At 41.5% G+C, this 72,089-nt stretch overlaps 1 protein-coding gene and 3 non-coding genes across 4 annotated transcripts; all 4 read right to left on the bottom strand.

Moving 5' to 3' along the window:
* Nucleotides 1–30,275: 30,275 nt before the first annotated feature.
* Nucleotides 30,276–30,347, bottom strand: Trnae-cuc (transfer RNA glutamic acid (anticodon CUC)). The gene has a single exon. It is a non-coding gene; the product is annotated as a tRNA-Glu (tRNA).
* Nucleotides 30,348–36,447: 6,100 nt separating this feature from the next.
* On the bottom strand, nt 36,448–36,519 carry Trnae-cuc (transfer RNA glutamic acid (anticodon CUC)). The gene has a single exon. It is a non-coding gene; the product is annotated as a tRNA-Glu (tRNA).
* A 9,664-nt stretch (nt 36,520–46,183) lies between these two features.
* On the bottom strand, nt 46,184–46,255 carry Trnae-cuc (transfer RNA glutamic acid (anticodon CUC)). Its single transcript has one exon. It is a non-coding gene; the product is annotated as a tRNA-Glu (tRNA).
* A 2,560-nt stretch (nt 46,256–48,815) lies between these two features.
* On the bottom strand, nt 48,816–66,792 carry LOC120426082 (uncharacterized). Its single transcript, XM_039590792.2, has 2 exons — nt 65,972–66,792; nt 48,816–54,231 (listed from the first exon to the last, which is right to left on the bottom strand). The coding sequence occupies exon 2, from the start codon at nt 54,102–54,104 to the stop codon at nt 50,625–50,627; it is 3,480 nt and encodes a 1,159-aa protein (XP_039446726.1). The 5' UTR covers nt 54,105–54,231; nt 65,972–66,792; the 3' UTR covers nt 48,816–50,624.
* Nucleotides 66,793–72,089: the final 5,297 nt, after the last annotated feature.

The following is a 72,089-nucleotide window of genomic DNA, read 5'->3' as shown; positions in this document are numbered from 1 at the left end:
ATGTATTTTGTCAATAAATCGTTTAAATCAAAACAATGTTGAAAAGTGTAACTTTTTGAAACAAGTGCTGAAAAGTTCAACTTTTCAGCAACCATTTGAGTGCTGAAAAGTAGAACTTTTCAGCATTTATTTTGAAAAGTGTTGCTATTCGATTCTGTTATTTTTGGTACAGAAAAGTAGGCTATTTCGTCGTTCAAGAATGACAGGAAAAGTGAGTAGTTTCACGACGGAATTGCAAAAAAAAAACATTTTTTCGACCATTGACAGTGTACTTAGCTTCAATTACCTTCAATGAATTTTATATCGACGCTGTCGCTATCTCCGGATTTTGAGGATATGTGAAGGTCAAATGGTGATCCACGACAGCTAGCACGACAGCGACGATATTTGGGTTTGCGGCCCAGTTCACTCACCAATTATCAAACCTAATAATAACATTTTTTTTGTTTCAAATATCAAATCCTTCCTCTTTTTCCATCTCACATGTCCCACTGACACTTCCATTCTACTGTCACTGATGAATAAGGTTGAAAAAGAAGCAAATAAAAACACATTTTATCAATCTGTCTTTCATTTGTCCAATTCAAGTGTCCCCCTTCTGTTCCTCCTCGCTCCAGCTTGAATCCCGTGGTTTGACCACCGCAAAATAAGGCTTGACACCACGCGGACGGAGATGACGACCCGGGACGACGTTGACGACGTGTATGTTCTACAACATAATGGCTTTTTCATCGTCCAGAACGTCGTCCAAAGTGCCAAAGCAAAGCGTGTTCTCGGTTCTGGTGGGTTCTGCATGCAGATTTTTTATTATTATTATTTCATACAGTTTTGCTGCTCCTCATTTTACCGTGCATGGAGTCCCACCACATCAGGAAGGGGGAGGGAGAGAGGGGCGTTGTTATTCGCACGCCACCAACAGTTGTTTTGTGATACAAATTAAATCGTGAACCCCTTTTTATTCCGATGGGACCAACTTTGGCCGCGGCGACCCGAGGGGATGTGGTGGAGGCACTGTTTTGTGAGCGCATGTTTTAGGCCGTGTTGACGCAGAGTATGTGTGCAGGCTCTGACTGACTGCGCTGTATTTAGAGTGTAGAGTTTTTCAATATTTGTCATGTCACGTCGCGTTCTGGGCGGCCCTTTTTCGCAAAACCTCACTGAACAGAGTCAGGTGAAGTAATGTTTTTCATAAAAACAATGTAAAATGTAAAATGTAAAATGTAAAATGTAAAATGTAAAATGTAAAATGTAAAATGTAAAATGTAAAATGTAAAATGTAAAATGTAAAATGTAAAATGTAAAATGTAAAATGTAAAATGTAAAATGTAAAATGTAAAATGTAAAATGTAAAATGTAAAATGTAAAATGTAAATGTAAAATGTAAAATGTAAAATGTAAAATGTAAAATGTAAAATGTAAAATGTAAAATGTAAAATGTAAAATGTAAAATGTAAAATGTAAAATGTAAAATGTAAAATGTAAAATGTAAAATGTAAAATGTAAAATGTAAAATGTAAAATGTAAAATGTAAAATGTAAAATGTAAAATGTAAAATGTAAAATGTAAAATGTAAAATGTAAAATGTAAAATGTAAAATGTAAAATGTAAAATGTAAAATGTAAAATGTAAAATGTAAAATGTAAAATGTAAAATGTAAAATGTAAAATGTAAAATGTAAAATGTAAAATGTAAAATGTAAAATGTAAAATGTAAAATGTAAAATGTAAAATGTAAAATGTAAAATGTAAAATGTAAAATGTAAAATGTGAAATGTAAAATGTAAAATGTAAAATGTAAAATTTAATGTATTTTTTTCCTGAAATTCAAAGCATTTCAGTTTAAAAATCGCACAAATCGGAACAAGTACATCAATCGGCACTGGTGGTGGTGGCAGTAAGGACACACTTGGGTGGGTGGCCGCGGACATCACCACCACCACCGATGGTTCCAGGACATTACATTGTTGTGCGCGCAATACAAGTGGCATAAAGGGTCAAATCGTGTACGAGGGAAGGGAGGGATGAATGGATGGATGGTGCTCCCTCTATTGTTTAGTGGCCCCGTTTTTATTTATCTGCTGTATGTTTTGTTGTTTTGTGGAGTGTGTACACAATTCCAGCGAATATTTAACAGTTTGACAAAAACGAGCCCATGGCATGTGTAGAAAAGTAAACGAAGTGCCACTTTGGACAAAAGAGCTCACATTTTTTTCGGCCTTGTTTGGGTAAAAAAATTGTTACATGGAAAACGTGTGTGTGTGGCGTTTTATTTGAAAGGTTGGCAACTCAATTGAAATGCTGTTTTGACCTGTTTTGCTTTAAGATAAAAAGAAAAAAAAAAGATTTTTTAAATTGCAAATTATAAACGATAAAACAACGTTAAAAAAGATAAATGTTTCAGCAACCTCAGAACGACAATCAAAATGAAAGACATTTTTGAAGGAAACGTCTTAACGTCCTCTACAACTTCCAAAGCAGCCTATCACATTACATCGTTTCGTAAGACCAAAAAAGCCGTGTGTCGTTGGCAGAACATCCTCTCAAGCCGCACGTATTCACGGTTGACAATCCTTCGATTCAACGACGAATCTTTTCACAATTTCTGTCAGTTGATCCTATTCTTCTGCTTCTGCTCCGGCAGCTGACAATCGAGGACATTCGTTTAAAACCCCTTTGAAAGATGGCCGCCTTTGCGTCATACCCCTCTGCAAACCGGTTCCAGATCAAAGGATTCGCGCCCCAATTTGTCCCTGCTCGGGCGAACAAAGGCGAAACAAAGCGAAAATCGGTGAATTATGGTCCCATTCTGCATTTAACCGAAAAATTACTGAAGAAGCCCCCCATCTTTGCTTTCCCTCCTCCTCTGAACTGCCATTAAGAATCGGTCTGCAGAATTCCGTCCAGAAGCAGCACGGCGAAATTAGTCTCGCTCAACGATCGCTGCTTGCGGTTTACGACTGACTGTCCTCTCGGTCGACGTTCTGATGATTCATATTTTATGCACACATACCTCCTCTCGTGGCACATCTTGGCAGAGTCCACAAATTGTTGGCCAGCTACCGGCTGTTGACGGTCCAGTAGCTTAACGTGGGTGGTCGCCGGTTTAGCTACACTCTGGCGTCTTCACCATTTTGATGATCCCGTTGATGTCTTTGCTGTGATCTTTGGGTCCAGAAATCGATACCTCTCAACCCGCGCCCAACTTTGGCTCAAGCAGACAATATTTCACGAAGATAAATATTTCAACGGGATCGTAAGCCTTCAACTCATTAATGTTCTTGTCTATGCGAGTTTATGAAGAGGTGTTCTCTTGCCACCAACTCCAACTTCAACTGCATCAGTAGTAGTTGAAGAAGAAGCAGCTCGTACAAATTATGGCTGTGATTGAGTGCTGCGGGGCTTACAGGTGCGGACATTAACCCATTACTTGCGCGAAACAGACGCGACGGCATTTTGGCGACTCGGGAGGGCGTGCAGAGTTGAGCCGGGGCACGAACTTTACTGGCCGTCAAACCGTTGAAATACTTTTGGGCACGTGGATGCCTGGTGGTTTGAGTATGGCATTATTTTTGGTTCCTGAATTTGAAAGCATAACTTTACAATTTTGTTTGAAAATATCGATTTTCTTTGCACTAATCGTATTTATCCAACTCGAAATGGTCGCAAAAGTGAAAAAAACATATTTGAAGCCTAATTTTGAAAAAAATCTTTACGATTTACATCTTGTTCCAATCTGCAGTCCCAAATTTAAAATTTTATTAAAGTTATAAAAACCCTTTATTTAATTAAAAATGCACAAAGAAATGTTTAAAAATAAATTCTAATATTTTGTTTTTTTTTTTTGTAAATATTTAGACATTTTGCAATAATTACTGACCAGGATGACCACTCAAATCACATTTTCAAATTCCCAACTTTTCCAGAAACATTGCATTTTCTATGTAAAGAATGATTCCAGACATGAAAAACACTTTACGAAAAAGTCAATACAGTCCAGACTCGATTATCCGAAGTTTCGACTATCCGATTTTCGATTATCCGAAGGTTTGTATGGGACTTCGGATAATCGAATCATAATCATTTTTTTTCGTTTTTTTCTTTTTCTTCTTTTACACATCAAATTCGAGTTCTGCAACCCCATTTTAGCCAAATTTGAAAAGTTGATTGAAATAATAATATGCATTTTTTTTTTCAATATTTCAACACCGCCATATTGGCCGCCATCTTGGATTTAAAAGTTTTTAATAACTTTAACGTAGTTTGAGGGTCATACTAAGGGTTAGTGAAATTTCACGATTTCGCGGACAGCGTGAAATCCGCGAAATTTGGCTTTTTCCGCGAAATCCCGTGAAATTTTATGTTTGTGTGAAAATGTAACGATTTTCCTCAAAATATATAATCAAATTCAAAAAGGAATAAAAATAACTTTATGAACTACTGAATTAAGAGAGTGAATATCCTGGTTTAATTACTAATATAGGGTAAGTAATTTTTGACGATTTCGTGAAATTTATCAATTTTCTAAAAAAAAAATTTAATAACAACAACAACTTAATAAATATTTCATCCAAAAAGACAATTTCATTAAATATTATTAGTTTTCAATTAAAAAGCTTGAATATACAATATACATGTATGTCAAGTTGATACGAACCATTTGAAGAAATATTCAATATTTGAGTTTTTTTAAACTAACTAAATTTAGTAATACTTTTAATTGCTGCATTAAAAATTTTACTATTATATTTGGTTTAGTTTTAAAAGAAATTAAAAGAATTAAGCTTTGTTTTATTAAAAATAAAATGAAGAGTATTTTTTATCTTTGGAATCATATTTTAAAAACATATCAAATTTTCATTTAGGGCCTGTTTAATTTTAACACTATTTGTTTATTTTGGTGAATTATTCCAGTGAAAGTTAAAAATATTACTTATCTGGGTAATTCTCTACCAACTCACACGAAATCGGGAAAAGTTGCCCCGACCCCTCTTCGATTTGCGTGAAACTTTGTCCTAAGGGGTAACTTTTGTCCCTGATCACGAATCCGAGGTCCGTTTTTTGATATCTCGTGACGGAGGGGCGGTACGACCCCTTCCATTTTTGAACATGCGAAAAAAGAGGTGTTTTTCAATAATTTGCAGCCTGAAACGGTGATGAGATAGAAATTTGGTGTCAAAGGGACTTTTATGTAAAATTAGACGCCCGATTTGATGGCGTACTCAGAATTCCGAAAAAACGTATTTTTCATCGAAAAAAACACTAAAAAAGTTTTAAAAATTCTCCCATTTTCCGTTACTCGACTGTAAAAAATTTTGGAACATGTCATTTTATGGGAAATTTAATGTACTTTTCGAATCTACATTGTCCCAGAAGGGTCATTTTTTCATTTAGAACAAAATTTTTCATTTTAAAATTTCGTGTTTTTTCTAACTTTGCAGGGTTATTTTTTAGAGTGTAACAATGTTCTACAAAGTTGTAGAGCAGACAATTACAAAAATTTTGATATATAGACATATGGGGGTTGCTTATAAACATCACAAGTTATCGCGATTTTACGAAAAAAAGTTTTGAAAAAGTTACTTTTTGCGTTTCTCTTTGTTTCGTCGTCCGTGTCTGTCGCGGGTGACCATGAACGGCCATGATCGATGACGACCAACTTTTTCAAAACTTTTTTTCGTAAAATCGCGATAACTCGTGATGTTTATAAGCAAACCCCTTATGTTTATATATCAAAATTTTTGTAATTGTCTGCTCTACAATTTTGTAGAACATTGTTACACTCTAAAAAATAACCCTGCAAAGTTAGAAAAAACACGAAATTTTAAAATGAAAAATTTTGTTCTAAATGAAAAAATGACCCTTCTGGGACAATGTAGATTCGAAAAGTACATTAAATTTCCCATAAAATGACATGTTCCAAAATTTTTTACAGTCGAGTAACGGAAAATGGGAGAATTTTTAAAACTTTTTTAGTGTTTTTTTCGATGAAAAATACGTTTTTTCGGAATTCTGAGTACGCCATCAAATCGGGCGTCTAATTTTACATAAAAGTCCCTTTGACACCAAATTTCTATCTCATCACCGTTTCAGGCTGCAAATTATTGAAAAACACCTCTTTTTTCGCATGTTTAAAAATGGAAGGGGTCGTACCGCCCCTCCGTCACGAGATATCAAAAAACGGACCTCGGATTCGTGATCAGGGACAAAAGTTACCCCTTAGGACAAAGTTTCACGCAAATCGAAGAGGGGTCGGGGCAACTGCTGTGTGAGTTGGCGGAGAATTACCCATCTTGTTTTCCTTTCTCATTTAGAATAAAAATTCAAATTTTGTTAAAAATGATATAATTTTTGCAAATTGTTAAATTTAGTTTTTGAAAAGTGAGGTAAAACCCTTAAAAAATATGTCACAGAAAATTTAAATTATTTTACTCATTTTGACCGTGGAAGATTGTTAAATCTTGCTTTGATATTAAATTCAATAAAATGTAAAATAATATAATTGAAGCAAATTAGCGAAAACATTTAAGCTTTATTAGTCGAATATTAAAAGAGCAGTTCAGTAAACGAGAATACGCGTGCCCTAAATTTTGTTTCAAAATATGTGTAGAGCCCATCCCTAAACCTGGAGGATTTTTTTGAAACTAGGAGATTTTTTTTGTGTCACATTCAAATTAAGTGAAGATTTTTTTTAGTTTATTGAAGAATAATATATAATGAAGCATAAAAAGTAGTTTCTGTGATTTAAACCTAGGATTTTCAGAGCCATTTGAACATTTTTAAAGTTCCGCGAAATTTGAGTGAAATTTGGTGTTTTGAAATTGTGGTCCCCGTGAAATTTACAATTTTCGAGCGTGAAAAATCACTAAGCCTAGCATACTTAAGTTCGGCAATAAAAAATAGGGTCTCGAAAAAAAAAAAATTTCGTGATTCGATTATCCGAAGTGAAATTTTTCCGAGGCCTTCTACTGTATTACTAATCGAAAAAAAAAACTAAATGAAATCAATCATAATTTTGATTTAGAGCAGGAACATAAACAAATAGTTTTTGAAAATAACCGAAAGCTTAAAAATACTTAAAATTTCAATGCTTACTTTTTAAATTGGCAAACGTATAGTTTTTGATACTTCGTTCCAACTGGAAATGGAAAAGTTAAATATAACTGAATTTAAAATTGTATATTACTGTTATTAGGCTTGTAAAAATTGTATTTAAAGATTTTGTCCCTTGGCTTTTGTCAAGGTCGAAGAGCCTAATTTAAAAAAAATAAGGCATAGATTATTGAGTAATTCTCGCTGAAAGTGGACCACTATTTACACAAGGTGCTCAAAAATCAAAAGCAATGTACTTTTCCAATAGCCCCCACCAAGTTATGAATGAAACCATGTTTGGTTGGTTAAATTTGTCCTCATCTCGGCGCCACGAAGCTAACACATTTTTTTTAAATTGGTAATTTTGTGACTTAGACGCGTCCACAAAATTGCCCATAACTTTGCAAAACTTCAATGAATCCTTGATGTTTAGGGATGTTTTGGAAAGGAAATGAGCAGAGATTTCGAATGCACTTGTCAGAAAAATACCGTTCCATACTTTTTTTAGCCACAAAACACTAATGTATTTTTAAAAGTCATTTTTGAAGGCCGGCGCCCCGCTTTATCGAAAAACTGACAAATCCATTCGAAAGCTGAGACGATTTCACATAAAGGACCAATAAATCTAAGGTGTATGTTCCTCCTATCTTTTTTAATCTTATTTTGATTCTGCGAGCGCAGCGCTAAGTTCGCATATCGGGCACCCAAAATGTTGCAATTTGCTTGCCCCATCTTAAGGTTTTGTAAAAAAATATAGGTGCTCACTTTTTAAATGATAGTTTATTGACCAAGGATCAAAATGCACTCTCGATAATTGACCAATATTTATGTTTTTGGGTTCTTCTAGGCAATTTAATGTCGAAAAATAGTTTTTTTACTTTTTTTTTGTAAAATGCTCACTTACAATTGGGTGGACTTTTTTTCAGTAGAAATAATGAATGTAGCATGTAGGAAATTTCACCACGGAAATTTTTCTCTAAGAGAAAACGTAATTTTGATACTCCAGTGCCAAGATATTTTTGTTTAAGTGAGAAAAAAAGTGCCAATTTCACAAATTTCTCAGAATTAACAAGCACGGTCTTTTATTTACATGCGGCATATGTTTTGGAGGCCAGAGTATGGTTTCTTATAGTTATTTTGGTCGCTCAATTCGGATCTGGAATCAAATTTCAGATTAACAGTTAAATTTAGAGCCACGCCCAAAAGTTATTTGCGGTAATATGCTGTATTTTTTATTGCTATACTCAAAAAAATGAGTTCGCGTAAACGTGAACAGAGTTCATGCCACCGGGAACCAGGAAGAAAACTTACTTACTTTTTTACTTTTATTGGCGCTACACCATTAGCTTGGCCTGCTGCACGATTCTCCGCCAACAAGCTCGGTCCATGGCTGCATGTCTCCAATTTCGCGGTGCACCCACACTTTCTAGATCGCTCTCCAATTGGTCCACCCACCTCGCACGTTGCACCCCCCTACGTCTTGTTCCTACCGGTTCCGACACAAACACCAACATCGCAGGATTGATCTTCTGGTTCCGTTGGCTCAATTGCTCGGTACGTTCCGGCAACCTTGCAACATGACCGGCCCACTGCAACCGTCCAGCCTTCGCGACCTTCCGGATGCTTGGTTCGTTGTAGAGTTGTGCAAATTCGTGGTTCATTCTCCGCCGCCATCCGTCGTTCTCATATACGCCACCAAAGATGGTCCTTAGCACTCGACGTTCGAAGACGCTTAGCGCTCGTATGTCCTCTTCGAGCATTGTCCACGTCTCGTGCCCGTAGAGGACGACCGGTCTTATCAGCGACTTGTAGATGGAACACTTCGTATGTAGGGAGAATTTCCGGGACCTTAGGCTCTTGTGGAGACCGAAATAAGCACGACTTCCAGCGATGATGCGTCTCCGAATTTCCCTGCTGCAGCTGTTGTCCGACGTCACCAACGATCCGAGGTATACAAACTCCTCCACCACCTCGAATTCGTCCCCGTCGATTGTAACGCTTGGTCCAATGCGAGCCCTAAGGGACTCGGTTCCTCCTGCCAGCAGGTACTTTGTCTTCGCCACATTCACCCTTAGCCCAACCTTCTCTGCTTCCCGCTTCAAGCCGGTGTACGCATCCGCAACCGCCTTGAACGTTCTGCCAACAATGTCCATGTCGTCAGCGAAGCAGATGAATTGGTTGGACTTGCTGAAGATCGTGCCCCGCATATTGAAGCCCGCTCGTCTCATAACACCTTCTAGCACGACATTGAAACAGAGGCAAGAGATCCCATCGCCTTGCCGAAGCCCTCCAAGTGAAGGAAACGAGTCCGATTCCGCACCCGATATCTTCACACAGCACCGAGCCCCATCCATCGTCATCTTGATCAGTCTGATCAACTTCCCGGGAAAGCCGTTCTCGTCCATGATTTTCCATAGCTCTTCGCGATCGACTGAGTCGTACGCGGCTTTGAAGTCGATGAATAGGTGGTGCGTGGGAACTTGGTACTCGCGACACTTTTGGAGGATTTGTCGCACAGTGAAGATTTGGTCGGTTGTTGATCTCCCCGTGACGAATCCGGCTTGATAACTTCCAACAAAACCTTCCGCTATTGGCGATAGGCGGCTGAAGAGGATCTGGGAGAACACTTTGTAGGCCGCGTTGAGGACTGTGATGGCACGGTAGTTCTCACAATCTAACTTGTCCCCTTTCTTGTAGATCGGGCATATTACTCCCACTTTCCACTCCTCCGGTAGCTGTTCTGACTCCCAGATCCTGACTATCAGCCGGTGCAAACAGGACGCCAGCTTCTCCGGGCCCATCTTGATGAGTTCAGCACCGATACCATCCTTACCCGCTGCTTTGTTGTTCTTCAGCTTCTTGATGGCATCCTTAACTTCCCGCATCGTGGGAACTGGCTCCTCTCATTCTCCCGCTGCACGGATGAAGTCCTCTCTCCTGCCGCCTTGGACCCCTGCCTCTGCTTCTGCGCCATTCAGGTGTTCATCGAAGTGCTGCTTCCACCTGTCGATCACCTCACGCTCGTTCGTCAAGATAGCTCCATTTTTATCTCGGCACATTTCGACTCGCGGCGTGAAGCCGTTGCGAGATCCGTTGAGCTTCTTGTAGAACTTGCGCGTTTCGTTCGAGCGATGCAGCTGCTCCATGTCCTCAAACTCCAACTCTTCCTGGTGGCGCACTTTTGCCCGGAAGAGCTGGTGCTGCTGCCTTCGCTTCTGTCCATACGCCTCCTCGTAATCACGGAGATTGTACTGCAGCATTGCCCTCCGTGCTGCATTCTTCTCCTCCAAAATCGCTCGACACTCGTTCCACAAATCCGATGGTGCTTTCTGCTGCGTTGGTGATGGCTGCCTTGACGCTCCTCCAGCAGTCCTCGAGGGGAGCTTCCATCAGCTCACCCTCCCCTGGCAACGCAGCCTCCAGCGAATGCGCGTACCGGGAGGCGACTTCCGGTAACTTAAGCCGCTCCAGATCCAACCGCGGAGGGCGGCGGTACCGAACGCTTTTCGCCAGGGAAAGTCGTTGGCGCATTTTCACCATCACCAGATAGTGGTCCGAGTCGACGTTGGCGCCGCGATAGGTCCTGACGTCGATGATGTCGGAAAAGTGTCTACCGTCGATTACAACGTGGTCGATTTGTGATTCCGTTCCTTGCGGTGATCTCCAGGTGTACTTGTCTCGGAGGTTGTGCTGGAAGCAGGTGCTTCGTACGGCCATGTTTTTGGAGGTGGCGAAGTCGATCAGTCGCAGGCCGTTTTCGTTCGTGCGTACGTGGGCGCTGAACTTTCCTATCACCGGTCTGAATTCCTCCTCCTGGCCAACCTGAGCGTTAAAATCTCCAATAACGATTTTGACGTCATGTTTTGGGCAGCTGTTGTACGTCCAGTTCAGCTGCTCGTAAAATGCGTCCTTGTCGTCATCTTCGCTTCCTGAGTGCGGGCTGTGCACGTTTATGATGCTGATGTTGAAGAAACGGCCCTTAACCCTCAACACGCACATTCGGTCGGTGAGCGGGGTCCACCCAATCACACGATCGTGCATTTCGCCCAGCACTATAAAGGCTGTCCCCAGCCTCTTTTTCTCGCCGCGGCTCTGGTAGATTGTACAGCCAATCCTTCTGTACTCTTGCACCTCCTCCGCGCCTATCCAGCCAACCTCCTGTAGCGCTACGATGCTGAACTTGCGGACCCTCAATATGTCGGAAAGTATGCGGATACTCCCGTCAAATTTGAGAGACCTGCAATTCCACGTTCCGAGCTTCCAATCGTGGGACCTCTTAAGCAGTCCAGTTCCGTGCCGATTGGTCCGGCTCGCATCGTGTACTTCCTGCACTGGTTTTTTTTTTTTTTTTTTTTATTTTTTTTTTTTTTTTTTTTTTTTTTTTTTTTTATATTTATTCAAATTTCTTTTCCATGTACATTCATTCAGTTAAAATATTATTGAGTGTCCAATCACAAACGATGACTTTTCACCTCAATTTTAAATACTAGCAACTTTCATTTATTCATGAAATATTGTAGCTTTCGCTATTCAGTGATTTCAAATGTAGGAGGTCCTACATGTACAAAAGGGAAAAGGGATACCTTAAAACTAACTTATAAACTATATAAAGAGCGGATCAATGCAGCTGAAGACTGCAATGATTTTTGTCGAAATGCATCAATTATCTTATTGGACATAACATCCAAAGTGTCAACTTCGGCTAATTGATGAAGTTCACTGGTGCTGAACCAGGGAGGAAGTTTCAGAATCATTTTCAGAATTTTGTTCTGAATCCTCTGAAGTTTTTTCTTCCTGGTTAAGCAACAGCTTGTCCAGATCGGCACAGCATAAAGCATGGCAGGTCTGAAAATTTGTTTATAAATTAACAGTTTATTCTTGAGACAAAGTCTAGAATTCCTGTTTATAAGTGGATACAAACATTTAATATATTTGTTACATTTAACCTGGATACTTTCAATGTGATCCTTGTAAGTAAGGTTTTTGTCAAAACCAAGTCCAAGATATTTCACTTGATCCTCCCACTTTAAATTTACCTCATTCATCTTTATAATGTGATGACTTTTTGGTTTAAGAAAATCAGCCCTTGGTTTGTGAGGGAAAATAATAAGTTGAGTTTTTGCAGCATTTGGAGTAATTTTCCATTCTTTCAAATAAGAATTGAAAATATCCAAGCTTTTTTGTAATCTTCTTGTGATGACACGAAGGCTTCTGCCTTTGGCGGAGATGCTTGTGTCATCAGCAAAAAGTGATTTCTGACATCCTGGGGGCAAATCAGGCAAGTCAGAAGTAAAAATATTGTATAAAATTGGACCCAAAATGCTTCCTTGAGGGACGCCAGCACGTACAGGTAGTTGATCAGATTTGCTATTCTGATAACATACCTGCAGAGTACGATCCGTCAAATAATTTTGAATAATTTTCACGATATAAATTGGAAAATTAAACCTTTTCAATTTCGCAATCAAACCTTTATGCCAAACACTGTCAAATGCTTTTTCTATGTCTAGAAGAGCAGCGCCAGTAGAATAGCCCTCAGATTTGTTGCTTCGAATCAAATTTGAAACTCTCAACAACTGATGAGTAGTTGAATGCCCAAGGCGAAATCCAAACTGCTCATCAGCGAAAATTGAATTTTCATTAATGTGCGTCATCATTCTATTAAGAATTATTCTTTCGAATAATTTACTAATAGATGAAAGCAAACTAATGGGCCGATAGCTTGAGGCTTCAGCAGGATTTTTATCCGGTTTCAAAATCGGAATTACTTTGGCATTTTTCCAACTACTGGGAAAATATGCCAAATCAAAACATTTGTTGAAAATTTTGACCAAGCAACTTAAAGTTGCTTCTGGTAATTTTTTAATTAATATGTAAAAAATGCCATCCTCACCAGGGGCTTTCATATTTTTAAATTTTTTGATAATAGATTTTATTTCATTCAGATCCGTATTTAAAACTTCATCTGATGAAAATTCTTGTTCAACAATATTCTGAAATTCTATTGAAATTTGATTTTCAATAGGACTCAAAACATTCAAGTTGAAATTATGAGCACTCTCAAACTGCTGAGCAAGTTTTTGAGCTTTTTCCTCATTAGTTAATAGAATATTATCACCATCTTTTAAAGAAGGGATGGGTTTTTGAGGTTTCTTAAGAACCTTTGAAAGTTTCCAAAAAGGTTTGGAATAAGGTTTAATTTGTTCGACATCTCTTGCGAACTTTTCATTTCGCAGGAGAGTGAATCTGTGGTCAATAACCTTTTGCAAATCTTTTTGAATTCGCTTCAGTGCAGGATCACGAGAACGTTGATACTGTCTTCGGCGAACATTTTTCAGACGAATCAGAAGCTGAAGATCGTCATCAATAATGGGAGAATCAAATTTGACTTGGACTTTAGGAATAGCAATATTCCTAGCATCCAAAATTGCATTAGTTAAAGATTCCAAGGCTGAATCAATATCAGCTTTGGTTTCTAAAACAAAATCATGATTTAAATTATTCTCAATATGATGCTGATACCTGTCCCAATTAGCTTTGTGGTAATTAAACACAGAACTATTGGGTCTGGTAACTGCTTCATGAGAAAGTGAAAAAGTTACTGGAAGATGATCAGAATCAAAATCAGCATGAGTCACTAAAGGACCACAATACTGACTTTGATTTGTCAAAACCAAATCAATTGTTGATGGATTTCTAACAGAAGAAAAGCAAGTTGGCCCATTCGGGTATAAAACCGAATAAAGACCAGAAGTGCAATCTCTGAACAGAATTTTACCATTGGAATTTACTTTAGAATTATTCCAAGATTGGTGTTTGGCATTAAAATCACCGATGATCAAAAATCGAGATCTATGCCGAGTAAGTTTATTCAAATCCCCTTTGAAATAATTTTTATTTTCCCCAGTGCATTGGAATGGCAAATATGCAGCTGCAATCATAATTTTCCCAAAAGAAGTTTCAAGTTCAATGCCCAAACTTTCAATAACTTTTAACTTAAAGTCACGTAACGTGCTATAAGTCATACTACGGTGGATAACTATTGCAACTCCACCGCCATTTCGATTCATTCGGTTTTTAGTTATAACTTTATAATCTGGATCACTTTTCAAATAAGTGCCAGTTTTTAAAAATGTTTCGGTTATAACAGCAACATGCACGTTATGAACTCGTAAAAAGTTGAAAAATTCATTTTCTTTCGCTTTTAAAGAGCGAGCATTAAAATTCATAATATTGATGGAATTACTTAGATCCATGATTAAACTTCAGGGTAAGAACAACATCATTCGCAAATTTTAATCCAATCTGGATTGCTTCCATCATGGATGTAGCATTACTCATTGTTTGAATCAAACCAAACAGTGAGTTTTGCAAAAAAGTCATTTTTTCAAACGTAACATCGCCGAGATCAGAAGATCCCAAAGCGTTGCCAGCAGAAAAATTTTCAAATGAGATTTGAGGTACCTGCCCAATTTCAGAAAGATTGGTAGAGGATTTAAAATTCGTGGATGAACCCGAAACGACGTTAGCATAAGAAATGCCATTGTTGTTACCTAACTTTTCCACGGTAGGGGTATTTCTAGAATTGTTCGAGTGAGACAGCACGAACGTTTGATTTAAAGATGCAGGTACAACCTGACTTTGAGAAAATTTCGGTTTGGATTTCGGCTGATGCTTAGCACGAGAATCCAAAACCTTTTTTCTGATGGGGCAATCCCAGAAATTTGATTTGTGATTTCCACCACAATTTGCACATTTAAATTGGGTGACTTCTTTCACGGGACAATTGTCCTTGTCGTGAGAAGAATCCCCGCAAACCATGCATTTTGGAACCATGGCGCAATGATCAGTACCGTGACCAAATGCCTGGCAACGCCGGCACTGGGTCAGATTCTGGCCATTACCGCCATGTTTCTTAAAATGCTCCCACTTTACCCGTACATGGAACAAAAACTGAACTTTGTCCAAAAGTTTCAAATTGTTGATTTCATTTCTGTTGAAATGAATCAAATAAAATTGTGAAGTCAAACCAAAGCGAGAAATATTCCCGTTTGATTTTTTCTTCATTGGTATTACTTGGGATGGGGCAAAGCCAAGCAACACCTTAAGTTCGTTTTTGATCTCATCCACCGACAAGTCGTTGGGGAGACCTTTCAAGACCGCCTTGAATGGCCGAGCATTCTTGGTCTCATACGTGTAGAAATTGTGTTTGTGGTTTTTCAAATAACCAACAAAAGTTTGGTGATCTTGTAAAGATTCCGTCAACAAGCGACATTCTCCTCTTCGACCAAGCTGGAACGAAACCTTCAAATTGCAAGTTTCCTTGCAATTCTTCAGTTGCGTTCGAAAGCTGGCCAAATCGGAGACGGAAGTCACAACAATTGGCGGAGCCTTTACTCGTTTCTCGACGGCAGAAGGCTCAGTACGAGGAGAAGGTTCCTTGTCATCAGTTTCGGATAAAACACCGAAACTGTTTGTCAATGGAATTGGAGGATTGACCTCACATTCAGAATCAGAATCAGACCTCAGAAGAGGCTGTTTTCTTTTTCTGTTACCGTTAGCCGGTTTAGCGTTCAAACGCTTCACCGACGTAACGACCAAATCTTCAGAAGATTTGCGTTTACCTTTGTTTTGACGCATTTTGCAAGCAAAGTTCTCTTAAAAAGATGGCTTCGTTTGTAAAATACAACAAAATTTCAGGCGGGGTTAGTCTTGAAAAGACTGTTTAGAATTTTGGAAAATAACTCAGGTAGTCTTTAAAAAGACTGTGAATTTTGTTTTGAAATAACTCTGAGCTTAGGTAGTAAAAAATACCGCAGCTCTAGTGTCCGTTCACCACGAAGGTTCGCAAGACACTGCCTGCACTGGTGTTTTACGGCGGGTTCGTGTGGCCTGCACCAACCCCCTGTCTCGCCGGAGGACCATCGTGCCGGTACTGTTTAAAGTCCCACGCCGACACAAGGACTTTTACTCAGCCGCCCCTAACCTGGGGTACAGACGCCGTTTCGAGCCGCCCCTAACCTGGGGAACAGACGCTCGGATGAGGGGGGGGGGGAGGTGTCAACCACCTACTACCTGCAATGAGCCGCCCCTAACATGGGGAACAGACGCTCACTGCGGCGGAAGGGTCGAACGCCGGGGTTTTGAGCCGCCCTTAACCTAGGGAACAGACGCTCAGCGGGGGAAAGGGGGGAGGGGTGTGGTTCCCAATAGCCACTGTAAAGCCGCCCCTCACCTGGGATACAGACGCTTTCAAGATTGAGAAACAGGCACCTTTTTTTGAGCCGCCCCTCACCTGGGGTTCAGACGCTCAACGGGGGAAGGGGGGGGGGGGGGGGTACTTGCTTGTGCGCGGTGGACCTCTCGTACTGTTTATTTATTTATTTTTTTATTTTTCCAAAATAAAAAACTTTTACAACTTTTTTTTTCTCGCACTCAGGATACAACCCTGTTCTGGGTGTCTTCTGCGTATTCCCTTCCTTGTACTTTTCGCTGCTATACTATCTGCCTCGGCTTGTCCAGCAAAGGCGACGACACACAAAACAAAAGTACTTCACGCGGCTTCTTTTTCACAACACACAAAGCACAGTACACGACGACGACGATGACGATGACGATGACCGCGTCGCACTTGCACTGACTCTTCTGCGGCGATTTTTTTTTTGTTTTGACCCGCGCGGATCGCCGATTAGGAGCCGAAATTCCTTAATTAATCGCGATCACCGGGCTCACTTCAAGGTGCAAACGGTTCACTATGCGTTCCGACGGCAGTTCACGGATACTCACGCCGGGTTGGAACCGGTTTACCGCGGGTTTTCGAGAAAAATCGACGGACCGGTCAGAAAAACGCACCCGTGCTTCAACTGTTCAACTTTTATAGTGCATTGCAACATGAAAGTGAACAGTTTTCTTCCTGGTTCCCGTTGGCATGAACTCTGTTCACGTTTACGCGAACTCATTTTTTTTGAGTGTATTTCATCTTTCGCTCACCTTTAATTGATATTTTACTTACGGATTTTTTTTATGGAGATTGTTTTTTCAACTTCTGATTGTTTTGAGAGGCCTCGTGGCGCGGTGGTTAGCGGCTTCGGCTGCCGATCCCTAAGTGGCTATGGGGAATACATGCAAATAATATTTGAGCGTGGCTAAAATATCACTGTTCACTGTTAATCTAAATTTTTTCTCACTTAAACAAAAATATCTTGGCACTGGAGTATCCAAATTACGTTTTCTCTTAGAGAAAAATTTCCGTGGTGAAATTTCCTACATGCTACATTCATTATTTCTACTGAAAAAAAGTCCACCCAATTGTAAGTGAGCATTTTACAAAAAAAAAGTAAAAAAACTATTTTTCGACATTAAATTGCCTAGAAGAACCCAAAAACATAAATATTGGTCAATTATCGAGAGTGCATTTTGATCCTTGGTCAATAAACTATCATTTAAAAAGTGAGCACCTATATTTTTTTACAAAACCTTAAGATGGGGCAAGCAAATTGCAACATTTTGGGTGCCCGATATGCGAACTTAGCGCTGCGCTCGCAGAATCAAAATAAGATTAAAAAAGATAGGAGGAACATACACCTTAGATTTATTGGTCCTTTATGTGAAATCGTCTCAGCTTTCAAATGGATTTGTCAGTTTTTCGATAAAGCGGGGCGCCGGCCTTCAAAAATGACTTTTAAAAATACATTGGTGTTTTGTGGCTAAAAAAAGTATGGAACGGTATTTTTCTGACAAGTGCATTCGAAAGCTCTGCTCATTTCCTTTCCAAAACACCCCTAAACATCAAGGATTCGTTGAAGTTTTGCAAAGTTATGAGCAATTTTGTGGACGCGTCTAAGTCACAAAATTACCAATTTAAAAAAATGTGTTAGCTTCGTGGCGCCGAGATGAGGACAAATTTAACCAACCAAACATGGTTTCATTCATAATTTGGTGGGGGCTATTGGAAAAGTACATTGCTTTTGATTTTTGAGCACCTTGTGTAAATAGTGGTCCACTTTCAGCGAGAATTACTCATTACAAAATGCTTTCTACAGAACTACAGTTATGCCTCTGTCACAAAATTGCAAAATGCCAATAAATTCAAGAAATTTTTTTTATCTCAGGTTTCACGTCTTTTTCGATCTGTGATCCCAAAATTTGAAATTTGTAAAAGCTTTCAAATGCTCTATTTTGAATTGAAAATGCAGTAATAATCTTTTTTCAACATATTCGAAATAGTCTACAACCAAGTGTACAAGTTTTTTTATTGTAATTTTTTTTACAATATTTTTTGCTCCCTGATTATTCGAAGAGCTTTTGAAGAGGAAGGGGGGGGGGAGACAACAGCTTTGTAAAATAAATTAAATCTGTATTGGCTTCTTTCGACGAATTCGGTAAATTTTACCGAATTTTGAACTGCTGATCAGTTCGGTAAACTGAAAACTACCGAATTTGGTAAAATATTACCTAAATTCGGTAATAAAGTTCATTATTGTTCATTATACTTACTACTGAATTTCGGTAAATTTTTGTTCATTTTGACTGATGGTTCACCGATCTAAACTTTACCGATTCTTCAACTACTGAATTCGGTAAAGAAATCTATGTGTGTACAAAACTATAGGTTTGTTTTTGGAAATTTTGATTTTTGGGTCAGGTCTTAATCTTTCAATATTTTTTTCGTGTTTCCAAAACGTTAAGAAGTTTTTCCATTTTTTCATTCAAAACGAGCAACGATTGGAACAACGATTTTGACTGAAAATCATGCTTAATTTATAGTAATTTACCCATACTCACAAAAAAGTTAAAAAAAAATGAGGCTTTGAATGAATGCAATTACTATAAGGAAATTCATTGTCGAATTAATTGCAACAGCGAAGAGAACCTTAAATTTAAGGTAAATTACGAGTTACGAACCTCAGTTTTAAGGAATCGAGTGGATTTAATTTGAAAATTGTACAAAATAATACAAATTTTTTTAAGAGTTAGGAAAGAATTTCCATTCAAATATTCTTGAGGTTTCTGTCTTATCCCGATTTCCCGACTGGAGTGGCCACCCTACTCTTTGACTGATTTGGGTCTTAAAATCGAGATTGCCCAAATTTAGAACACATGTCTGAGGATGATGGGGCAGTAGCCCTATTCCCTATTCCCTATTCTTGACATAAAGTATCTTGCTAGACAGCGCGATCTATGGGGCCATACATTGAAAAAAAATCGGAAATTGTTACCTTGTGTGCGTTTTATGACTTTATTCTGAAATTCACACAGGTCTTTTGGATCCAATTCTGAGGGTGGATTCAGATTCAGCGGGCAAAATCACATGTAACAATGTATAACTGGACAATTTTTGAATTTCGTTAGGGTTATGTTCACTTTTCCATGTAATATTAGACATTTCCAAATCATGATATCTTGTGTTAAAAAAACCCCTGGAGATTCTTTCAGGGTTTGTAGCGCTAGATTTCTCCTTTCGAATGCAATCTGGGCCAGATCGCAGGTCTGAACTTTTTTAGTTGAAAATAAATCCATTGTTCGTTTTGGTTTTTAAAAGGACTTAAAACACACAGTTTATTATTTTTTATTTGGTTACGCTTCAATTGAATCTTATAAAATTTTCTAAACTTTTACAAAACTAATCTCATGATCAAATCAATTGTTCTCTTCCGTAACGACTTCGACGGCCAATAAAACACCTACATTTGTTAGGATAAAACATTCCCCTTATACCATCATCGATTCACTTCCCCATGCACCGGAAAACCAATCGCACAGAGAATGCCACTTAACTTCCGATTCCGGCCACCACGGAATGGATTGGCAAAAACTCTTTGAAAAACGAGCACACACACACACCCACACATTGTATTTTAATTTAACAAATGAAAAAATAAATATTCAAACGAACCCCTTTCTCCGGCTGCATTAGTGTCCCCTCCTATCCGCACACAGAGCAAAAAAGGGGGTGAGTGTTTGTGTGATATCGCATGCATTTATTCATTGCGCCGCCGAGGAGGAGGAGGACCAGCTATCGGGTTTGACTGGTACAATTTGTGCGTAAATATATCGACAAAAGCCTTTCACATCGATTGAAACGGTTGTGTTTGCATAAATCCAGGACGGGCAGGGATATAGGACTGGAATCTGCCACCACTGCACCCATATTCATATTACTGAGGAAAGTTATCGGTGGGTGGGTGGTGTGGGAAGGAGGGGGGGCTCACTTATGCAAACAAAACACCGGCCAGCATCCAGCATAAACATACAGCGTGTTTCTAATGTAAAAGGGAGGGGACATGAAATCTGTTGATGGTGATGATCCTGGTTTTTGCTGGTCTCCGGTGGACGCTGGTGACCATCAGCACACGTTGTCCTTTGCTAACTGAAGTAGGGTTAGAGGAGATATATTTAGAATACTGTTGGGTGTTGGCTTTAGAAAGTTTTTAAAAAAATTTATAATACATTTGAATTCTTTAGAATCATTTAATCGATTGTAATCAAAAATAACATTTTCATACATTTTTAATCAATTATATTTTATTAATAAACCTTAATTTAAGAGAAAAACATCTATTTCTGCGCAAACTTTTTTGTGAACATTTTTTATCCGACTTTTGTTTGTTGACCTTGCCCTAGTAACATTTTTAAACTTACAGGTTTTATCATGGTTCTGAAAACCCTGATACGGCCTAAAAAGGCTTTTATGGCCTACTTAAAACCTTAAATGTTACTTGGGTGTATGATCTTACAAAGATTGGAATTATAAAAAAAATGCCGATGTAACTATTTTAAGATTGAAAATCGGTGAAAATTGGTGTGTCAAAAACATTTGTACCAGCCTAATAATTATAGAAAAATATAAAATTGAAGAAATACAAGCAATAAAAATTTACTTCCAATTAAAAAAAAAAATCAAAATTTCCCAAAAGAAAAATACAATTTTTGTTTGAGATTTGAAATATTGAAAAAAAAAATCAGCTATAAATTTTCCCAAATTAAAAATCTGTCAAATTTTAAAACTAAATAAAATCAAGAATTGACAAAAACAATAAAAAAATCAAAATCATCAAAATCAGACCGGAAAATCAGGGGGCAATTTCTTAAAAAAAAAAACTTTAATATTTCAATGGAAATGCGAGTACAATCAGCTGAAATCAATTTAAAATGGATTTCCTGCTTGTTAAAATCATTTTAAGCTTGTTTGGGATTATTAAAAAATCTTTTGAGTTTTAGATAATTTTTGATGTGCAGTACAGCAAAAACTTTTTTTAACCAACATTTTTTTTTCGTCAAAACTCACATTTTTTTAAAAGAAATGATTGCAAAACAACTAAACAAGTGTAAACTATGGCTTGTTATTTCAATTTTTATACTTTTAATTTTTTATCATCGGCCTAAAGAAAAAGCAAAATAAATAAAAATATTAGTTTAGAACAGGGGTGACCAAAGTATGGTCCGCGGGCCGAACGTGGCCCGCGAGGTTATTTTTTGTGGCCCGCGGACCCATTTGGAATGATTTTCAAAAATGGCCTTTTGATGCATCTTTAAATGTTTTTTTTTAATTCTTAAAAATTTAGGTTAAGGGCCTTTTTTGTGAACTTTTTAAGTTTTTGTTTATATAAACTATTTTTTCCATACTTTGATCCCGATTATAAGAAACAAATTTTGTGTTGAAAAATCTTTCTTTTTAAAACAATATAGGTAATACGTTTAAATATGACTGAAAAGAGTAAATTTTGTAAAAAATATCATCAAACATTTTTGGAAATGAATTATAGAACGTTCGAATTTGATTAAAGCAGGAAATTGTAAAGATATTTTCAGATATCTTCAATATAGGATTATTATAACTTGAAAATCTGTACGTACGATTTTTTATTATCTGGGCCTTATTTGCACTTAAAAACCTTCCACCTCGTGTTTTTAACACATAACGTGTAGGTTACAAATCTAAATCAATTAGGCAGAATTAAATTTATCGAAATTTTATTGTAATAATAAGAATATTTTTTGATAAATCGCTAATGGATATTTAACATTAAAGTTGCACATTATTTAATAATAAAATTTTGCAATTTGACAGGGTTTGTGTCACCCCCTCTAAAAGATTTTTTTCAAAAAAGAAATAAATAAAAACAATTTTATACAAGTGCATCAACTAAATGCCTTTTATTTTTCATTATTTGTGTGCACGATATTTGCAATGAAAAGCAGATAAATAATATTTTATTCACATTTTTTTTTTCTCATATCAATACAATTTATCCAATTGATTAATAGCTTTTTGTACGAAAATATTTACTATTTTTTTCTTTTCTAAAGCCGTTGCAAATATTTTTCTAAGTTTATGTCGCCCTCCCCCCCCCTTGAAGGCCATTCAGGGGGCAAAAAAAATTTTTTTTTCGGAAAACTTCAAAATTTTAATGAAAATCAAAATTTAATCAACTGAAAACCACTTAAAATGCATTTTGCCGCGTTTATAAACATATTCAGCATGATTGAACTGCTTTGAAAACATTTTCAATATTCATGAATTACCAATTGACAGTCCCACGAAAAGTTTTTTTTTGCAGATGTTGAAACCTAGGCTTGTGGCCCCCCTCTACTTTGGTCAGAGCCGAGGGACGTAAACTTAAAAAAAATATTTGCAACGGCCTAAAAACAAAAAAAAATAGCAGAAAACTTCAACGTATAGACGATTTTTTCAGTTTTATAGAACGAAATTTATAAAAATATCATTTGGCCCACAAGCTCATGTGAGCTTCAAATTTGGCCCGTCATTCAAAAACTTTGAGCACCCCTGGTTTAGAAGACAAAAATGCAATGCACAATTCAAAATGATTTGTGACAAAATTTAAAAAACAGAATGAAATATATAGAATTTGACAAATTTCAGTTTTTCAAAAATGAAAAAAAAGTATTCATAAAAAAGTTTAACCAATTATTCAAATCTCAAACATTTAAACAAACATATTAAATTTACATTTTTTGCAAATATCCAAATTTAAAAAAAAATATAATTTTTTTTTAAACATAAAAAATCATAAAATAAAAAAAGTTAACAAAAAAAAACTGAAACCTATAAAAACAATTAAAAATAAGTTTGACCATGTTTTAACGCTGAATTAAGGGTTTAAACAAATGTGATTTCTTCCCCTTTTCGTGTTTTTTGTAACTTTGCCGGGTTAATTTTTAGACCGCAGCAATGTTCAAAGGTGTAGAGCAGACAATTACACATATTTTGATTTATAAAAATAAGGGGTTTGCTTATAACCATCACGAGTTATTACGAATTTACGAAAAAAAAGTTTTGAATCCGGCGGTAAACCGGCCAGACCTACTGCGTAAAGTTTGCCGCAGAGATAGAGTGTTCAAACAACATTACAGTTCTGAATGTTCAGGGAAGGAAGAGGCGTGGTGACACACCAAATCAACTTAAAAATACCTCCTTAAAATACACGTTTACGAAAAATTTATGAGAATTACTCAGGTCCAAAATAGGTACACTCTTCGCAAATGAATTGCATTGGTAAATCCTTTTCATCCCTCATCGACAACCTGCTCGAATTGTCTCGTATATGTACTCGTGGGAGGGTGAAGGGGTTGGATACGAAACAAGAGGTGTGTAAATTGAATGTGCATTTGAATTTAAATAATGAGCAGTCGACGACGACGACGACCGGTGGAGAGTCATCGTTTGCAGTCATCTCGTTATGCTGATGGCAATCAACAGCAGCAGCTCATACGTGGGTGGGTCCAGTGTTGTTGTTTATGCTGGGATGGGGCTGGTTCTGCTGGTGGTTTTGTTTGATTAAACCGCGCGGCGCGAAAAGGGGTGAATCTGATGATCGGGAAAGCGGACTGAAAGTGTGGTTGGGGATGCACTTCCCGACCGGTCCGGAGAGGATGCGATGATGTGTTTGCTAATTGAAATTGATTTTGGTGATATAATATGGCGAAATTTCCCGGGATTAAGGTTGGTGGGATTCGATTACTTTAATGGGTAAGCCACTGTTTGATCGGCACTGGTGCGGAACAATGGGTTGCACATTAACTAGTTGGTCAGAGGGACATTCATAATCATCGACCCAAGTGATTGCTGTCTTATATAAAGAAGGCACCAAACCAATCAGAAAATCCTTTATCAAGGTACAGATTTATGAATCTTTCAACTGTCTTTTTGTATGGACATGTGCCAACAGTTATAACCTCAAAAGCTTTTCCCAAATTAATATGCCTACGCAGTGACCTTTTCGCGCGTTCGCACAGTCCACATTTAATTAGCTCTAACAAAACTGTCCAAACCCCGGCAGCCCGGCCATTATCGGCTGCACCAATAACCTTCATTAGGCGCGCAAAGGGGAAAACGCACGTTGGCGATTCGATCGGTCGCGACCTTTTTTACGACCCCGCCGAAATCGTGCAAAAGGACCCAACGCCGGAGTGCTCCCTCGAATTCCCATACGGGCGAAATGGCCAACTCGCAAGAAAAGACGCCCGGGTAATAACAATGATGAAAATAATGAATTCCAATGATATGATATACATTTCGAAGAGATTTAATATTTAATTACAGTCCGGACGAAAAAGACCTTAAACCGTGCGAGGGGGGACCACCCTTAACCTCTTTCATGGAAGGGTGGGCGCGCTAAGCCCTCCAAGAGCAGGTTCCGAGCGCGCACGTCACGCGGGCCTCCTCTAACGATCCGGCTAATAAACGGTGGCCACCTTTTGTGAGCTGGGTCCCAGAAGTTCGGAAGGCTCTTTTGTGTGGTTGCGCGGTTTTTTTTTCTTCGTTTTTGTGCCCGCGTAATGAGGACCTCTGCTGGGGCGTTGAGGCGCATCCAGGATTTGGGCATGAGAAAAGTTTCCGCACCAAATGGCCATTTGTGGGGCGGGGCCAACGACGGCGGTGGCGGCATCTGCATGATCAACGCGAGAGGACTCCCCTCCCCGCTGGCGGGGGTAATGAAAAGGCTTCGAGGTCGTTGGGAGAGTATATTGGAGACAGTGGGAGCAGTGGGGTTAAATAGGTTAAAAAAAACTTTCAAAAACCTCTGTGCATTATTATGTTTAGTACTTCATGATATTTGGCATAAACATGTCTTTGAAAATCTCGAAGAAGCGCCCATTTGACCCAAACTCATCGCTGGGGCAGTATCTTTTGAAAAGTTCATTTCGGAAGGTGGCTATTTGCTCTCTGGGGCCAACACACAAAAGCGATGACCAGGTATGGGACAGAAGTGGCAGCAGCCACCACGGTCCGGGATTCACAAATCCAGACCTTGGTGCCCAGCATCAGTGCCACGATGAGTGGCGCTAATTTCCACCGGTTCACTTTTGATGGTACGTTCTCCTTTTCACTATTTTTATTGGCTAATGATCACCATTTGGCGGCCACCGGTTTACGGCCATATAATTTAAGGGGAAACGATGTGATTTCTTTGGATTTTGGTTCATGATACCGCCTAGATGACTTAATTTAAATGGCCGAAATTAACAAAGCATTAATTTATTTTAAAATTTAAAAATATCATTCACTTGAAAAATTAACGCTCAATCGAACCTCACAACTTCCGAATGTCCAGAAGGCATTCCGCGAGCTAATCGGTCCATAATTCATCTCCGATGAAAATCAACACAAAAAAACGAGTAAATAAAACAACACCAACCACGAAACATTAAAATTATGTTGTCGCATTTCATTTTAATTTATTCCACAACCGACACGTTTTGTTGTAAAGACATTTTCCCTCCTCAAGCAGATACGAATAAAATTTCGACCAGCACGGCACACAGGTTCTGCGTGACCGCGGCCAAAACCCAGGGCATCTTTGGGGCGAGCAGAAATGCGAAACATTTCAATATTTGTTCCTTAATTTGAAGCCCCAACCGCGAGCGGGGAAAGGCGCCAATGTCTCGCACTACATGGGGCTGATGATACGCCAAACGGCGCGGGGACAATGGCGATCGGGGCGCGCGACCCCTCCTGCGGAAACGAGCAGGTCGAGGGGTGCGACGATTGGTCGAATATTGCCAGAAAGATAAATATTAATAAAAATCAAGCGCAGAACATTTTTAATAAATTTCAGATTTCCCGGAAATTCTCGGAATTTCCCGGAAAATGTGTTAAAAAATTTCCGTTTCCCGGGATTCTTGTAACCCCGGTAAATTGGACGCGCAAGGTCGAATGTTTTTTAATAGCACATGTTGTTTTTTTAACACTCAAATTTTAAATGTTTTGAAAATATATTGTAAATTAAGCAAAGTTGAAAATTTAAGAGCGAGTTCACGAACAGGGCAAACCCCTTTGTATCGGACGTCGTTTGGACTCTAAGTCAACGGAAAGTGGGGAAAATCGGGACACAAAGTATGAAGGTTAAAAACTAACTAACTAAATTTTGAAATTCAAAATGCATCTGGAGGGGCTTTAAAAAAGCGACAAAATGCGGGGTAAAGCATCCCAATTGGTAAAATCTAAAGAAAGTCATTGGCATTTAAGTGAAAAAATAGGACAATTTTCAAACTCAAATTAAATAGAATTTCTATCCAGATACCCAGATTCAGATTCAGATTCTATCCAGATACCAAATTGATTCGACCTAAAGCTTGGGGACATCTGGGGCTTTTTCGTTTAGTGAATTTTTTGTTGTAAATTTTAGCTCGGGGTACCCCTTAGAATCCATTTTCTGGTGATAATTTTATCTTATTCGTGTTTCTGAGTCAATTTCACAATAGAATCATGCATAATAACGTTAATTTTCATCCATTTTATCCCTTTAAAAAATTAAAATAAAAAAATCTTCGATTCACATTTATTGAAACTCAATTTCGTTTCCAAGATTACTATATGTCATCAGAGAAAAAACGGATTATTATTTTTTTACTTTATTATCCCACTTTTGTTGCTTTTTGCCTTCCTTACCTTACTAAGGGAAGGCTAAAAAATCACTCGAAAAATAAACTTTTTAGTTAGACCTCCTAGACCTACCTCCATTTGTACATATCGACTCAGAATCACCAGCTGAGCAAATGGGGGTTGGAATCACTCTATCGAGAAATTAAAAGTGAGAGTGTCTGCAACATGGAGTTAAACTTTCTGTGAAGTTGCTGAGAAGGTTACCATAGCACTTTGAAAAGTTAAACTTCATGTTGCACGCACACACTCTCACTTTTAAATTCTCGATAAATGAGAGGAAGGCACCAACCACCTAAAGGTGGATTAATTAGTAACGTGTTTAAAGCCCTTTCAAATGCATTTTGAATTTTAAAATTTAATTGAATTTTGCCTAGGTTACAGCCTTTTAAAGATTTTTGAAGTTTTTGAATCATAAAACATTGTGTCCCGATTTGCCCCACTTTCCGTTGACCTAGAGTGCTCATATTTTGGCCAGATGCCTGTTTTATATGTACAAACAACCCCTGAAAATTTTAGGCAGATTGGTGAGGTCGATGCGAGATAAATATGCTTTGTTGGTGGACTCGCTCTTAAGATTTTTTTTTTAAATTTTGTGTTTGTGTATAATTTGAGTATTTCATACAAAAACTTCTATGCTTTAAAAGTTATTTCTTACTTTCTTGTTGTTGATAATCCTTACAGGTTTAAAAAAATCAATGCCGTAGTTTTTTCATATTTTGTCTATTATATTGAAAGTAATTAAAACCAGGGTTTAACAAAAATGAACTTGTAAACCTTTTTCCTAAAAAAATTAATTCAAAATAAAAAAAAAATCCTTAAAATGTATTTATTAGTCATTGCAAGAAAATCTAGAAATTAACGATGCTGTGCCTATCACCAATTCGTGGACCCCTCGTCCTCTCAAATCTGTCCCCGCTAAGTGGAGGCCACCGAGTTGTGCGCTGATTTAAATCGCTTGCGTTCCATTCGCGTATTTACATGAAATTATTATTTCCCATTTTCAACTGCGAGTTACCGATCGGCGGTTTTCTTTTTCTGCGGACTCTGTTGTTCAGATTCCACACAAATCTGAGACACTGTTTTGCTTCGCGCTCGTTCCTACCCAACTTTGAGGGGTCCCAAAAACCAGGGGCTATAGGCACAGACGAAGCAGCGAAAAAAAAACCTGCCGACACCGACATCTCAGCGCAAATGTTTTGGGGCAGCACGAGAGGATCAACAAAAAAAACCCAAAATAAAGACTCCAAAACGATACGACAACAAACGCGATAATGTTTTGATGCTTCCCCCGGCCCCTCCCCCACATTTGCGACAACAAGACCCTTGTGGAGTTAAACGATTTTTGAAAACTTGTTCCCCAAGTCTGCAGGCAAGGACCGAGAATATTGTGTCATTTTTTGAGACTTGTTACCCCACACTCCAAAACGACCCCCCCCTGCTCCTTTCTTGGTTTTTGGGGCTTTTGGAGACCAGCAAAAAAAAAAAAGAGTGCAACAGAATTATGATTTATGCTCGCCCTGGGCCTAATTTATTGGATAATTTCCACTCTCGAGGGGGGAATTTTATCGAGGCGAGCATCGAAGCTTGGATTTGTCCACCGGGGAGTGTGTGTGTGTATGGGCAACAACCTTTTTGGGGGCCGTCTAGACGGTGGATGTCACCATTAGTTAGACGGGGACCCAACAGGATCATCATCACGGACCCACACAGGAGAGTTATTTTTATGAGCCCAATACATGAGCTGGGAGACATTTGGAGTGGGGAAACATGATGCCCGCAAACGGAAACGCAAAAGCTTGGCGAACATAACAATTTTGCAATCATAAAATCATAAATTTAGTCGCCATCATGTGCCCACACGGTGATTTGGTGCTGGTGATCATGGTTTTAGGGTAGAGATTAATTTTTGACTGATTTAGGTTTAAAAATTAAAACGAAGGTCAGGTGTGGACAAATTTCTCTATTTGAGATACAATTGATGCTCATTCTTAATGAAATGAAAACTTAAATCTTGTATTGTTTTATGTTTCCTTCAAGTTGGACATACCCCATTCGTTTCACAGTGGCCGATGTCACGTAAAAATTAGCATTCCATTACTTTTACAGGCATTCCGACTCGGTTGGCATTCGCCAGATCTGTGCCACCCTGCACTGCATGAAGCGTCAAATCGGTTCGAAATATGCACATAAATCTAGATTCCAACTTGCGCGGCAACTCGGCCTTTTAATGGGTGCACCAAGTTTTTCCTTCTTTTTTTCTCACATTTCTCCCGTTACCGATATTGCGCTGGCACACCGTGATACATCCCATAAAACACACTCCGAGCTGGTCTATGATTTTCTTGTCCAGGGGGGTTGTGGGAGGCACAGACTAAACACAGAACACCGAAACTAATGCCATAACACCTCGATGAAAAGGCCCAAGGGACCTACCGGCAGCACATTATTAATTCATTAAAAACATGACACGAAATTGTCTTTTTGCCTCCGGTGTACCTTCCCATTTCTTTGAAGTTTTGATCAACCTCTGTGAGAAATAATAAGAACTAACATTTAACATTTAACATTTAACATTTAACATTTAACATTTAACATTTAACATTTAACATTTAACATTTAACATTTAACATTTAACATTTAACATTTAACATTTAACATTTAACATTTAACATTTAACATTTAACATTTAACATTTAACATTTAACATTTAACATTTAACATTTAACATTTAACATTTAACATTTAACATTTAACATTTAACATTTAACATTTAACATTTAACATTTAACATTTAACATTTAACATTTAACATTTAACATTTAACATTTAACATTTAACATTTAACATTTAACATTTAACATTTAACATTTAACATTTAACATTTAACATTTAACATTTAACATTTAACATTTAACATTTAACATTTAACATTTAACATTTAACATTTAACATTTAACATTTAACATTTAACATTTAACATTTAACATTTAACATTTAACATTTAACATTTAACATTTAACATTTAACATTTAACATTTAACATTTAACATTTAACATTTAACATTTAACATTTAACATTTAACATTTAACATTTAACATTTAACATTTAACATTTAACATTTAACATTTAACATTTAACATTTAACATTTAACATTTAACATTTAACATTTAACATTTAACATTTAACATTTAACATTTAACATTTAACATTCCACGCTACCATCGAAAAAGCCTTCATTTTTCTTTCCACCTCCAAAGCTCAAAATAATTTAAAAAAAACTTCCCATACCGGGAATCGAACCCGGGCCTTCCGGGTGAGAGCCGGATATCCTAACCACTAGACAATATGGGACTTGCAATTTTAATCCAACCGACATGATTTTTACTTTTTGTTGCTTTCCAATTAATTTGAATCGTTAAAATTGACGATAACTTTTCTAGTAAAGTAGGGTATTCTCGAGAATTTCGCTTTTTTCGAGATTTTTCATTTTGTATTTTTTTTTATTTGAGTGAATTTTGTCCACGCATTTTATGTGTCAAAAAAAGCATTTGGCATCATTAGTTTTACCATACAAATTTGCAGGCTGTCAATAAAAAATGGGCATGCCAATATTAGCAAATATTTTGTTTAGGAAAAAAAAATTAAGGAAAAAATAATTACTCGATTTTTTATTTGACTTTTTAATGGTGAAAAATACGGCTTTGATTGAATAAGTTTTAAAATAATTTGAATTATTGTGATTGCATTTTAAGAAGATTATTTTTCGAAACTTTTTAGTTTTTCGCAATTTTAAAAATTTTCAGGTAGGTATTAAAAGCACCCCTACAATTTGTTGTTTTGAGCAGGGAAAGCTTCCTACAATTTTCCATTTGAGCAATTCTCTGAGATTTCGATCATTGATTTTTTTTGTATTTTTTAATCCAGTTCAAACTTTTTTGGTGCCTTCGGTATGCCCAAAGAAGCCATTTTGCATCATTAGTTTGTCCGTATAATTTTGCATACACTCAAAAAAATGAGTTCGCGTAAACGTGAACAAAGTGCATGCCACCGGGAACCAGGAAGAAAACTGTTAAACTTTAATATTGCATTTTTTTGAGTGTACAAATTTGGCAGTTGTCTATAAATTCAAAAATCTGTGTCTTTTGAAGGAATTTTTTGATCAATGTGGTGTCTTCGGCAAAGTTGTAGGTATGGATATGAACTACACTGAAAAAAAAATGATACACGGTTAAAAAAATGCGGTGGTTTTTAATTTCACTTGTTGTCACTAAAACTTGATTTGCAAAAAAAACACTATTTTTATTTTTTATTTTTGATGTTTTAGGGCACATCAACCAACTTTTCAGAAATTTCCAGAACGGGCAAAAAAACTTTGACCGAGTTAAGAATTTTTGAAACAATATTGATTTTTTCAAAAAAACTAAATATTGGTCGCAGAAATATTTCAACTCCATTTTTCTATGTAAAATCGAAATAAAATCAAAATGTATTCCAGTGCAAATTTTGATAAAGTGAACCGTTTTCAATTTATAGCCATTTTTAGGTAACTTTTTTGAAAATAGTCGCAGTTATTAAATTTTTAAAATAAGTGCCCACCTTTGAAAATAATATTTTTGAAAAGCTGAGGAAAATCTTTATATTTTACTTTTTTGAACTTTGTTGATAAGCACCATAGCTGCTGAGTTATTGCCATACAAAGGTTTAAAAACAGGAAAATTGATGTTTTCCAAGTCTCTTCCAAACAAGCCATCATTTTCTAATGGCGATTTCTCAGCAACTAATGGTCCGATTTTCTTTGTTAAATTATGAAACATTCGTGAAATTTTCCGAACTTTCCGAAAACAATATTTTCAATTTGATATCTCGGAAACTATTGGTTTGATTTTTAAAGCAAAAAAGGTTAAACTTTGTGAAATTTTCAGATTTTTTTCAAAAAATCAAAAAAAAAACTTGATATTTTAAAATGTAGGTATCATTTTATTTTTATTTTTACATTTAGATTTATTACTTTCTTCACACAGTGCAAAAAATTAACACGATAAGTTGATTTTTTTGCAGATTTTTTTGTTTTTATTTTCAAATTATCTAAAATTTCTCTGTTTTGGTAATTAAGTAATTATGTCTGCATTTTGAGAAACGAAAAAGAATTTTGTAAAGTTTTAGCATGATTTATCTTGAATTTTTTCCGTGTGTAAATTTGATTATTTAATAATAGTTTCTTTTGGAAAATCTTTGAGAAATTACAAAGTTCAAAATAAAAGTTTTGTGTTTTACTTTTTATGATTGAATTGAAAAGTATAAACTGGTCTCCCCCATCTGCAACTTCATTCAGCTGGTGTCCATTGCTTCTAAACGAGTCCGCAGCCGCGGCCCATGCCGGTTTTGATGATGGCTTTAGCCCACAAATTGCAACTTCGCCATAAATACGAAACCCGGGCGATTTACTCCAGTCACGAGAAAGTGCAAATGTGAGGATCTTTCCTGCAGACCGACCTCGGCGACGACGACGGCGATTAGGAAGTAGGTACTCCAGCAGTGCATGGATTCCCATCCGAGCACGTCGCTCCAGTCAGTTGGTGCTGTCGATCGCGGATGATGACGGGTTGAAGTTAGAATCGTAAAAAAGCCCGGCTGCACTGACTGGGTGCAACACCGCACCATCAGGTTGGGGAATGGGGCATTGGCGTGCAAACTTAAAAAAGGACAAGATTTAAAAAAATAGAAAATTTTGAAATGATTGAAAGCTGAGAAAATTTAGGATATTCTTGAATTCTTGAATTTTGACAACTGAAAATGTTCAAGTAACGCCAATGACCTTCTCATCCCTCAAAACCCTCATAAACCGGTCTGTGTGTGTGCAGAAAGGTCTGCCAGACTCTTCCCAGCGGACGCCGGCGCGTTGATGCGAGGATCACGCAAGACCGCGCGACCATCCTCGGAAGATGTCCGGGCCAGGAGCAGCAGCAGCTTAGCCACACTTATTACTATTATGACTTCCAATGATGGCCGGGTTGATCGATATTCGATCCCAGGTTCGTTACAGTTTCTGCGGCTGCGGCAGCACCTTTCCCGCATTTTGTGGTCCCGCCAATTAATAGTCTTTCACACAAACTCTCACACACACACACAGATGCTGCGTGGTCGTGGGGACCTGGCGAGGATTTAGCTTAACATTATCATTAAGCAGTCCGGTTGTAATTAGCCTTCTCCCCCCGCAACTCCATCGTTCGCCGAGGCGAGTTCCGAGATTTTTCCTCGTCGTTCGTTCGTGCAGAGTTGCACCTTCCCCTCCTTAATGTGGATCGCGGGATTTCGGACCGTGCGAGGGATGTCAGGGAGGGGTGAAAATGTTCCCACGCACGCATTTTTGAGCGATGATGGGCTACCAGGTGATGATGATGATGATGGTATGTGCAGGTGAGTGAGATTTGTGGTGATCTTCGTGATCGTGATCGTGGTTGGGATTGGCGATGAGTCAAATGTTACGGCGATGGATCACGTGTAGAAAGTGAAATTTTAAGAATGAGAGAATGACCATTCAATTGATGAAATATAAAATAAAATGGCAATAATTGTGGGTTGATATATATTATAAACTATTGATGACTATTTCAATAACATGTAGACCATTGAGGATCCTTGAAGATCTTCAAAAAACATTGAAGAAAAGATTCTCGAATTTTACTCTCAATCAATTGTTGTACACATCATGGAGAGTGTTTGGTGAAAATATGAACATTTTTGGGGGTCATCCATAGAAACTGGGTGGTCGATAAACGACGTACTTTTGGTATTTTGATATTAACTCGTATCCAATCCGTTCAAATATAGGCAATATGGGTATCAAACTTCATGATTTTGAATGGCCCATTCAGACAAGATAATTTGAGGTCAATTTTTGAACCATGGCCACTCGGAACCTGGGTGCTGAAAAGACAGAATGCGTAACGTGATTTCCGAATGCTCCCCACTGCTCCTCACTAATACAACTGCACTACAGCTGTAAACATAAACAAAGTAGAAGGCTCTGTTCAAGCTCAAGCGTGACATACTTTTTGCTGCTGAAGTGACTCGTTTTGAAACATTGTGGATCTAATGATATTAAAGTTTTCGCTGAAAAATTAAGTTCTTCGTGATTTTTTTTCGTAGACTAAACGGTGAGCGGTTAAAAGAGTCATTCTTTGTTTTCAACGTGATGAAATATTGCGTTGGAGGTAGGGAAATTTTGTGAATCAGAAAAGCAACCTCGATTTCATCTCTTTTCTTAAGAGAGCTCGACGCCCTCGACTTTTTTATTCCTGACAAAATAACTTATAGATCGATTACAATACTTGCCACTTCTTGGCATCATTGTTCAAACAGTAAATTGGTTCCGCTTTGACAGTTCTAAATTGAGGCCGCTTTGCGGACAACTATTCTGCACCCAGCTCGGAACCGTTTCTGGGTACCCCCGGGGAACCTATGATGTGGCCAATATCATATCAAAGCAAAACCCATCAATATGGGTATCAAAGTTCTTCATTTTGTCAATACATCTCAAAAATGGTCTTCCAAAATATTTTTCTGGCCACTGGCCACTCCGGAACCGGTTCCGGATTTCCCCCCGGGTAAATCTTCGGAGTGGCCAATATCATATCAGGGCAAAGCCCATCAATATGGGTATCAAAATTCTTCATTTTGTCAATACATCTAAAAAATGGTCTTCCAAAATATTTTTCTGGCCACTGGCCACTCTGGAACCGGTTCCGGATTCCCCCCCGGGGAAATCTCCGAAGTGGCCAATATCATATCAGAGCAAAGCCCATCAATATGAGTATCAAAATTCGTCATTTTGTCAATACATCTCAAAAATGGTCTTCCAAAATATTTTTCTGGCCACTGGCCACTCCGGAACCGGTTCCGGATTCCCCCCCGGGGAAATCTTCGAAGTGGCCAATATCATATCAGAGCAAAGCCCATCAATATGGGTATCAAAATTCTTCATTTTGTCAATACACCTCAAAAATGGTGTTCCAAAATATTTTTCTGGCCACTGGCCACTCCGGAACCGGTTCCGGATTCCCCCCCCCCCTGGGAAATCTTCGAAGTGGCCAATATCATATCAAAGCAAAACCCATCAATATGGGTATCAAAGTTCTTCATTTTGTCAATACATCTCAAAAATGGTCTTCCAAAATATTTTTCTGGCCACTGGCCACTCCAGAACAGGTTCCGGATTTCCCCCCAGGGAAATCTTCGAATTGGCCAATATCATATCAGAGCTATGCTCATCAATATGGGTATCAAAATTCTTCATTTTGTCAATACATCTCAAAAATGGTCTTCCAAAATATTTTTTTTAGACCATTTTTGAGATGTATTGACAAAATGAAGAATTCTGATACCCATATTGATGGGCTTTGCTCTGATATGATATTGGCCAATTCGAAGATTTCCCTGGGGGAAAAACCGGAACCTGTTCCCGAGTGACAAGTGACCAGAAAAATATTTTGGAAGACCATATTTGAAATGTTCTGCAAAAAAAAAGAATATTACGTGTTATTTAAAAAAAAAACATATTTAACCCTTTACTGCCAGTGCGAAATAGAGATTTATTACGTTTCTGTATACCTAGTTTAATTTGGAATTAAATTGAATTAGTATCAGTTAAAAAACTTGCAATAGTAAATATTTGTTATTAACAGTTTGAAGTAAAAATTTTATGGAGCACTTGTCCTGGGGTGTAAGAGGGTTAATTATGAAAATGCAAGACTGATTGTGGGATGATGCTAATTTATCGTATGATTAAATCATCTTTTTGTGTTATAAAAATCATTTATTAAGCTGAAAACTATGTGACAAAATAAAACCATGAAAATAATTCAAAAGGTACTTCCTATTGTTTCAGAGGTGCCCTGATAATGCAAACATATTTTAAAGAATTGCTTCCAATATTTTAAAACATTAAGAAACTCTCAAAATAGATTTAACATTTATTTAAAGCTTTTATCAACACCAATCAATTGGTTCCAAAAGTCTTATTTCCAAGCAATGATGAAGCTTATTTTTTTGATTTTGATTTTTGATTCTTTATTTTAATTTCGGGAATTCCCGGGAAAAAAAATTAAAAAAAAGGGATTCTGGAATTTCCGGTTTTGAGAAAATCCCGGGAATTTTGTCCCGGAAATTTCCGGGATAGACGCACTACGGGTACTGGATTGGAATTTATGGAGACTTGTATGAAAGGAATGATATAAAATGGCTTTTTTGGTTAGACACATTTTTTAACAATTCAAGAGATACATACTTATACTTAAAAGGGGTTTAAAATACTTTTAATCGTCGGATGATGTTAATTTGATAAAATAAATTTAACTGCTTATGTATCGAATAAGGATCGACTATTTGCAAGACACTTATTTTATGTAGTGAGAAAAACTTTGACCAGTTTTACGCTGTTGACAAAAAAAGCTTCCCATACCGGGAATCGAACCCGGGCCTTCCGGGTGAGAGCCGGATATCCTAACCACTAGACAATATGGGACTTGCTCTTTAGTATGTCTAAAACGACATCGCACCCGACTTCAACCAAATTATGGAGATCATTTTCGAGGAGCACGTTTTCGTTTAAGCAGAATATCAATTTTCCGGTTCAACGCAAAAAAAAGTGCCACCGGCGCTTGTAATGTATAATTTAAGTTCAAATATTCGTCACAAAGCAAAAACAGGGAACCCGCTCACGGTAAGCAGGTGCTAGTTTCAAACGGCGGCGAGCTAATACTAATCCCCGAAAGTGCTCGTCAAAGGGGTGTCTCAAAGGTTTTTGGGACCCCAAGAACCAAGAATTTAAAAACACATTTCGCGTGGCGAATTGCGCTACGCTTCCCATTTCGCTTCAACCCCGCGGGGTCACGACTCGGACCTCGCAGCAGACCGTCGAGAGAGTATAACAGATATTATAGCTCATTTATAACCTCAAATTAGGCGAATTTGATTAAATGGTAAGCCTGGTGGTGGATTAGCAGTGTGTGTAACCCTTTTTTTGTTCGTTTTGTATTTCATTACGACCGCTCATTACCAGCTGGCGAAAATAAGGGAAAAAGTTCATTTTTCGCCTTTCCTGGTGCAGAACGTCGTTATTTTGAGGTTAGATTTGCGCGCGCTCAAAAGTCGCTCGCAAGTTTGATCGAACCCGCGTATTACGCATCGGGTCGTCGTGTCAGAGTGCGCGCACTTTATCGAAGCCCATCTTTACGGCAGTTGGACGATTGTTCTGACGGATGTGTAATTCGTGCGCACTTGTACATGCACACCACATGTCAGGCCGCACATGGTCATGCCCGCACCCGAATGTGTGGTGTATGCAAGTGGCCCTGTAAAATGCGCTCAAATTGTTCCAATTTGGATAGCGCGGGCGAAGTTTAATGAACAAACTTTGAACGCAGCAAGCGCAAAACGAAAAAATCCTTACCGGCAAACTTTACCCGGTTGCCCTCTTGTCCGTATCATCGGCATGATCCAAGCAAGCGACGATTTTTTCGCGCTCGATTGGGGATGTACATTCGATGCCATAATGACCACCGTTTGGTTGTCAATTTGACAGATGCCTTTTAACATTATGACCTTTTTAAATAAATCTACACTTGTTGGTAAACTTGTAGACTTGAAGACTTGTAGACTTGTGGACTTGTAGACTTGTAGACTTTCAGACTTGAATACTTTCAAGCTCATAATTTTAGTCAGATAACTTAAATTAGGACCCCTAACTCGTACGCCATTATTTTGCGTACATGAAGCGTCGTTCTTGCCGAAACAAAAACAGCAACAAAAACAGCCAGAAAACTCCATCGAGTCAATATGGCGTCGCACTGATTGGTGATGGAAAAAGTTTTTCCTTGCATGGAAATGCAACCAACCAGCCTGCACCGCACGCCGAACTCTGCTGTCTGCTGCATGTCCTGCCCGACTTTGCCGGAACAGGTTGCGCCCAACGGAACAACGGAAAAATGCAACGCAAGGCGGCAACAGTCACGACGGGGAAAAACAATTAAAACTTGGCAAATTATTAAAACCACACACACAAGATTGTGATCAAATGACTTTTCGACGAACGCCATGAACATGAAATTCTTGCGTGCATGCAGTGAACTTTTTCGTAACAAGTGCCATAATGGCGGACGCTACATATAAAAAATCAACAGTTTGACGTTTGTGGAAAAAATCTATGACATTCAACATTTTGTCAACCCAAACCAAGCCCCAATTACGCTTGTGAGGATTTTATGGCAGCCGCCATTATGGCACCAAACGTCAAACGTCAAACGCCAACTGCACCACAATGACGCCATTGACAGCGCAGTTGCTTATTTTGTTGCAAGTCCGCCAAATCCGTTCTCACGAGAACGCTCTTTTCACCGGAAAATTTGTCCATAAACCGTTGGGTTGGGAAGCCGGCGTGATGGAGGAGACACGCCACACACATAAAATGTTGTGCGCCCTCCTTTTTTTCCTCCAGCAGGACAGCCAAAATTAACCTGCCACCAAAGCGCTGATTCCCACATTCGGAGAGCGGGGCCACCGGAGATCCCCATGGGAGTTTGCAGCTCCATTCATAAAACCAATTTCGAGGCCCAACGGCGAAAAAAAAAACGATTAGCCAATAAATACCAGAAACCCGGAGGAGGAGAAGGAGCAAAAACGGGCCGACTATCAAATCACGACCTCAAACCGGGTGCAGGATCGGTTGCAGCAGCCTAATGCTTCCTCCAAAAGGGAACTCTTTGGGGCAAAAATTCTGGTGGATGAGCCGTGGAAAAAATCACTTGTGAAAAGGGCGTACCGAACGTCAGTAAGGGTTGATCTTTATGGTTGTTTCGATTTATGAACTTTTTGACTAGAGGACAGGTAAATTAGTGGACTTCTTGTGCTGAGGACTTGAAGACTTGACTTGTGCACTTGTGGAATTATACTTCTAGCCAGTACAGATTCGTCCATACAAAACTATATCATAATGTTTGGAAGTCGGTATCTAATGGACAGATATTTAAATAGATTTGGTGTCTTGAGCAAAGTTATAGGTATTGTTGGGAAGAAATCAGGTTACTCTTATTTTTTAAAAACTTCGAAATTTAATTCGGAACTATATTTATTAACTTCAATGTTATGCTTACCAAATTGATCGTAAGATCACATATTATTACACGGAAAGGAGTTCCATTTAAAATTAAACAATTCAAATTAGCTGGCTTCAAATTTGTCAAACAGTGATTTTTTTGGTTGAATTAACCAAAATTTTATGTAAATTTAGTAACTTGGGATTGGTGAAATAGCTAACCCCTATCCAAAACTGACAGCCCAAATCAAAATGACAGGAGAGATGTTACTAAAAGTAATGGTGTTTTAGCACATATTTGCGTAGGGGAAATCTACCCTTTCCAATCAAAAACCTATCTTCGTCATATGGAGAGTTTGATGCTCGATTAAAGCTCCAAAAATACTATTTGGGCTATAAACTTACCAGCAACAGCACCGCCTCGAGTAAGCACGCAAATGTATGCCACTTACTGGCCAAAAAGATCACATTTAATGCACTTTTGATCATAATTTGTATTTTGCGAGACCACTTCTCATCATTTTGTTGGCACACACAGTGACACACACGAGAATCCCTCAAACGCTTAATGAATATCGCCAAAATTAACTTTTCACTTTCGCTTACTTTTTCACGGCGCTTAAGATATGAAATTGCTTCCAACTACCGGCAACATGTTCTTTTGATCATTATTAAGGCACTCAATTGAAGAATAATCCCGAAAAATGTAATAAATTAGCAAGCGCCATCAAAAAAACAAACGCGCCAAGTCGTTTGACGTTTCAATTTTCACTTTGCATTCCACTCGAAGGCTGAAGAAAACCGAGCGAGAGACGAAGGCAAAAAAGAACAAAGGCTGGCCGTCCACACCACCAGCAGCACAGCCAGCGATGCCAGGAAACTTTCCCTATAAATGCCACTTTTCGTGAGTGTTCGTTTGGACTGTCAGCGCAAATGGCAACACTCGACAGAGTGTTGGAAGAAAAAAGAACTAAGCCGATATTAGAAAAATGGGCGTGGCCCAATGCATTCGCCTCGATTAGAATACCCTTGGGAATTTTTTTTGTTAAATGCTTGGTAAAGAAATAGAATAACTTTTAGTGAAAGTGAAAATAAACAGAAATGTTCACAAAAACTTGCTCTACTCGTTGGTGTACTTGGTTTTAGTAAAATTCAAGGGAGACTCTAGATTATCCAGCATCATTCAAATACGACCGCTTATTAGGATTAAAATGGGTAGATTTCCCCTACTTTTACCAAAAAACTAGCTGGAACCGGCAGAATGGATTTTTTGACAGATCATCAGTTCGAGCAGGGTTGCCAGGTTGCCAGATAAATCTGGGAATGCCAGATTTTTCAACTGTCAGCCAGAATAAAGATTCATCCTTCTCAGTGCCAGATTTTGACAGATTTTGCCAGATTTTTCACTTTATTTCAATGTTGAACAACTTTTTGATTCAAATTAACGAATTTAATAAAAAATAAAAAAATAATAGAATTAGTTTTTCTTAGAGGGAATGTTAATAAATCATTTTTGAGGTTATAAAATCAATTAAATCGTCTGAATTCTACATTTTTTTTAATTAATTCATATCCTCCCTCCCCTTCACCATTAAGAACGGTTAGATTTTCGTCTGCCAGATTTTTCCAGATTTTTTATCGATACTTTGCCAGATTTTTCCATTTTTTACCTGGTAACCCTGAGTTCGAGACCAAAACAAAGCAAGAGAATGACTCGTCTCGTGTTTGATCCTGTTTGAGCCGCTCAGTTCGCGGAGTTTTGTAAAGATTGTGTGTTTTGTTTGAAAGTGCAAGTGCAAAAGGTGGTAGAATTCGTGAAGTGAATGAATTAAAAGCCAGGAAGACTTTCTGCGGGTCGGCATCTGAAGGAATGTTGCAGTTGATTAGGTGAGAAGTTTTTTTGCGTTGAGGGATAGTGGAAAGAAGTTGAGCCTCTCATTATGCTTAGGTAAAAACATGTACTTAACAACGTGAAACAACGTGAATACATTGGCGGGGGAGGGGGAGGCTGGCGATTGTCCACACTTCACTTTTTTGTGTGGACATCTGTCCACCTGGGGGGTGGCGGGTAAAGAATGTCTAGATATAGGGTATTTCAACCATTAGTGGACCTCCTAGTAGAGCCGAAGCACATTTTTCACAAATTTCCAATATTTTAAGCACTTTTTCATAACCCTTTGTACAAAACAATGAAATCTGAAGTCTTTTGAACAATTTTGACTATTTGTTTCATCAGTTTTTTGTTTTTGAGCAGTAAAATAGCCATTTGAAAAAAAAAGTTGTTTTTGCCTGTTATGGACCCTCTTTTCCTATAGTGGACCCGGGTCCATAATCCGATTGTGGACCCGGGTCCACTATAGGCAAACTGTTATTTTTATACCAAATTTAACCGATATTTGATGTTTTGATGCGTGGTGTAGGTCTAATGATTGATATTATAAATAAAAGATGGATTTTGCTCACTTTTCATCATAAACAAATATGTTTTGTTCACAAATTTGGCTTTAAACAACAAAAAAAAAACTTAAAAGACATTTAAACACATTTATTTCCGAAAAAGATCATAGAAAACGTTTCAAAATCCACTGTAAACATAAAAATAATTAAAAAAAAGTAATTTTGATGCAATTTTTTCCATATTAATTACATAAATGGTTGCCCGAAACTAAACAATAGATTTGTTTACAGTTGCTGATAAAACCACACATGTTTATTTAAAAAAAAGTTTTGTTATTGATTTATTATTATAAAATATCATTTCAAACTACAATTATGATGCTTCAGTTAAGTACAATGAACTATAGTTTTGATTAATTATAAATTCTTACGGCTTCAGCGTTTTTGGTACTTTTAACATGAAAACATCTATATTTATACTCATAATTGAAAAAAATATGCGTTTAGGTTGATAACAACAAGCATTTATTGTATGTTTAAGAGAAACTTTTGCTTAAATACACAGTTTTCTTCATTTTTGAAAGTTAAATTAACAGGGGTCCACTTTTGGAAAGGTTTGGAATTTCGTTGTCCTATATTGGACCCTCCTAATTTTTGCTCGAAAATGAGCAGTTCTTCGCTTTATTTTAGTAAAGTTCCTTAAACTTACATTATTTCGACTTACTGAAGTTAAATAATCAGTCAAAAAATGATTGGATAGGTAATTCAATCATAAAATAGAAATGCAGTTTTGTTGTGAAAATGCTAGTGGCCATGGCTGATTTCAGATGTCGAACTCAAAACACTTATTTTGGTGAAAAGAACAATTCAATTTCAGTCAACATTGTTTTAAGTGATGCTGAACATGCCAAATAAAAGATTTGTAGACAACAACACGCTTGAAATTGTGATTTTATTGAATTTTTCATTAAAACCCTTCAGAAGGTCCACTATAGGAAAGGGGTCCACTAATGGATAACGTACCCTAGATTGGCCAATGTTTGACAAATCCGAACGAGAAGGGTACCTAACGCCTTTTCAAGCACATCAAAAAAGAGTGTAAAATAATGTTAAATTTATTGAAATTATGTTATATTAAGTGGAATTAATTGGGTACTAAAGCCCCATTTCAATTTTTAAGTACAACGGTAAAAAACACGATTGAAAACCATTTCTGATCACTTTTTTTCATTTTAATGCACAAAAAAATATTGACAAGACAACATTTTTTCGATGGATCAACTATGGTGCCCTTGTAACGAGCTGTCAAGTAGAAACTTTTCTGACAAGAAAGACCGCGAGGTTAATTTTTCAAAATTGATTTAAAATTCCACTCTTTGTGGTCGTACAAAGGGTCATTGTACTCAGAAAAATAAGCTTTATCGCTGTAAACAATAATATCAGCAATCTAAGCTTCATCTTAGGACCCAATTAAAGCTAAGTGAAATCAAGTTTTATAGTGTAAAATTAAGGTAAATTTAAATTTAATAGGTTAATTTGAGTTAAATTAAATAACATTTGGTTAAATTTAGAAAAAAATAGAATTTAGTTAAATTCTGTTAATTGATTAAATTTAATTAAAATTAGTTAAATGTAGTAAAATATAGATAAATAAATAAAATTTTGCTAAATAAAGCGAAATTAAGATAAATGTAGAAAAAAAATTAAGATGAGTTACTTTTGATTAATTTAGTTGAATTTGGTCAAATTTGGTTAAATTAAGTTGTGTTAAGTTAAATTTAGTAGATTTAAGTTAAAATAAAGTAAAATAAAGTAAAATAAAGTAAAATAATGTAAAATTATGTAAAATTATGTAAAATTAAATTAAATTAAGTAAAATCAAATGAAGTTGATAAAAATTAAGTAAAATTGATTTGAAATTCAATTAAATTCAGTTAAAATATGTTAATTTAAGTTAAATCGAGTTTAATAAAGTAAAATTTAGTTTTATTAACTTAAATTAAATTAAATAAGTTAAATTGAGCTAAATTTAGTTAAGCGGGGTTATATTAAGAAAAATGGAGTTGAATTTAGTTTAATTTCTGTACATTTATTTAAATTTTGTTACATTTGGTTGAATATAGTTAAATTTTATGTTATTTGGTCAAATTTAGTTAAATTTAGTGTTATTTAGTAAAATTTAAAAAAATTTAATTAAGTTAAATTAAGTTGAATTATGTTAGATAAAGTAAAATCAAGTTAAATCAAGACAAATTAAGTTACTTTAAGTAAAATCATGTTAAATTATTTAAAATTACGTAAAATCAAGATCAATAAAACTAAATTAAGTTAAATTAAATTTATTTTGCTAAATTTGGTAAAATTTGCAAAAAATAGTCATATTTAGTTATTTTTCATAACATTATTTTAATAAGGTTCTTTTCGGTACCGAGACCTGGTTAGGACCGAGTCGGCTTTTGTAATTACATTTTACTTAAAGCTAAGAGTAATTACAGAGCATCTAGTGTGTAAATGTTAGTGGGAGGGGAGCCGATTTCCCGCGGCCAACTTGGGGTTAATAAGGAAGCGATTGATGTTAAAAGACAAGGCGTGGGAAGGGAAGGGGGATCATGTAGGGGTCTTGGTTGGCTCTGCTGGCCTTTGTTTTTGTCCTCAGCCACAACTCGGTGTCCAGCTGCTGGGCGCGATCTTGCTCTGCTTCCGGTGCAAACCAGAAACGACGGCTTTGTGTAAAGGCGAGTTATACTAACTGAAGAAAAACTAACTGGAGGAAAACTAACTGAAGGAAAACTAAATGGATATTTTGGAATGTGAGAGGAACTGATAAGTAAAATTTAGTGAAATTTGGTTAAACCGGGTTAAGTAAATTTAGTGAAATGTAGTTATAATTATTTAAATATAGTTAAAACTAGCCAAATTAGTAAACCTTTGAACAGTATAAGATAAAATAAGCTTAATTTAGTTACTTGTAAAAACGAGGTTAAGTTAGTTCAATTTGATTTAATTTCTGTAAATATTAGTTAAGATCAGTTAAATTTTGGTGAATTAAATTAAAATAAACTAGCTAAAAAGATCGAAAATTTCGAAAATTATTACAAAAAAAACTTGTTGAAATTATCTCAAAATGTCGCTGAGCTAACCATAAAACTTCCTAAAATTTCTAAAAAACTACAGCTTTTGAAACTGACATCATTTTTCCAGATTGCAAATAAATAAAATTTACCAATGATTTAGCAGGATTTACAGTTTTTGTAACCAGTTTCCAACTGTCAAATTCTGGATTTTTTAGGATTTTTAGCTTAAAAAATGGTGGTTGAAAAAACAACCAATTTTTTTTGTAATTTTAGCTGAATTTTAGTAAGATTCACGATAAACCTTCTTTTCGTGTGTTTGTTCTTGTTCACATTGCATTGCGTGCTCTTTTTTTGGTTTATTACAGGTCAAACATTAAAACGCGTTTTTCTCCGAACGTCAAAAAGCCACGACAGCGTTGATATCCATAAATGAACCTAATACTTTTAACATCTCGGTTCCTCGAGAACTGTCACTTTCTTGTTGTCAGGCAGGTTTTAAGGAACCTATTTTTATGTCAACTCTCAAACTCGAGAAAAAGAGGGATTTTTTAATTTTTTTCTCGAGCTTTAAGTGATAAATTCAGAGAATCCAATTTATATCCTTAAAATACCGTAAAATTGTCTTAAGTTGCCCTATCGTGAGACAAATTTAGCTCGACCACAAAGTCACGACCCAATACGTCTTCGTCGTGCCCAAGCCCCAGCAACACACCAGCAAGTGCACTCCACACACCACTTTGTAAGGTGCCAGTCTGTGCATATATGTGTGTCGTGCACTGCTGCACACACATAATTTCAGCGTAAAATATTGTCGCTAGTATATTAATTTCGCCCCGCCTCAGAAAAAGAAACACGCCGCCGTTCTTCGCCCCGTAGTGTCCACTCTCCACACCAGGTTCCTTCGATCGCCGTCGTGGTTGGGGAGTTTATATTTTCTCATTTATCGCTTCTCTCTTCCCCTCCCTCTCTCCTCTTAGCCCAAACATTCGTGTGACAGTTCTTTGTCACGCTTCGTTTCAGCGACTCTCGTTCTCGCGTGGTTGTGCGCTCGCTCAGCGGAGAAATGTCACCACCTGGAGCGGTCACTTACCCACACACACACACGCAAGCAACTTCTCGAGTCGATCGCTGTCATTGCGAGCACAAACGTCACAAACGGTCTCGCGCGATCCAAGCAAGCCGGTAACAAGTTTCAACAAGACACCCGCGTGGTGGACAACAGAAGTGTGAAACGAGAAATTGGCAACAAGAGGAACGCGGAGGAGGAGGAAAAAACGATGAAAAGTTGAAATCACAGCAATCGGTGGAAAATAAAACAGCAAGAGGGCCGCCGCCGCCGCAGCAGCAGCAGCAAAAAAACTAATAACAGTCGAGCATGCACCGTACCGAGGTTTTGCGATAAGCCATCGTTGGAAGCAAGAAGACGACAACGAGGACGACGAAGTCGGCCATGGAAAACAAGGCACAAGAAGGGATTAATGACACCGTCACGACAAATATTGCGCGCACATTCCAACCGGGTGTGTGCACTGGAGAGTGAGGTAAGAAATTACTTGTTGCTGGGCCGCTGCGAAAAAGTACGTCGGTGAAGGTACTTTGAAGGCCGAAGAGAAAGAAAAAAAAACTTCCCATACCGGGAATCGAACCCGGGCCTTCCGGGTGAGAGCCGGATATCCTAACCACTAGACAATATGGGACTTGATGGAGGATGAGGCAGAATCGAATCATGTTGGAAGCAGTTTTGAGAGGGCAGAACTTTTCAAAGAAGCAGATCAAAACATAATAGTTTCTAATTGGGAAAAGGTTACCTCAAGCAGTGGTTTGATTGCATTTGGTTTTTGCTAGTCTTGTTAGATTTGGTCTCTTCACAGGTCAACAAGTGAGTGAAAATTGGCTGTTGGATTGGATTTATTGTGGCCACTGATGAGCCCCCTAACCTCGTCGTCTCGGTAAAAAGTGGCAACACTTTCCACGCAGTGTTTTCACTGGAGTTTTTTTTAAAGATAATTACGTCCCCGCCAATAATCCACTCGACAACCTGCCAATATTGACACCATGACGTTCGGCCGAAAAAAGTAGCGGAGATTACGCAAGCCCCACCGCTGCTGTCGTCAGTCAGTTTCTATGTCTATCCAACGCCATTTGCGGCCGCCGGCCTATGCAATCATCTTCGGGCGCCTCCACTGACCATCAGGTGCTGCCCGTGATCAATCACGGCGGCAAAGTGACCGAAGCGGTGGTCACCGCAGCTGCGACGCACACAAAGTGTCCACGCGCCATGAAGCAAAAAATGCCATCGACAAAGACATCAACGGTGCACAACAGTTGAGAAAATTGCCCACCATCCGGTGGTCACCACATGGTAGTAGGCGCTGGCAGAGTGCGGGCTCAAGTGGAAAAGTGGGCGCTACGCGCCTACTTATCAACACCTGAGAAAGTATCGTCATGACGACCGTACACGAGGTGATTAGCGCTAGACAGCGAGACGACAAGCGGGCTTGCTTGGACCATGAGCGTAGAGAGCGCATGAGAGTTGCACTTTTTGATACCAATCGACAGCTAGTGACAGTGACATACGAGGTGACAGAAGGAGTTCATCGGATGTGGCGCACTACTTGATGCACAGCGAATAACATCCCTCAATCCAGTAAAGGAGGCGCATTGTTTTCAATAGATGGAGAGGAACTGTCAAAACAACATGTATTAGTTTGAGGTTACCCCAGGAAAGTGTAAACAAAAGCAATGTTTTCAAAGAGATGTAAATAATTACTTTAGACGCGATTACAAATCAACTCAATATTAAATTATTCACTCTGCATATTGGTATTTATAAAGGAAGATAGAATTCAGAATGTTGATAAAGTTAACCAAATATGTGTAAAATTGCCGTGGTACGCGCCGTCATGTTTGATTTTCACTGTACGGATGCTACCAGTTGTTAGTTTGCATTGCCAACTAGGATAGCTGATATGTGACCAATCAGTGTTTACAGCCCGTGCTCTTGCACGAAGCGTTAGTTTTTTGGTTCGCAAACTAGCCCACTGTTTGTTTGATTTCAACTTTGATTGTAAACAGCTCATAAAACAGCTATTGTCCATAAAACAGCAGTTGTGTCGGCTGGAGTCGCGTTCTATTTTGAAAGTAAACGCAGCTTGAATGGTTTAAAATCAATAAATTTAATTACTGCTGGATCGAAATTCTTTCCGTACGGCACAAGTTCTAATTCTACACCTTAACATGACGTGAACCTCTTGCGTCATGCTGTAAGGTAACGGCAAGCTGTCAGTACGACATGACGAATCCTTGTAAGACATCACGCCATCTTGAAGCGCTCTCCAGCAACTGTCAGTTCCATTTTTAAAACATCGCGAACCCTTTGGCTTTTTGTTTCATTAGAACGAAAGACGTGCCGTCAAAAAAAAGGGATCAAACGACGGCCCCTGTGACAGGCACCGCCAGGCACGAATCAATCCTTTTTTGTGTACATTTTGTAGATACTTCTTCCGCTCAACTTCTTCGAGTTGGGCCGTTTTCTTCGACGACGATGGTCGACGACACGAAGGAAATCAAAACAATAATAAATGACATCGACAAAGCAAGCGAACGCGCAAAGGGAACAAAACGGCGAATAATATAAATGAGCAGGACTGTCCTCATCACGGGTCCTCATCGTTTCGCTGTCAAAAGTGTCACGCCAGCTGTCGCTGGAGGGGGTGTTTGTTTCAGTTTTGTGTAAGCCAAGTGACGTCTGAAATGAGGTGCTCGAAACTCACAAGATTTGTTCAGGTTACATTTTAATCAACCAAGAATGTCGCCTCGCCGTAGCAACAACAAGACAATATTCCGACAAAAAAAAGTGCCCCGTAATCCAAAGCCGGACCCAGTTGATCACAGCGTTGGCCTTGAAGAGGTTGACAGCTCCAAAATGCCCCGCGTCCAAGTGTGCGATCGCGCCAAGCAAAGGGGGAACAAAAGAGCGTGACAAAACGACCAACGATGAAGTACACACAAGGCGGAAAGTGCGAACAATCGGCGCGGCCTGCTGCGTGAGAAACTGTCAGAACTCGTGGCAGGGAAGGTGAAGAGGGGGGCTTGTCATCCAGGACCTCAGGAATGGAAAAAGATTTGCGGAGTATTTTTTTGTAATAATAAAAATAATTTATTTTCACATATTTTTTTCATGAGAGGGTTTTTTTTCTGCCCGACCTTAGCTGAGCGCTTTAAGAGAGACACATTTAAAAAATAAATATAAATGGATTTTATCATAAAAACTGATAGAATTGTCGCAAATTTTGACAGTTTGTGCTGCTTTTGCGTGTCGTTGCCAGCGCAACAACCAGTTTGTGTATGTGTTTGTGTCTAAAACGGAACGAAAAAAGGTAGTTCCCGAAAGATGATGATGCCTTATGGATATCTCTCGTATAATTATTGATATTTTTGATATATTTTTAACTTGCATTTTTTTTTTTGTATGGATAAGTTCTTGGTTTTCTTCTATTTTACATTACTGTAACTTGTTTGTGACGCGATGAGAAAGCTTCATTTTGAATGAAGCATGCTTAACCGTTAATATCAATTGTTGTAATTAACTACGCTTGTATAGTTCAATATTTATAGTTTATTTACAAGTGGTTTGTGTTTTTGTTTTGATCATTTTGCCTAGAGAGTAAAATCTTTATCATTTTTCGTGTTTTTTTCTTCTGATTTTCTTGCTTTAGACTGATTAGAGCAACTATTTTGTATGTTTTTTCTTGTCTTACCCACTAGAGTTGTGAAAGTATTTTAACTATGCATATAATTATTACCCTAAGAGACTATCATTTGTCTAGAGCACAAAAGAGGACGAAAATATTGCACATTTTATTATTGATTTCAATCGTATTTATCTCTTATTGTTTATCTTTTCCAATATTATAGGTTTGTGTTGTTGTTAATAACTTAAACAAAAGTTTTTCTTTTTTTCCTAAACCTAGAGAAGGTACGAAACTGAAAAACTTCATTTCCATTGTATATCGTCTGCCTTCTGCCCTTTCACTTACACAAAGCTTACAAGCTAGAGATTCGTTTTATTCTTCGATAGGTTTCTTTGTTTTCTTTGCTCGCTAGTTTAGTTGTTTGTATCTGTTTATGTTTGTTCGACCTCCTTCACTGCCTACACTAGTCTAGTTCGTGGAAGATTTTGGTGTTGGTGACAGATTGTTGAAATTATAAAAACAAATAAAAAGGTACTCGTAAATAGTCAAACCAATATCATTGTTGATCAGTTGTTTATTTTTATCAGTTTTTGTTTGTTTTCTTTTTTTTTTGGAAAGTTCCCTTTTTATAGTGATTTACACAAAAAGCTACTAGAAGAGAGGTTTTTTTAGGAACTGGAGAAGCTTACACTTACGGTCTTACAAAAGCTACAAATTTTACTGCGCTGTCGCGTTTTTGTTTTGCTTCACTACTAAAATGTATAAAATTCAGAATCGTAAAAATATCGAAATCAATTTGTATCCCGAATTACCCACTCACCAAAAGAACCAACCGGTTTTGAGGGCATGCTTTTGCTTTCTTCTTCAATAAAATGGGTTTATTTAGCGTCGAAAATAATATAATTAACGTTATATCACTGGGCACTTTAGTAAAGTGTGATTTATGCTTAACTTCAATTTGCCGCTATCAGTACAAAGTAGCTACGCCTGGTGTGTTTGTGTGTCCTGCTGTCGTAACAAAGCGTTTCTTCCGAAAGATTCAGATAAACAGAACCTAATTTACGATAACTTTTAATTACAAAATAATAAAAAGAGAGTCAAACGAGATCACGTTTTTTTTAGAAGAAGACAGACTTCCTCTTTCCACCAGCCCTCATCAATTGCCTCTAAATTGAATTAATTTTTATATCGTCTGGTTTTAGTTACTTTTTTTTCTCGAATTGCTTCATTGCTGAGAGATAACATTGCTAGTAGACGCGCTTCAATTAAGCCTAACCCACGAGCGAAGGAGATTAGCGCCGGGTTAATTGGATGGAAGGAAGTGGAAGGTTCACCAGCAGTCAACGTCGAGGACGGATTCCGCCGGAGCTGGTCACGAGAGGGAGTCGGGCGTCTTTTGTCCCTTGCGCGCCTCCTCGGCGGGTGTGGCCGCGGGGGATCGACTGTGGTTGAGCAGGGCAGCGGCCGCCTGCAGCTCCGAGTGGTCCTGGTGGTGCTGAGACCTGGGCGATGGAATGTTGGTGGTCGTCGGGGGGGAACACGCCGAGATGGGTGAGTCCGAGCGGGACATCCGACCACCCGCCAGCTGGGAGGAGATTCCGTTCAGGGGGTGTGGTAACAGGTGCGAGAACTGGGACAGACCGGGGAAGCCGGCCAGTCCTCCGAGGGGCGGGAACAGGAACGGGTTAGCGGCTGCCGGTGGGAACCGCTGGCCACCGCCGTTCAGGAAGTGGTCCGCGTACGCTCCGGCGGCATTCGGGAGGTGATTTTTGAACGCTTCCAGGTTCATCGGGAACTTTTGGGAATCGGCGTACAGCCTAGCAAGAAACTCCGTGGGCAGTGGACCGGGGAAGGATGAAAACTGTTTCTCCATCGGGAGGATGGTTTCGCTGCTGTCGGAACTGGTCGAGAGCAGCTTCCGGTGCAGGTTCAGGTTGGATGCGTGTCGGTCGCGGCTGCGCTTCGAAGGGAACGCCGCATTACAGCCGTCGATATTGCACTTGTGCAGAAGCTTCAGATGCACATTCTGGTAGTGGGTTTTCACCGCAAAGTGATTCTGGAACATCCGTCCGCAGGCGGAACATTTCTTTGGATTATCTTTGTCGAGAGGTACGTTGGGATCGCTGAAGCAGTTTCCTTCCTCGCAGTAGTCCACGTTGTCATCCGAGTCGTCATCGTGGGTTGGGCTCGTGGCCGGATTCGGAGAGGGGCTCCGCGATCGCGCCGGGCTAGGGGGTGCAGCGTTCATCAGGTAGCTCAGCGGAGGGAACTGAGGCAGTCCACCGCGTTGCATCATCATCTCGTTAAGCGGACCGTGGGACAGGTTCTCGAGCCGTCGCAGGGTGCTGGCGGAATCGAGACTTTCGGCGCTCTTTTTGCTGTCGGCGGAACTCGGTCGACGCAGATCTTCTGCCTCGTGGTCATCGGATTCGTTTTTCGGACGCACCAGTGCCATTGGATTCTCCATCAGTTCGGACGCTGGCTTTACATCGATCGAGTATTTGGTGAACTTTTCGTTGGCATTCACGTCCGGGGTGGACCGTTTCTTCGACAGGTCCATCGACAGATTTTCAGCCTCCTCCTGGTGCTCACTCGGTTCGGACTTGATCTTGACCGGTGTCATCTCATCCTCATCCATGTGATTGCTTTCCCCGTTTGGCTTCGGTGAAACCGAAGCTTCCCGTTTGTCGTTAATTAACGACTGCTCCTTCTCCAGCTTGATCTTCTTTACCATGTGATCACCCTGATCTTCATCTCCCTCCTTCTCTTCGTTTTCATCGGACAAGTGACCCGACCCGGCGGACAATCGCTCCTGTGGGATCGAACACTTGGTCGGGTTCATGCTCTTCCGTTTGCGCTTGTTGATCGACTGGTTGATCGATGTTTGCAGATCGTTCACCGACGAGTCTTCGTTGCTGTCCACGTTGCTCGCAACGTCATCTCCGTCCGACGAAACGGACAGCTTTTCCGACTTCATCTTGGTTAGGCTAAAGTCTTGCGGTTCGTTTTCGTGGTTCAACCGCTCGTTCTCATACTCCGGCTCGGGAGTTCCCGAGTGTCGGTACGATTTGACATCTTCGGATTCGGAGCTGAGCGACATGTCGAAACCTTTTTCATCGTCATCGTCATCATCGTTACCGTCGATGACGATTCCGTTCGGATCGTCGTCATCATCGTCGTCATCGTCCAGGTGGCTGCCGATCGAGCTACCGCCGCCGAGGTGATGTCCCGGGGACAGGTACTTGTCGGAAGCGTCGCCGAGCGGACTTCGGTAGCGATAGTTTTCCGGACTGAGCGACTGGCGTTGATTCTCGCGGTGCTTTTCCTGTTCTTGCAGGCGTCGATGCATGCTAGCTTCCATGTTGGCTTTGAACTCGAGCGCGGACAGCGACGGATGGCGCATATCTCCGTGGGGCATCAGCGGGAACGGTGCAAACGGATGGAGCGGGTTAAGCCCGTTGGGTAGGGGCATGCCGGCTGAGGGTAGGAGGATCGGATGGGGTTGAGCGCTGCGTCCATCGTGCGGAGAGATCTTCCGGCGAAGGTGGGGCGAGTGGAGCTTCGGGTTCGGGTTGGCGCTGTGCCGATTGCGGGATCGACGCGAGCTGAACATCATGCTGCAACCCTCGACGGTACACTTGTGCATCTCGCGCAGATGAACGGCCGAGAAGTGGATCTTGAGGGCACCCTTATCACAGAACGTCTTGAAGCAGACATTACACTGGACCCGTTTCTTGCCGGTTGCTGGGTTCACGAACTGGGTTCCGAGGTTGGGCGGAAGTGCTCCCCACTGGCGTTTGTTTGGTGATTGAGGTTTCTTGAGATGGGCACCCGGGGGCATACCACCGCCCATGCGGCTGACGTGGCCGGACATGCCTTGTCGGGACATGTGCTGGTTAGCTGCGGCGGCGGCCGCCAGATCTCGGCTCAGGTTGAGTACGTTCTCACCGCGTTCGCGTTCGTGGTGGTTCTTTTCGTTGTCGGATTTCTCCGAGGACGGCTTTTCCGCCTTCATGGGCATCTTGTGGAGCGAGGACAGCGGCGATTTGCTGCGAGCCTGTTCGCGGGCGGCTGAAGCTGCGAGCAGATTTGGGAAGGATTGCGCTAGGAAGCTAGCTGCGTGCGGATTGCCGGAAACGGCTGCAGCCATCGCTGCTGCCGAGTGGTTCAGCGAGTTGGCCAGCGACATGGCGACCGAGGTCGGTGGTGGTGGTGGCGGAATCGGGAACGGCAGTCCGTGTCCGCCCATCGAAAGGTTCATAAAGTTGGCGGCAGCCGCGGCGTGTTCGTGACGGGAGCTTGCCGACGAATCGGACGCTTGGGAGTCACGCCGCTTGGCGGTCGCCTGCGAGTACGCAGCTGCGGCTGCGGCCTGCTGCTGGTTGAAGTGATGCTGGGCGGCGGCCGCCTCCGGACTAAGCCTTGGCGGGGGCAGACCGGCCGTGAAGGCGCTCAGCCCGGCCGCGGCCGCACTCAGCTTGCGGAAGTCGAACGGCTGCATCGACTGCAGACGGTTCAACGGGTGCGCGGACAGCTCCGTTGCCGACGGCATGCTCGTTGGTGTGCTGTTGTTGCTGCTGCTGTTACTGCTGCTGTTGTGACTCTTGGACTGGTGGTGACTGCTGTGGTTGTTGTTGTTGTTATTGCTCATATTAGCATTGGCGCTGCTCGGGGAGGTCGACGGACTCTTGAAAAACCCGCTCATATGGTTCGGCGTGAGTCCGGCGGCCAACTTCTGATGCATCTGCGAGGACAACTGAAGCTGGGAGTGTTGCAGCGAGCTCAAATGCATATTCATCGGGTGCGTGGCAATTCCTGGCGATGACAGTCGTCTGCTTGGCGACATAACCATTTGGGCTTGGTAGTGGGGGGTAATTTCTGGACTCGGTTTTTGGAAACCTCACTTTGAAGGTACGAGGGATTTAGCCGTGCAACAGCTGGCCGTCGATGAAGGGTGTCATTTTTTTTTGGGTTGATTTCTGTGAAGAAAACGGGAGAGGAAAGAGAGATTTGTTAGATTGAAAGTGGATATCGATTACAGTATGGAGGGAAAAGTGAGCAACGCCATAAGGGATGAGGTTGCAATTTTTGGGTGAAATTTGTTGATTAATTGTGCGCGGCTTTAATCAAATATTTGATTTGAGGTGGGCGGCTTCGGTGTGTTGGAAAGTCAACCGGCCACATGTCACACAGGCCAATGTGGGAAGAAAGTCGTCATCGGCGCGGCGTTCTTTTATGGCCCCGGAAATGATGGGTGCTCCGTTTATGGTTGAGTTTGGATGGCAGTTTTCTTTTCGGTCCACCCCAAAAGATAAGACAAATTTAATTGATATTTTTAATAAAACAAAATAAACTTCCCCGCCCGGATGGGGCCGGAAATTTGATTGATTGAAGCGTTAATGTGATTTAGATGTCCCGCGAGTCGCTCCGAAAACCGGGGCTGCCGTTGTAAATGGATTGTCATTGCCCTGCGCGCGAGAGCTGTCCGGGATTGTTTGTTTAGAAACGATCGCCGATCGTCGTCACGGAATTCGACAGCGGCGGGGACGACAGAATGAGGTTATGTTTATGACGAGCTTCCGTCTCGGGGCGCGACTCGAACATAAACAAATGCCTTGGGTTTGGGAAACGTCCCGGCTAGATGTCGCTAGGGTGGTGCATAATTGATGGCGCTTTTGTCGTCTTTCGTCCAGGTCTACGGTAATCCCTGCCTTGAGCAGTTTTCGAGGCAAAGGGTTCCGTCTCACGGGAGCAAATTTCCATACGGGAATCTAATTGAATGAAACTATTAAGGCGTCGGGAAAGGCGCACGAACGTGCTCTTAAAGGTAAATGAAGAGAAATGAGATTAAATTAAATATTTATTCGATTTTTGCCCGGGTTGTCGGGTGTTTCGGTGCAGGGGCCCGAGTAGCGAAATTAAAACGAAAATGAGTGTAATCGATCAGAGGCGGTTCTGGAACACGAAAATCGGACCGCCGCTCGCCGCGGCGACTCTGCTGTAGTAGGCCTTGCTTTTTCTGGAAGCACTCTCTCTACCGGATCGGCAGCTCGAGCTCGAGCGTGATGTTTGGAGAAGGCGAATAAGTAATGAGAAATAATTGCATTCGCCCGTCGGCAAGGATACGACGACGACGGCGGCGCTTTAACTCGTTTAAGTGAGTAAACATCGGCCGACGTCTTCGTGGCATGCTTTGTTTTGATATCACGAGCCTTGCGCCGAAGGAGAAATAGAGAGAAAGAGAGAGTGAGAGTGGGGGGAAGCTGATTAGGAAACGATACGGCGAAGGGCGCTCGCAAGAAGAAGACGTGGAAAAATGGCGCTGGGCGGAGCTGTCAAACGCTAAGCGTTTGCGAACTTCTTCGGTTTCGCGAAGATCTCCGCGTCTCGGCTGATTAGCGCCCTCTCTCCCCTCGGGGTAATTGTTAAACCACACACACACACACTCACTCTCGTTTATCCACCTGAACCCGACTCGATAGCGATCGCATCATCATCTTCATGAGTGCGCGAGATCGCTTTTTATTGTTTCCAAACGAGCCGCGCCCTGCCTCTTCTCCGGAACAATGGCGCCGCCAAGCGGCTAGGGCAAAATTTCACACATTTTTTACAAGTATTACCCGTCGTCGTCTCACGCGGAACCATTTTAGCGTGTTAGCGCGCGGTTCAAAGGGCAAGGGCCCCGATGATCATCAGCGTCACCCATAACTGTCACATTAGTGTGACATCGAAACAATCGCATGACTGTATTAGTTTGTCGGTTTCACTTTGTGTATCGTCAACGAAAGTGATTCGATTGAAATCGAATTTGTCACACATTATTGAGGCCGGAAGCGCCCCTCGGGTGAGTCAAGCGGAAGTGTTGACAGGAGGTGGAGGAGTAGGCGGCGGCGGCGGCTTTATAATAGATATGACAAACAGATAATTGAGCTAGGCGCCGGGTGATGGCGCGCGCGGTGCAAGTGATAATTTGCACACGACAAATCGGGGCCGCGGGTGTAGGGGAGGTCGGCTAGTTTCGGGGGGTTCCACTTTGGAGCGATCTTGACGCGGGTAGGCGCTGCACAGCGATCTCCTACCGTTGAGTCAGCCGGCCCGGATAATGCTGATGATAATTTCACATATTTATGGCAATCTAGCGGCACGGAATGCCCCCGCCCCCAGCCGTTGTCACTCGGGGTTTGTTTGTCGATCTGTCAATTCTTTCCACCGCGACGATTCAGGAAACGGGTTGACGTGGCGGTGCCACATCGAGCATGGCATGCTCCCTGCGGCAAAGAAAATGTGCTGCTTTTCAATTATATCGAGATTAACGATGGGTAGGACACTCCGCGCTCCTTCTCTGTTCTGTCAAAGGGAAGAGAAAGATAAACATGGACGCGAGGGGTAGGACACTCGGCTCGCGTGCGATGATGTGTAATGACATTTGAAAGTAAATCATTTTTCTCTTCGCAGACACGACAATTGCGCGTGCGGGGCCCGTTCTAGAATGACGCTCGGACACGAACCGCTGATTGAGTGGCTATTAATAAAAATGATGCGACGGCTTTTGCCGCGTCGATGGCCCGGGCCGAGGTTGACAACTCTTCTTCTGTCAATGTGTCGCATGTCATCGATATTGAGTGGACCTGCCGGAGTCTGCAATTACGTTCTGGTTGCCACTATCCTGCCCGGTAATGATACCTGTACGCGCGTGACACTCGGCAACTGTCAACGCGAGGGGTACGACACTCCAGAGTTGCAACTCTACCGCGAGCGAACCCCCCTTCGCAATGATGATGATTATTTGTTATTGCTCTTTCCGAGTGGGGCCGAGAGCGGCGTAAGCCTGCTCAGAGAGCTCATAAAAATCAGGCTTCAGGGGGCTAAGCCCAAGCAAACCTGTTTCTTGCTGCTTTTTTGCTGTCGTATTCGGACTCTTCTCCGGCTCGCCGGAGGATCATTACTTCATGCTAGCTCATTATTCGAGCATGTGTTGGTACGCGAGTTTTGATCGATCAAATCGACCGCGCGGTCGATTGACGAGACTTCGGTCATGGTCACGCGTGACGCGCGCTGATGGACAGTTCAAAATTCAACGGGCCGCGCAATAAAGCAATAAAAGGCCCGGACTTGCTCGCTCGCGCTAATGATTTTCGAACTCCTTCTTCCCACAGGACTTCACCGGAGACTGACAGATCACGACGAATCCATCAGCGGAAAAAGCGGGCCGACCCCCGAAAAGTAGCGCGTGCTAGCGCTGCGCAGTTGACATTTATTGTAATTGGATCTATTTTGACAGCTATTGTGCTTCCCGAGCAAATCTCGCGCGCGGAAGCCAAGTGACGATCTTCGATGATTGCGTTGATACCCGAGCGCGGCTTAGCGAACCAGGAAGAGAAGCAGTAAAAAGCCGTATCAATCACGCTCGGACGGGGCCCGTTTTACGGCTCCAGCCTAGGCTGCTCGGGGCTATGGACGTGAGGAAATCAATAAAATTAGATTCCGCGCTCGAGCTTCTGCTCGCCAGAAGTTCCAGAAGTGTCAAACGCCGCTAGAGCTGCCACCATAAACTGCTCGCTTAATCACGTTTAATCAACATATCAATAGCTCTTAAATTAATTTTTAATGTGTGTTCACCTTGGTACGGGGTAGGACTCCAGCGGTCGTCGTGCCGTCGATCGGGAGATTGACAAATTTTGTCATTGGGCAATAAACTGCGGTGCAGAATCGGGCCGCGCTCCTAATTGAATAGAGCTGTGCCCATAAAAGCGCGAGGGGGAGCGCGCTCTGATTTACATAACAATCGAGAGCTACCTCACACCGGGAGAACAGTGGACGTCGATCACTCAAACCAGAAAAAAAAAATCGAGAAAGAGCTTCAGAACAGCTAATCTTTCGCTGTTGTTCTCATTCGCGCGGACTGACAGCGATCGAGCTGTCACCGCGCGAAGAAGCTCCCCCCAACCCCGCGATGACGTGGAAAAAAGGTCAGAACATCCGAAATATCTAGGTTTCTCCTAGCGGAGGAGTTTGCCAGCGAAGGAAGTTTGGTGACTGCTGGGGTTTGTTAAAAATATAATGTTCTAATTTATTAATTTTCGACACTGCCGCCGCTGCGCGCCAATTTTTTGACAGCTCCCGGCGATATCGATGACACCGCGAGGGGCTGGTCGCTCTGCCGGTGTCGTCGTGGAAAGGAACGTTTCGTTCTTTTTGTGTGCAGAAGAAGAAATAGCTTTTTAATAAATTTGGTTTCTTCTCCGCGGCAGAGTCGCGCTCGTTTAATTTTTATAAATATAGATTAGAGGTGGTTTGGTTGCTTCGACAGTTTTGTCGTCGTCGTCGTCGTCGCGAAATCAAGCCGTACAATGACCCAGGCTGTGACATGAAACTTGGGGAATCTAACCTGGAAAAAAGGTCGCACTCGGTGAGCGCTGTCAGCTGGCACCTCCGGAGAACCTCTAATTAAGTGTCATCTTCGTTCATAAATCAGATCAGTGTGTGCCTCTCTATTTTAAGAGGTTCCTTGATAATCTGGAACCTTAATTTTCGGAGGCCCAAAGGTTTTACGACCCTCAGGAAGAGACAAAATCCAGACGGTTGCTGAGACAACGAAAATTACGTATAATTTGATTGCCGACTCCGTCGTCAAAAATTGTCATCGTCGCGTCGTTTTTTGGAGAACGAAAAGCAGATGTCTATGTTCGGAGATTAAACCACAATTACGATGATTGTTCTGGGACTGGTAAGACAACAGCCCCGGATAATTGCCCTAATGTGGCGTACTTATCCCCTTACGAAAACAAGCTCCGGCTCCAGAACTGGGATTTGTATCGTCTCATTTCCGGCCTTCCTCGCCGAGGCCATTGTTTTAGGCGACGCGAACCATTAGAACCGATGACAAACACGATTGACGGTGTGTGTCAATTTACGAGCATGATTTATCCGACGCTTCGATTCCCAGCAGGCTTCATTAGCGATGTAAATCGCTGGCTCCTTTTTTTTCCTGGCGGGCGCTCTCCGCTTTGATATGCAAATTCAAGTTGGCGAAAATTCGCCCTTTTGAAGGATTTTCGAATCGGATTGCGTGCCGAAATCGTGGCACAGGTTTCCAGGAACCTTCCGACGACCGCCAATTTCCCGTCCAGACGGGCAAACAAACCTCGAAAATCTAAACAGGTATTAAGTTTATTAAAAAGCACTTCACATGCAAGCTCATTATAAAGCGATTCTTCGCTCGGGAGACAACACGGTTACAGCGAGGCGCCCCTCGACACACGTCACTTTGACAGTTTGCCCAGACATTTTCGAGGGGCGTCGCTTCATTAGTTTTGTTTTTTTTGGAGGGTTAGAATCACGAAATTATATCGTTTTGACCACTTTTCACTCAATTCCAACCAACTGTGCCCGAAATGGACCACACCGCCACTCAAATCGTCTGGAGAACGCCCAATTATGTGTTATTTGGTGCCTAATAAGGCTTTTAATTCTACGCTGCTGTGACAAGCGAGTGGATAAGTCGAAAATTGCTTTGTTTACATGGCGACGCGAGGGGAGCGCCACTTGGCGCGCTAAACAATTAGCAAAGAAAGCGCCGCGCCGGCAGCGCCTCCTATGATGAGTTACAATTAAGCTTGCACCTGCTCATCACACACACACACACACAACTTTCAATAACAGATGTCGTGATTGCGGTGTTTGCGTTTTCGGGACGGACGGATGGGCGCTTTCGCGATTTCTTGCGCCGCTAGCGAAATGATAGATCTTGCGTTGGGAAAAGGGTAGAAACTAATTTCACATATTAGATAAATGATAAAGTTTGCCCCCGCGGAGAGCCGTCAAACGCGCCATCAATGGATGGCGCGTTCGTTTAAGCTGCGTTCAAACTAGTGCGAAACTGGCCTTCAAACCCGTGCGATCGCTATGATTGCGATTAGCGTTCCGTGGCGAGGCAAAAAGCCGACCTGGTGTTGGCAAGAAAAATGGACACTGCGTGTCAGCGCACGAGCGCGTCCGTAATTTATGATCGTTTATAAAAATCTATCATTCAGCGCCATGTTTTTTTTTGCTGGTGCTGCACCGCTTAGTGCGCGAGCGCCTTCTAATTGTGGCGTGAACGTGCAATACTTTTCTTTGTTGACCACAACTGCGCGGTGATTGCAGCCGCGGACCCACCCCGTCGTTCGTCAAATTTATAGACGTTTTTGAAAAGAGATCGCGGGTAACAACAAAAAAGGGCACGCGCGTAATGATACAGTGTTGCCAGCAGTTTTGGCTAAATTTGGTACGCGCGCGATTGCCCATCCATTTCGGTGGCAGTGACATTTGACAGTGGGTTCGAAAAAAAAAAACGAGATCGCGGTCAAATTTGATGATTGGTCATTTGGCGGGTTCCGAACGTGACATTAGGCCGCGAGTACTTTGCAAAACGCGAAGCTTAATTAATTTAAATAGTCATTGCTTCACCAAAATGATACATACGCGGCGTTGGTGGCGTCGAACTCCACGTGTGTGTGTGTGCGCGCGCGTGTTGAGGGACAAATCAATCATTTGTCATTAGCGTTTTGACTGTTTGGGGATCAATTTGTTGGAGAAGAGCGCGGCCGCGACCGCGACCACGCGGTTTTTGTACCGTTTCTCATACCCGTTCTTCTTGGCTATTTTTGAGCAAGCAGATCGTCAACCTGTGCGCCGTCATCGCTTCGATTGAAACATCTGTTGTTTTTTTCGGAGCCGAACCTCGCTGGAGTGCCAAGTGAGTGCTAATCGTCGAGTGATGAGTTGAGCAAATATGGCTGGCGTCACCGCTCGAGTGATACTCGGGGCATTGAAGAAGGTCTACGGCAGGTCAAGTCCGGTGCGTGGGCTAAGAGGAAGCAGGGCAAGTGTTTGCTGCGACATTTTCAGAACTCTTGACCCTTGACATCCAGTACCCCTCGACAAGCAGTTGCAATCGAGATCCGGACGAGTTCCAAGAACTCGGACAATCCCGAAAACTGCAACAGTTTAACGACTCATTGGGCCAGCTAAATCATAAACTTTTTGTCTCGCCAGACATCGATCGAAACCCAATCCGTTTACGAGCGCGCGCGCATTCCTGGGAACTCGACGAAACCGCACAGTGCAATTAACCCGGGTTGTGTCAGGGCTGCGAAGCAGCAAAAACTCGATCATCGATTTTACGAGCCTCCCCGCGCGCTCGTCCTATCGGTGTCGCGATCGGATGTCCGCAGTCCGCTTTCGATTTCAGAACCTGTCCCCCCTCGTTTTTATCGATTCTCGGAAGAGCCCGGGATCCTCGTCGAATAAATCACATTTGGGCGCGAGCGATCGAGCGAGCCACAAAAAAAGAGAAGAGTGTCTCCCCCCTCGCGCAGAACCGCGAGGAGGTAAACGATTTCAATCAGTGTTGACTTAATCCTATTCCGGACGGTTTGTGGGGAGCAGGAGGAGGAGCGGGTCTTGGGAAAAAATGAATTACGAGCCGGTTCTGTTTTATGACAAATGAGCCGCTTTCAGAGGTGTAATCAAACAATGTCCGACGATCCGATCGGGCCGAAGAGACGGAGCAGAAATAATTAATAGGATATTCATGCGAGTGGGGAGCTCGCTCGCGAGCAGACCAGTGGTGCAAAAAGTGACGCTCGTTCTTGGGTTGTGTCATTTTCCCATTGGTTCTGGTCGATTAAGTCATGTAATGATTAAAATGTGACCGAGCGCGCAGCGCGGTGGTCGGCGCCATTAAAATCAATTGAGGAAATTCAATTTGGAGTCGATTCTTGGCCGGCGAGCAATTTTCCAACCCCGGGGTAGGCCATTGTTACAGACTTTTCGCCTTTCTTCGCACACACATCTCGTCTCGTGAGCTTCTGTCGGTGTCGTTTTGCGATTTTCGAAACGGTTGACTGGCTCGAACTAGCCGTCGCCGTCGCCGCCGCCACCACTGCTCTTGATTAATACGAGATTGATGAAGCGTGCCATTATGGAGTTAATTTAATAAACCGCGCAGTGCAGCGGGGACTCACAACAAAAAAGCGCGAATCCCGCCAAGATGTTGTGTCCCGAGAAGAATTGGTCGTCACACCGGGCTCTGACATTGAAGAGACGCGGAAGCGTTCGGCCCGCGTGTCACCGACCTCTGTCAAAACAATGGTCGAAAAAAAATTCGCATATGAAAAAAAAAAAAAAAAATCGCACCGTCAACGACGCTTGTGCGTCGTGACGCCCGAGATGGTACACTCTTAATTATTTGATGAATTGTCTAATCGCCGTAACCGGACAGCTAATCAAGTCGCCCGTGTTCTTTCCGTCTTGTTCTGGGGCCGCGAACATGGCGAACGTGACAACCGCACGACAGCGTCGTGGATGACGGTTCGAAAAAAAACAAAACTCGTTTCTTCGCAAGATTAATTGTTGCGGGTCTTCCCCGCCGCAGCCGAAAAGGTTGATCCCGACCCGGCGATAAGCCGGGCCCGGATTTGTCTCCGGGGTGGCAGGGCGCGTCCGAATGACAAATCGACCGACGCCATCTTGGATAAAATGGCGCGCACTTGTGTTTGTTACGAGTGCCATAAATCGATGATGACCGCGGACTTTCGGTTCACCGGGCAACATTGTCCACCGTCCGTCTGAGTTGCGCTCGTCATAAAGGTATAAAAATCACTTTTTACGACGACCCGGTGTGAAGAGAACGGCGAATTCCCGAAAGAGCTTAAAAAAAGTCGCACAGAAATTAAGAATTGTTCTTTATTCTGGTCGCGCAAAAGTTCGTCGCCAGAAGTCGGGGAAACCGGAGCTCCGGATTGTGACACTCCAGACCACAAGAAGACAGTTGTGTGTGTGTTATAAATTAAAAATTCCGACGTTTTGTTATAATCATTCTTCCGTCTTCCTTTTATGATTGGTCACCACCGCCGCGTCCAGCGAGAGGACGACCTGTGAATCTTTCGGGGGTCCCATCGTCTGGGGCTCCACGTTGTTTTTTGTTCTCACAATGTGACCAGCCACCGACTGTCATAAAAGGCTTAAAAATGAAACGACATTCTCGTCGGCGCAAGGTAGTATTTCGGGTCGTCATCCGAGAGAGGTGGCTAATAAAAATGATGAGTTCTGACCAAGCGATCGATCTCGCTGGTGTTCAATAAAATATTAATAACCCCACCGCGGAACTCATCTTGCGGGCTGATGACCGAGGATGACGTGGTCATGACACATTTGGGCTTCCTTCTTGATCGGTTCTGAAAAAACAGGCAGCCAAATGATTCCACTTTTAATGTCAATTTAATATATTGCTCCGCGCGGTGACGAGGGGAACGCCACTTCTCTAGTCCCAGTGTCTTAATTACGCGTTGTTTTGACGGCGTTCCCTCAAGGTCGTCTCGCTGTCATTTGACACCGTGCCCAAGAGGTGAGGATCGCGGAGCAGCGACAAAAAAAAGACACGCGGTAGTTTCGTTTAATTTTATTTCACAGTTTGTCCACTGCGGTGTCGCGCGATCGTAAAAACCTCTGCGCCTCGAGATTCGTCGTAAAACCTTCCGCGGAGGTCTGTGGGAGATCTTCGATCGCGGGTCCCACCACTTGAACACGTTTCTAATGATGGTTGATATTTCCGTAAATGTCATCGCGGCGCGGTCCGACGAGCGATGACAAATCATATTTGGGATCGATTCTCCGAAATAGATGGGAGCAGGATGACTTGTGAGACCTCGGGCGCGTTTAGGGATTGTCACTGAGGTTTTCAACAAGCCGGACTGGAGTTCCCGGTCTGGCAGTCTGTGGTCGAACCACTAAACGCTACCGGCTTAGCCCGTTTATAATACACCTCGACAAATCGTTGCGTCGCCTCTTCGTCGACTACGAAAATGACATTACACTTTTTTTCTTCTATTTCGTCTCCGTCTCAACACGATCGACGTGACAGACGAGAATCTTGTCGCCGTGTCTTTTACACAGAGAGAGGCAGAGGAGGAAGAAGAAAAAAGGCCAGACCCTAACAATAACAAATCAGCAGTAATAACAATAACAAATCAGTCGGATATCTTGCGCTCGAGGGAAGATCGACGCGAGTTAATCGAGAGTGACGAGAGAAACGTCAAATCGGGTAAACAAACAACCAACACACATTTGGTGACAAATCAAAACAACGTTGCGTCACTTTTTTCGGCTGCCGCGCGCGGACGTTTCTGTCACATCATTCCTGTTATTGTTTATCTACCGACCTTTTTTGTCACACACACAAAACTGTGCGTGAGCGGGTCGTGACTCACGTTGACAGTTTGAACTCGTTCATCACCTCTCAAGTGCGAGATCGGGCGCGTCAACTGTCAGCGTGCATTACGCGCAGCGAGTTATAATTTGAATTTGCCGTTTTCGGCGCGAGTGTCACACCCTCGCAGACCACCCCTCGGCACAAGGTCGATCGGTCTGTAATTACCGGCCTGTCACCGCCATCTAGATCAAGTGTGTCGTTGAGATCGCGCTGGGTAGGACCGCGATCGGTTTCCGGCACTTTGTGCGTCGATCTAGATTTGAGGTTAGGCGGTTTCAACAAAAAAAAAAAAAAAAAAAAAAACAATCAACCGCTTTGTCACGAGGTGATAGGCGTTGACCCCGTCGAAGCGTGTGGCTGTCACCGGCCATTACGCTGGACACTTGATAGTGGCGAGACGCCGTCGTCGAAAGTCATTTGCGTGGCGGTCGCAGCGCCACCGTGGAGCAGATAAGAAGCTGCGATCTTCGTTTTTTTCAACTTTTCGATGGAAAAATAGAGGCGGCTGTGGCTTATCGCCCAGCGGACGGTGAAGCTCGGGTGGAACAAATATGTCACTCTGGGAGATAACCGCGTCGCGGCTGTGTGCACCGTAACAGGATCCGGACCGTCCCGATTGACAACTAGTGTATAAAACATGGTGAAAATGCTTGTTTTGCGGAGCCGTGCTGATAAACTTTCAATTTGACAGCTCTGTTTGTGCAAAACACCATTCATCTTGTCGACTTGGCGGCTCGCTGTTTCAGCGATTAGCCGCCACCGCCGCCGCACAGCCTCTTGTTGCCATAACAGACGATTGTTTGTACAATTAAAACAGCAGTTAACGTGACACAGCCGATCGCTTCGGAACGGCCGAGTTTGTTTGACATTACATTAACCTAGCCGTTTCGTCCCGGCGAAGACGATCGACACTAGTTTGTCGCCCTGTTTTTTTTTCGTCCAGCTTTTTTGTTTCGCCGCTTGCCAGCCGTATCACCCTGGCCAGCTATCGCGTGTTGTCCCCGCGACCCGGCCCTGTGCCGCTGGTTGTGCATCAGAGCGCGGTGCTGAGTGCATGTTATTTATACGGCTCGAACTTGATATGTCAATCACTTGGAATTGACACTTTTCGCAACACACGAGCCGCGGAGGCAAATGTGGCACACGATGCACGTCCGTGATCGGTGGCGGCTGTCACTGGGGTCCGCGGATGTTCCACTTTTGAAATGGGACGTACGGACGGTACTTTTCCGTTGAGGGATTAAAGGGCGATTGGGCAAGTTTGTTGCAAGAACTATTCTTGTTATTGGCATTTTTTAAATTTTTGGCTCTACCGGACTGATTTTTTCTGAATCTAAATTTGACCAGCAAGTTCTAATACGGACTTCACAGTCCTGGTCCTTTTGAACTAAATCCAACTCTTCGAAAAACTTAAGTCCAAGTCCGCAATCTTTCCCAAAACTTCACCACATCGATCTGGAACCTACCTTGCTGTGTTGATTTTCACTGCTCTCTGACGCCAAACTCCTCGGCAATCGGCGAAATACTCTGCACTAAACTCTAGGCCAGTATTTGCCCTTTTCGGGAGTCACTTTCTTCACTGTGGTAGCGCGCCACACTTTGGCAATTTTTGCTTTGTTTTCACTGCTCTGCAATCAGCAGGGCGATTTTTGCACAATTTTTCACTCTTTCAACTGGTGTGTTGTTGTTGTAGTTGGGTGTATCCACGATTCTTTGATTTGCCTTTTCACGACTTCACTGAACGATTCAGAATATTCAGAATTTTTCGCTTGGTTTCGATTCACTGGTCTTATCACTGCGCTAACTGTGTTCTTCTCTGCGGCTCTGCAACTCTCGGGTAGATCAAGTTACCCGTTGATTTTTTTTCCGTTTAAATTTGGTTATCGATCGCGACCCGACACACACTGTTGGCGGCGGCGCCTGCTATGATCGATATTTTTTTCCCTGGTTGTTGTTGTCGCTGCGTTTCGCGCTAACTCCGTCCGCGACGCTCTCCGTGTGTAAACTAAAGAGCGCAGCACCTACGACGTCGCCACTGGGGTCCCGCGCTACCTTCACACGACACGCGTATTGAGCTTGGCTATCGGGTTGGAGAGGAGAGTATCCGCGAGCGGTGTGCGATCTTCCTCCGGATTTCTGGTGGTACACCGCGCTGATTCTGTTTTGTTGTTGTTGTTGGCTTCTGGCCTGGCCACAAAAACCACACTGGACTGGCTGGACACCGACGAACGACGAGAAGAGAATTGTGGCGTCTCACTCGTTAGACGGGTTCAATAATACTGTTGAACTTTCGGATGTGACGAAGAGAGCCAAGTCAGGTGTCGTGCCGCTGCTGCTGCCCACACATACAAAGGAGACGCGACGACGACGACGGTGGCAGCAGGCCATGCAACGACAGAGAGCGCGAAGCAAGTGCGATAAGCCAGCGATACATAGAGGGAGAGCACGAACGCCACACAGACACAGAGGGACACGCAAGAGAGCCGAAGCGAAGGAGGCGAGGGAGCAGCAGCAGTGTGACGACGGTGCGTTTGTTCTCAGCGCACGCACACAAGCGCAACGGCTCTCTCTCTCTCACGCTCTCTCGCAAACAGAACGGAGCAAAAACAACACAGCACAGCGTTGACAGGCACAGCAGAAGCAGACACAGAGAGCAAATCGACAAAAAAGTAGAGGGGGAAGGCGAATCGTGCAATCGAACCCACACAGAGACGCGATGCGACATGGAAGGTGGAACACGCAACATCAGTGACATGTCGCGTGTGCGACATTCAGAAGTCGAGAAGTTGACACACCACTACAGAGATATTGCGAGTACATAGGGGAAGGACATATCTAGAACATACAGAGAGACACACCGAAATCGAGTGACAATTTGCTGCAAGGGGGCTGTCGTTAGCTTGCGTGACACCAACACAAGCCCGGGTTTGTCACGCTTATATAAAGGTGGCGCTGGAGTGTGTTTATTTATCTAGAATTTTCACACATCACTTCAGAGCAGTGACATATACTCTGGGAGGACAGAGCGTGCGCGCGTGTTCAAATTTGTCACTACGACAGAGACACACACACACCACGAGAGTCGAGTTTGTCGTTCTATGTACCTTACTGCTGTCCTGTGACGGATCTGCTGCCGTTGCGGTCACCTCGGTTCAACCAGCAGCAATTTCCATGTACATGGAACGAGCTATATGCGAACACCGCCGCTTAGAGCGAGCTAATACACATCTCATCCCTGCTGCCCTCCCCTTTCGGAGTTTTTGTCCATACACACAACATCTGCGGTTACGCCATCTCTTTCCCTCCGCCAGGTCCAGAGGGGGTTCCGTTGAATGATATCTGGCTCTCTTGGACGACGACGACGACGACGACGGCAGAGGCACTTGCCGTGCTGTTCTGGATGTGTTGTTCCAGGCTAGGAAGAAGACTCCGCGGAGAGTGCTTTGCCGTTTTTTGTGTGTTCTTGCCGTTTGTTTCTTCGGCTTTGATAGCTGCTCCGCTGCCTCCACTGCCTTATTGGAAGGAAATAAAAATAGATTTTTTGCTTCTTCTCGCTGCTGCTGTTGGTTCCTGGTGTTGGGTTCTAGTACAGAGAGGTCGGGCGTAGTACTCTGTGCTGGCGGGGTTCGGTTGATGATGCTGAAGTTGCGGTAGAATTTAAACCAGTTTAGTGGTTGGACTGCTGACTGCTGCTGCTAGCTGGGCAATACGGGTTTGAACTTTAATGCCATGCCTCTCTTGTCTAGCGTTTTGTTGTTGCTGTTGTTGCGGGAGTGGTTTTCAGTTCACAATGTAGGAATGGCACTGCATTGGTTGAATTTTTCGCATGTTTTCTTTAGGAAAAAACTAGGACAGTTTTGTTTTGGACATCGTCGTGAGCGTCCTACCTTGTCGCACGTCGAAGTTTTCAGTGTTTCACCTATTGACCTTCAGCTTCAAAAATTCTCAAGATTTGATTGAAATCGCTTGATATCTTGACACACCCTGCAAGTGTGACAACATACCCAAGGGAAATTTAGTCAGAGGCCGTTTTGTCACTCTTGCATGCACGTCTACTGTTCACATGCTTGGAACTCCGGTAACCGAATTCAACAAAATTTTGGGGATCAAAACGTGTTTCCTCAGAACCTTTAAAAAACGACATAGGACAAGATAGCAAGATAATACTGTTATTTTCGAACTGATCGAAAATACAAGAAAAAAATTATTAAAAAGATGCCGTCGTGACCTCCGACACTGAAAATCCGGGAAAGAACATTTCTCCTCAATGTTTTCTCTAAAAGAAATTTATTAGGTTTTCAGAAATATCATGTTTTTCATAAACGAATCTTTCACATTTTAAAACATTAGAATAAAATCAACAGTACAGTCCAGACTCGATTGTCCGAAGCCTCGATTATTCGAAGTTTTGATTATCCGAAGGTTTGTATGGGTCTTCGGGTAATCGAATCATGAACAATTTTTTGGCATTTTTTTATTTACTTGCCTTTAACATTAAATTCGATTTCTTCAACCCAATTTTAATCAAATTTCCAAAAAAAAAAGGTGCAGGTGGTTATGTTACACATGACCAGTATGACAAAGAACTTTGCAAGATGATTGTTGAAATTTTCGATTAGAATGTCCGGTCCAAATTCCCCCCTTATAATAACCGTCCTATCGAACTAAGGGGACGGAAATTGCAAGTGGAGCTGAAATAGAAATCGAAGTGAAATCAATTTACTTTCCTTCACCACTCGAAAGTTACCAAGATGCGGGAATGTTTTTGCAAGGCTGTTGCAAGCAATCGGCGGCAGTAAAGGAAATTTGAACAGCAGACATTAAAAACTACCCTTTACAGGGCTCTTAATGATTACGAGATAGTTATTCTAAATTTCCAGAAACAGATTTTCACAGTGGCACAAAAAAATGTGCATTGCAGTAGTCTATTTATTACTTCCTGCCTAATAAGCAATATATTTTAACTGCTTAGCATTAGCATATTTTAACTGCTTAATTTCAGATAATGGCCAAATGCAACTTTTTATGTCCAGTATCAAAAATCATTAAGTTTGATACCCATATTGCCCCAACTCTTACGGTCCGGCAAATGTCCCCTCATCGGAACATCCGCGGGGCCTCCGGCCACTCCGGATTGTGGCCACTACTGCCAAAATGTCAAATTTCATGTCCGGTATCAAAAACCATAAAGTTTGATACCCATATTGCCCCAACTCTTACGGTCCAGCAAATGTCCCCCCATCGGAACATCCGCGGGGCCTCCGGCCACTCCGGATTGTGGCCACTACTGCCGAAATGTCAAATTTCATGTCCAGTATCAAAAACCATAAAGTTTGATACCCATATTGCCCCAACTCTTACGGTCCGGCAAATGTCCCCCCATCGGAACATCCGCGGGGCCTCCGGCCACTCCGGATTGTGGCCACTACTGCCAAAATGTCAAATTTCATGTCCGGTATCAAAAACCATAAAGTTTGATACCCATATTGCCCCAACTCTTACGGTCCGGCAAATGTCCCCCCATCGGAACATCCCCGGGGCCTCCGGCCACTCCGGATTGTGGCCACTACTGCCAAAATGTCAAATTTCATGTCCAGTATCAAAATCCCTAAAGTTTGATACCCATATTGCCCCAACTCTTACGGTTCCGCAAATGTCCCCTCATCGGAACATCCGCGGGGCCTCCGGCCACTCCGGATTGTGGTCACTACTGCCGAAATGTCAAATTTCATGTCCAGTATCAAAAACCATTAAGTTTGATACCCATATTGCCCCAACTCTTACGGTCCGGCAAATGTCCCCCCATCGGAACATCCGCGGGGCCTCCGGCCACTCCGGATTGTGGCCACTACTGCCGAAATGTCAAATTTCATGTCCAGTATCAAAAACCATAAAGTTTGATACCCATATTGCCCCAACTCTTACGGTCCGGCAAATGTCCCCCCATCGGAACATCCGCGGGGCCTCCGGCCACTCCGGATTGTGGCCACTACTGCCGAAATGTCAAATTTCATGTCCGGTATCAAAAACCATAAAGTTTGATACCCATATTGCCCCAACTCTTACGGTCCAGCAAATGTCCCCCCATCGGAACATCCGCGGGGCCTCCGGCCACTCCGGATTGTGGCCACTACTGCCGAAATGTCAAATTTCATGTCCAGTATCAAAATCCCTAAAGTTTGATACCCATATTGCCCCAACTCTTATGGTTCCGTCAGTGGGGGTGACTATGGGTCAAAAAACGATACACCTCTAGTATTTTCTTAATACAAAAACAATTTAAATAACATCGGAAATCTTTCAACGTAGATTTGTTCTTAGATAGTTTACTAACATTTTCCCAAAATATGGTGGATTTTGATGAACACTACCTTAGATGACAATCGTTTGAAATTGACCCAATCTCCCCCTTACGGGGTGACATTGGGTCAAATGAAACTAAATGATGCTCAAAAACAACGATATTGTAAAAACAAGTCATCCAACAGTGTTTCTTGTTCGAGGGAATCGTATTGACACGCTACAATGTTTGAAGTGGAGATTTTCAAACATTGAGTAGTTTCGAGCAATTCTAACAAAATATGAAAAATGATTTTCGAGAGTAATTTTGGCCAAAAACGTACTCCAACTTTAGACAGCTGCCAAAATAACAGGATTTGTTCTAGAAACGAGATTTTTCAGCAGAGTCATCTTAAGATGTCACCTACACAACCCTTTCAACAGAATTCATTTTCATTGAGAAGAACCTGAGAAATGGTAAAATCCGTAAAAAATCACTTTGACCCAATCTCACCCCCCAGACCCAATGTCACCCCCACTGACGGTTCCGCAAATGTCCCCTTATCGGAACATCCCCGGGGCCTCCGGCCACTCCAGGTGGTGGCCACTACTGCCAAAATGTCAAATTTCATGTCCAGTATCAAAATCCCTAAAGTTTGATACCCATATTGCCCCAACTCTTACGGTCCGGCAAATGTCCCCCCATCGGAACATCCGCGGGGCCTCCGGCCACTCCAGGTGGTGGCCACTACTGCCAAAATGTCAAATTTCATGTCCAGTATCAAAATCCCTAAAGTTTGATACCCATATTGCCCCAACTCTTATGGTTCCGCAAATGTCCCCTTATCGGAACATCCCCGGGGCCTCCGGCCACTCCGGATTGTGGTCACTACTGCCGAAATGTCAAATTTCATGTCCAGTATCAAAAACCATAAAGTTTGATACCCATATTGCCCCAACTCTTACGGTCCGGCAAATGTCCCCTTATCGGAACATCCGCGGGGCCTCCGGCCACTCCAGGTGGTGGCCACTACTGCCAAAATGTCAAATTTCATGTCCAGTATCAAAATCCCTAAAGTTTGATACCCATATTGCCCCAACTCTTACGGTCCGGCAAATGTCCCCCCATCGGAACATCCCCGGGGCCTCCGGCCACTCCAGGTGGTGGCCACTACTGCCGAAATGTCAAATTTCATGTCCAGTATCAAAAACCATAAAGTTTGATACCCATATTGCCCCAACTCTTACGGTTCGGCAAATGTCCCCCCATCGGAACATCCCCGGGGCCTCCGGCCACTCCGGATT

Source organism: Culex pipiens, chromosome 3 (genome assembly GCF_016801865.2).
Source record: "Culex pipiens pallens isolate TS chromosome 3, TS_CPP_V2, whole genome shotgun sequence".
NCBI classification, from domain to species: Eukaryota; Metazoa; Arthropoda; class Insecta; order Diptera; family Culicidae; genus Culex; species Culex pipiens.
This window is presented reverse-complemented; position numbering and strand designations above follow the sequence as displayed.

Bases quoted from the DNA above. Each gene is read 5' to 3' on its own strand.
- LOC120426082 (XM_039590792.2), bottom strand. From the start codon at position 54,104: ATGGTTATGTCGCCAAGCAGACGACTGTCATCGCCAGGAATTGCCACG.